We start from the raw sequence: 72,089 nt of genomic DNA, 5'->3' as shown, positions 1-72,089 counted from the left end.
GGTGGTGGTGAGAGCGGTCTGTGTGGGGAGGTGTCCCACTGTTTGTTGTAATAGGAGAATCACTTAGGTATTTCAGAGAGACCGCATGGTGTGATGGAAAGAATACCATCTGGGGAGTTGGATGAACCTGGATTGAATCCTGCTGCTGGGCTTCATCTTTCTAGGGTAATTTCTGTAGCTTGCATTTCCTCACATGTAAATTGAGAGTAATCAGCCTCTTAAAGAGCTGATCTAAGGGTTAAATGCAACAATAGATATAAAGTCATATAACAGGAGCTCAATAAATGCTGCTTTTCTTCCTGCCACACATTTTAAATGACAGAAACGATCTACCTTTACTTTAGGAATTGCGATTTTCAGATTTCAAGTCATTTTTTAGCCTCTTACATTTTGTAACTTGCAGAGCTAAAAGTTTGCACTGACTTAGCTCCTTCCACACCCCCTCATATGGACCCCATGACACAAACCTACCCACACACACACATACTCACACATCTGAGTAACTAGTGTTCCCATGACACATCTCACACTTCGCCTGTTGTTTCGCTGTCGCTATTCTGTCTGTCTGCAAAGCCATTTCACCAATCTTCACCTAGCAAATCTTACTCATTCTTTAAGGAGCAACTCAAATTTCATCTCCTCAGTGACACCTCCCACATCAGTGTGAATTCCTCACTGTCAGCTGTCTGTATGGTGAGGACTAAATAAATGAGAGTAAAACTGCTTTAAAAAGGTTAATTCTTACATGGAAAGCCACCACACCACATCATATTCATTACCCCTTTGTCATAGCTTGGCCATTCAGTCAAGGAGAATATTAACAATATACTTTTCTATCTACAATAATAATTCTTTAATTTCACCTAAGAACAAATAGAATATAAATAGATGATTCTATAAACTCTATACCTATTAATGCTATAGTATTCTGTCCTTTAACGAGTTTCTATAATATTGTTTTGTTGGATCAGTTATTAAGATAGGATAGCATGCACTAATAAACAATTTTTCCTTGCAGCTTGGGGTTTTTTTACTTTCCAAAAGCGCTATTCCAATTTCTGCAGTACCGTAGGAGATATGATTTCTTTTATAATTACTTATTAAGTAATAATTATAATAATTATTACAACAATTAATTATTATAAACCTTAGCCAAATAATCCATATTTATTATAGAAAACAAAAGAGACAAGGAAAATGAAAAGCATCCATAATTCCACCAAGAAGAGACAACTAGTCTGAATAGTTTTACATCTTTCTAGAAACTTTCAATGAAAATTAACAGAAATATAAATTTTCAAAAATGGGATTATGATATACCTGCTATAACCAACTTTTGTCACTTAATAATATATCATGAATACATACATTGCATGTACATGCATACATACATTATAGGAATTTACCAAAATGTATTTAGCTAATCCCCTTGTTGAAATTTTAGGTTATTTTTTATCATTAAAAAATGCTGCAATGAATGTCTTTATAAATATATCTACGCAATATTTGTCCTAATTTATTTGAGCTATACCAGCATTTCATTCTCATTGCAATTTTCATAATGACCCTGATTTTTAATATATGAACTGCTATTAATTATGAGAAGGTTGGGCCCTGGAATTGGCACCACAGGTGAAATAAAATAAAATGTTAAGCATGCGGCATATAGCTCTTAGCACTTTTTTTTTTACTTCTAATTAAAAATCATTGTGGTTATGAATGTTATAATTAACTTTGACAATGCATTTTTAAAACACATAATTTCAATGTGGTCTTTATCATCACAATGGGTTATGAAAATTAACTTTGACGATGCATTTTTAAAACATCTAATTTCAACCTGGTCTTTTTCATCGCAATGGGTTATAAAAATTATTTAGGTAATGGTAAACGAGAAGTTCATTAATTTTTATCATCTAAAATGCACAGGGCTTACTCAGAATGTTTTATCTGTGTTTTTCTGTTTCTATTGATTAATCTTTAATTTTTAGATTATAAATGCAAATTATTTGTAATCTTAAAATAAATCTGTATCATTGTAATTCCTGTAGGAAAAATAGTCTTGTAATCACAATTCCGAAACTGTCTAGGTTCTAACCTCTGTACCTACAATCGTTTTTACACTGAGATTCTTAATAATGTAAGGTTTCTTGGGAACACAACAATTGTATTATAAAAGAATGCAAGTGACTTTACTCCTGAACGTGAATTTGCTGAGTAAAGGCTATGTTCATTTTAATATTTTCAATAGTTGATAATGACTGATCTCTAATCCTGTTCTGAGAACCCAGAAATACATGTTAGGCAGCTGAGGAGAATGTAGCATCTCAAATCAGCAAAAAAACCCAAATGGCATAAAAGAAGCACAAAAGTGGGAAACCAGTCATTTTCAACTGAGGAAGGGATGAAAATAGTTCTCATAGAAAAATGTTTTTAAAAGTCCAAGTCACTGTCACTTGTTTTCTCTAAGATGGTAATTGTCTAATCATTTGCTATATTTTAGTTTAGTCAAACGTCAAATTACCTCAATATATAATATTCTAAGAAAACTCGTTTTGGTTACATAACTTTCAGAGAAGTTATTTGCAAGAAAATCTGAAATACACCACAAATGAGGATAATTAGAGCAATGAAAGTAGTAGGCAGTAATTTACTGGTTTTTTACAGAATAAGTAAAATGAACTGTTGGTTGCACAAAGTTTCTAATTTGCATTTACCTAGCATTACACTTTAGCAAAACCCCATCTGAGATGTCAAGTTAAGTAGTATATAAAATCCCAAACTGACACTCATTTGCACAGTATGACAGAGATGAGTGCCATAATAGAATGTATGGAAATTTCTGGTCCTTCTTTTTTATACCTGAGATCGTCGGCACATTTGAAAAAACAACAAAAGGTAGAAGAAAATTTCTGGCACTGCTATTAATTTTTGTGGGGGTGTTGACTTCTTCAATATTGTTGTGAGAATAAATGAAAATACAAGACTAAAGAACCTAGCTCAGGGACTGGAACAATGTAGTTATAATGGTAGTTCTGTAGTTAAGTCTCTTTTCTTACACTGCAAAAAGTAGGTAAATGCAGCAGAGAGAATCCCCCCTGTTGGTATCGGCTCACCTTTGGTATCTGATTGACTTCCTCATCCCCCACCATCCCCCAAGTGATATCTGATCCTTCTGGCCTGCCTTCAGCAAGAATCTAACAGAATTACTAACAGAAACTGGAAGATTTAGCAAGAAGTCCCCCTACCCTTGAACTCTCCTCTTAGTAATTTTCCATCCACCGACCCCTTGCACCTGCTCCTTAGATGTAAGTCCCACTTGTTCTTGTTGTATTCAGAGTAGAGCCAGGGATTGGAGAACAAGCAAACTGAGGCTTCAGTGACAAATAACGGTTATATAGGTCAAGAAATCCTGTGCCTCCTGGTTATACACACTTTAATTCTGTCTTTGGCTCCAAACTGGCTTCTTTACTCACTCGGCCCTGATATCTAAGTTATCATGATGCCTCCCTGCTCACTCCCATATCAAATCCATCAGCAAAGCCTGTTACTGATCCTTCCAAAGTCAGGTCTGAATCTGGCCATTTCTCACCACTTCTGTCCACCTCTACCAGCACCACAATTCCGTGGCACTGCTGCCTGGACCTGTTGATCAGCCTACTAACCATTCCACGGTCTTCCTTCCCCACCTGTCCAACCAAGAGGCCAGAGAGTCTTCTTAAAATATATGCAAGGTCTTCTCTCTTTCCTGCTCAAACCTATTTCCAAGTGCTCTCAGGAAAAATCTAAATCCATAAAATAGCCAAAGAGACCTTATGATATCTGCTGCCACCGACTCCACATGGCCCCCTTGCTCACCGCTCTCCTGTTGCGCAGCTTCCCTGCAGTTCCTAAAGGCACCAGGCTTTTTCGAGCACTCAGGGCTTTAGCACATGCTGTTCCTTCTACTGGGATGTCCTTCCCTCATTCTGGCTAAGACTTACCTTCTTCAGGTTTCAAGTTAAGTGTCACTTCTTTATAGAGGCCTTCCTTGACACACCAGTCTAAATCAGCAACCTTTGTTTTACCGCTTCATAATGTCCCTGTAATTTTTTCTTCTTGGTGCTTATTCAGCTTGAATTATAGTTATGTGATTTTTGTTTAGTACTTGCACTGTAGATTTTTTATTTATTTTTGGGGGGAGGGGGAAGATTGGCCCTCAGCTATTTGTGAGTATGGGTGTGGGAGGAGCAAAGGCCCAAAGCCTGGTGCTCCAAGAGAGAGGGTAATGCATTTCATAATAGTAGGAAACCCAGTAACTTCAAATTAAACAGGAACTCTTTCTCACTCCCTGAATTACCTCTCCTAATGACGTGATGCAGCTTTGGGGAAGAGGTCTTTCCAGATATAAAATGCCTAATGCCACAATAAGTGCAAATTCAGTGATTACAGTTTTGTTCTCCAATTAATATCAAACCCCTCAGTAAATATAGGCAATAAGACTGCGTGCAGCGACGACAGAAGTTACCCAGGTTCTAAATTCTACTATTATTCAGATGTTTAAAAGGCCAGCACCTTCCTCCAGCTCAAATGGAAACTCAGCATCCCACGCACGAGACTTCCGGCCAGAACAACCCCAGTGGGAGAGAGCTTGCCCAACAACTACAACAAAGAGCTTTAAATAGGTTTTAGCCCCGTCCTTTGCTCTCATGGGTCTGAGGAACCTAAAGAAACAAAATTCCTTTCCAGACAAAATGGAGAGATTGCTCTACTTAAAAATAAATAAATAAGAAGTAAATTACCCAAGATAAGTCATTAAATAATTGTTTAGTGGTACTATGGAGCAAGACAATGTTTATACAAATCAACAGTATCATTAGTGGCTTAGATATATTTACAACATTTATAAAACACACACCACTGGAAAGTGAAAGCTAATGCATTCAGCGTTAGGGTGAACAGTCAGTAAGGTATTAAACTAGACCAGTGGGTTAGACATGAAATTTAATGGGGATAAATGTTAAGACCTAGTGCAGTTTCCAAAAAGTTAATTGCATAAATAATAAGATTCCAAATAGAATCATACTCAAAAAGTATTCAATTGGCTGCATCTATAATCTACAACCACTAGGATTTAATTTTTTTTTTAAAAGACTACTGCTCCTCTTTCGTTTTCTATTTAGGGACGAGTTCGCCCTGTGCTAACATCTGTTGCCAATCTTCTCCTTTTTTCTTTTTTTTGGCCTTTTCCCCAAAGCTCCAGTGCATGGCTGTATATATCCTAGTTATAAATCCTTCTAGTTCTTCTATGTGAGCCGCCACCACAGAGTGGCAACTGACAGACAGGTGGTGTGATTCCATGACCGGGAAACAAACCTAGGCTGCCAAAGCGGTGAGAGCACCAAAATTTAACCACAAAACCGTCAGGACTGACTCACTAAGATTTAGTTTAATGGCACTTCCTTACGTTTTAATAGTGCTGTGCACTTTACAAAGCATGTTATTTGATATTAGCAACAAGCCTGTGAAACGTGTGACAGCAGCATACATTTATTGAGCACTTAAATATGTGGTTGGGACATTTTTCCATCATCTCATTCAACACTCCAACCAAATCCACGTGGTAGATGCTCATATTTCCCCATTCTACACATGAGGAAACAGGTTTTAGAGACTAACTTGATGAAGGAGATTGTTTCATCTATTTGAATTTTCCTGGTGCTGATTACACTGTGTATCACAGAGAAATTACTAAAAAATGAGTGTGTGTTTATGTGCATTTCAACTTAAAGAAAAGATTTTCTAACAGAACAAGAGACAGAAAATCTGAATAAAATGAGTAGCCCATCACAGGATTTTGGATTAAAAAAATCACTGCAACGTCTTCTAATCCCACAATCTATTGTCCTATCATTTTAAAATACAGACTGAGTATATTGATTTCAAATTATCTTAAATGTCTCCCTCAAAATTTGATTAAAAGTAAGATTAGGAAAATGTTGACTAAACTAGAAAAATTTTTAAAAATTCCAAATAAACAAGTCATTAAAAGAGTTATAACTATATATCTTTTGTCTCTAGGGATTAGAAATACCTCAGAAATACTTTGTTTTGGTGGATTAAAATGTATGTAATCAGTTATTATTTACCTGTTTATACCTTTCCTTGTTTCACAACAAATTTAAGAAAGTTTACAAAATTTAAAGCAATTTATGATAAAATATGCGATGAAATCAAGTAAAGGAGAAAATAGGGGTAAAAAAGGCAATAATGAAACCCAGGAGACAAATTAATAAGCAAGATATATACTCAGAGATCCTGTGCATTTGCTGCAGGTGAGAGAGAAATGTGTCTCTGAATTTTCTAACACCCTACAGAGAGACAGACTGTCAACTTTTTGGTTTGCCATGTTCATAACATAAAGCAACCCACTCACTTTGGAGGAATATATAACATCTGATAATAAGAAGGGAAAAAACTTCTCCTGTGCAATGTTACAAGCGACGTTCTCAACAACATGTACAATAAACGAGACAAAAATTTTATCAGTGTGAGCAGATATTTCCATGCCAATGTGTAATTTAGCATGAAAAATGTTGCCCACTGGCACAGATTTTTGCTGACCTGTCTGAAAGAAAGAATGTATTTTAGAGTAGACTCCGGAAAAGTTGATAACTTGAATATTTCCTTATAATCATTCATATATGTTATTTCTTTTAAAAGAATTTTCATTTTATAGTTTATTATTATCAACAGTATGTTTGTATGTTTAGGGAGATGGTTAAATAATATATTAAGGGTAGATATATCAAGTTCTTCTAATTTAATAAATCAAGTAGTTCTGTCCTACTTATTTTAAAAATGTAGTCATCTATATCCTCTCTATCACCCATGTTCTGATTCCTCACAGGCAACCATCTTCAACTTCTCTATCTATTCCTTTTGCTGCTCAACTGTATAGCGCAAAAACAAAAGTTTTTATAGTTATTTATTAATTTTTCATTTTAGGCATTATCTATTAACTTTGTCTAGAAAATAAAGATTTAGCTTTCTTTTATCTCACACATATGTACCCTTCTCTTCCCTTCATCGTCACAATATAATTATATCATAGTTTTCTTCATATTAATACTCATTTTAAGATAGTTTTTAACTATGGAAATATTATTTACAATATAATTATATAATATTATCTTTCTTGCACAATTTTTTTTCCCTGGAGTCTGTTCTTTCACTCACAAATACCTCTGGAAGCCAGGCACTTTTCTTGCTGCTTGGGATGCATCAGTAAACAAAACAGATGAAAACTCTGGCCATTGTGGAGTTTACATTATCATAGAAAAAGACAAAATTGACAATAAATCTGCTGTTAACAAATATTATAAATAATAAAATATATACTGTATTAGAAGATGATAAATTCTTTGGAAAAAAGGGAATTAGAAGTGACAGTAGTATGCAAAATTTTAAATGCATGTATGAGTACATTCATTTACATATTCTATTTCCTACCTCTGTCTGTTGAGAAAGTCTAGAAGCCAAGACAATCTAGTTACAATTAGCATACCTGACACCCAGATTTTGGTTTCGAAATACCATTCATTCTCCATTGAAAGGTACCAAAGCTCCTCGGAGAAATGGCTGTTTCCGGGGCCAAGGCATGGAAAATATAAAATAACCCAGGAACATCTTGCTATGCCAAAAAGTTTGGAAGTCTTCAAAAAATAGCAAGGGCATGTCAAAAGGACACAAGAACCAGCTTAAAGTGGTTCCCATGGCCAAATCTGGGACAATGGAGCATCAAAATAAATAAAGATGGTATTGCATAGAGTAGGAATCCATGTGTACACACTGCTAGAAAGAAAGGTGGGGAGGTGGGCTCTTTCTTCCAATAGAAAACAAACTAATAGATGTAGACAGAATGATGTAATTAGAAAATTGCCAATTTGGCAACTGTCATAATAACAGTTGATTCAAGCAAGAATTATCAATGGATGCTAAAATTTGAGGGTAAAATTTAAGGAAGTTAGGATATTTACATAGTGTCAAAGTGTACGTGTTATACTTTATGTATACATATACCCACAGGATACACACTAATTAAAACAGATAAAATAGTAACTCTATAGGAAAAAAACCTAAAGACACCACCTTAACCTAATGATCAAAGTTAATATCTCCAATGTTGAAACTAACTGATACGTGTGCATCCTGATATAATGCACTGAGAAGAATTCAGCATCATATCTGTGGAATTCCTGCCCAAAGTGCATAAACTGAATCTAATCCTGAGGAAATCTCAGGCAAACGCAAACTGAGAAACATCCTACTAGATAACTGGCCCTACTCTTCAAAAATATCAATATCATGAGAGACAAAGACTCAGAAAGTTCCAAATCAAAGGAGATTTAAGATATATGATCACCAAAGGCAACACATGGCCCTGGATTTTCTTTGGTTAGACAGGACATTACTTGTACAAAGTCTGAATAAAGGCTGTATAAAGACAAATCTGAATAAAGTCTGTAGATTATTATAGTACATAATATGTAATATATGTATGTAATATAATCATACTGTGTTCACATTAGTTTCTTGATTTTGATAATTGTACTGTGGTACGTAGGAGAATTTTTTCTTTTTTTAGGAAACGTACACCAGAATATTTAGAGATAAAGAGGAATCATCTCTGCAACTTACTCTTAAATGGTTCAGGGAAAAATAACATAGCAGCAATTATACCACGATTGATCATCAAAAGGACTCATCACATTCCAGAGCGTATTCACGTAAGACTTCTAAAATGGTAAAGCATGTGGTGCAGCAGGAGAAAGAAAACACAGGCCAGCATCAGAGAGACCTGAGACTTTCAGCTGTAGCACCCACGGTCCTGTCTCAGTCCCACAGAATGCACTTCATCTTCAGATCATGAATCCCCAGGATTGTGTGAAACATCTTGGTGTCAGGAGAGCCACCGTCTCATCTGAAGGGTTTTTAATAGCTCTCTGATCATGCAGCCAAAAGCAAGTTGCATGATCAGTCTCAACTGTAGAAACCAAAGAACATAACTGAAACCAGGGGTAAATCATCAATCTGTATGTTTTCTGAAACCAGTGCTGATAAACGGCTAAGGTGGTTCCCTGGCATTTTGCAGACTCTAGCACCGATCTATTTCTATCGTTAGTTAGCACATTTCATCCAGGTTTGGCCAAGAGTCAGCACCATGCCCCTGTTGTCTCAAAGATAAGCACAGGGTTGAAGCAGAACAACTCAGATTAGACCTACATTTACACAATCCAAGCCCTTAACCCTTGGTTAGGCATTCTGAATTACAAACCACTCATCATTATTCTTTCTGCATCATTCAACATTTATAGAACAAAAGAAGTAGGAAGATACACACCAAAATACTAATCATTTGTATCTTCTAATGAGGGGTAGTTATTGGTTTAAAGAAACATTTCAGAGGCCAGCCCAGTAGTGTGCTGGTTAAGTTAAAGTGTTCTGCTTCACGGCCCTGGGTTCACAAGTTCGGATCCTGGGCACAGACCCAGCACCACTCATCAGGCCACACTGTGGTGGCATCCCACATAAAACAGAGGAAGATTGCCACAGATGTTAGCTCAGGGACAATCTTCCTCCAAAAAAAAAAAAGAAATATTTCAGTTTACCAAATATTCCAACACAGACGTATTCATAACCATGTACAAACTCGACAACTCTCTTACCTCCTTCCACCACTAAATATTTCTTTTTTTAACTTTGTAAAAAGCATCAATAGACTGATTTAATGTAACAGTTAATTGATTATTAACAAGATCCTTTTTGCCTCTGGCTAATCAGCTTTCATTTGAAGCACGGCTTGCAGGGGTTTTAATTCATTCTCCCAATACATTTGATCACTTATATCAGTATAACAGTAAAATCAAATTGCACCAGTATTACACCAAAATGAAGTTACATTATGGGTTAGTCTAAGATCCTTACAAAATAAATGAGTTAGAATTCCACTAGTATTTTCTCAGCCTTCTCAACACAATCAGTCCTTGCACATTTATTGTCACGGATTGAAGTATAAATCACAAGACTAGTCTCAGTTAATTCTGGATGCCAGGTCTCTCCTGGGCAGAGGTCTATGCCCTCTTTCATATTATAATGTTGTACTGACATGAATTCCCAATGGGCTTTATCTTTATATAATGCCTATCCTCCTCACTGGTAAAATCCTAGTCGTGTTTAATAGGTTTCCAATCCCAACTAACCACACCTTTGGGAAACTCTGGTGTGATGGTTAATTTTATATAACACAACTGAACCATGAGGTGCCAAGACATTTGGAAAAACATTATTCTGGGTGTGTCTGGAAGGGCTTTCTGGATGAGACTAGCATTTGAACCAGTAGACTGAATAAAGTAGATTGCCCTCTCTAATGTGGCTGGGTCTTATCCAATCAGTCGAAGGCTTGAATAGAACAAAAATTCTATCCTCCTGGGAGCAAGAGGCCACTTCTCCTGCCTGAGTGCCTTCCAGCTGATGCATCACTTTTTTCCTGCCTTTGGATTAAGTCATTAACCCTTCCTAGGTCTACTGACTTTCAGCCTGGAACTACACCATGGCTCTCCTGGGTCTCCAATGTAACAACTGCAGATCTTGTGACTTGTCGGTCTCTATAATCATATGAACCAACTGCTTATTTTATACATATAAATATATATATGTCACCCTATTGGTCCTGTCTTTCTGGAGAACCCTGACTAATACTTCTGGGTTTTGTTTGTGTTTGGGGCCTTGGCAGTTAAAGGGACCATAAGTATCTCGCAAGTTTATTCCTTGGTTTTTGCTATCAAAATCCTAGGACATTTTCCTTGAGCTGCCTTTGCTTCCACCTAGAGGATCATACCTTATAGCCCGTTTGGGGTAAGCACGTATATTCTTTTCCATCTATGTCTCTAGCAAGTTGTCTAACTATTGAGTTTGTTATCCATTTTTCTAAAGTTTTCTTATCTGTACAGACCAGTTGCCATCCTTTTTCTTCCTTCTGAAATAGCATCGTTTCAAAGCACTCAAAATGGTAAATAAGTCTCTTTCCTCAGTATGTCTCTTTTCCTTAAATATAAATGTGACTTGTCCTAGGACATGAACCTATGCCAATTTCTCCCAACTTCTTTCAGAATGTTTTGGCCAATGTTGGCTTTTCCACCAAATGTTTCATTGTCATTGAGGGCTTAGAGTAAAATTTAAGTATATATGTCATTCTAAAATGTTTAGTTACCCAGGGTAGTGTTTCATGGTTAGTGGTCACTCACCAGATATACTTTAGTTTGAGGATGCCATCCAGCGTCCCATAGAGGCCCTTGGTGAATATCAGGGCCATCAGTAGTGTGTATGTGAGCCCACCAAGTCACCCTTAAACTAACATTGATTTTGGTTTGTTAGGTTTCTTTACCTTGATCATTGGTCTCCACTTACAAAAACAAGTGTATAGGCAGAAGGGAACATGGCAAAACATGATGTTTTATCTCCATTGATTCCAAGCACCTTTTTCAGCAGATTATCACTGAGGTTAGCTGTTACACCGTGGCCCACGGCTTTGTTGTAGAACAAAGTCTTTTGAATGCATACAGGAGGCAACAATTCACACATGTTACCTTGTGAAAAGAGTTCTCTGTAAAATGTTTATATATAAACTATAAAATGGAAAACAGAAGAGAAAGCAAAATTAGAATTATTCCAAGTGCTTATCCACAAGGCCTTCATAAATGTCATTGAGATACATCACATAGCTGACTCCATATGAATGCTTTCTAAGTCTACGAGGACCCATCCTGAACCTTCAGCTTCAAATAAAGGAGTATGTTTTGACAGGCAAATAGCTTCCCCCTTATGGGATTCAGGGCCAGCTTCATGAGCTTGTGACCTGTACACAAGGCCCCGGGCTTAGAAGGGACTCACATTTGGTTTAATGCTCAGCTGACTTAAAATTCCTAATTATTTTTTAACAAGGAGCTCCACATTTTAATTTGCACTAGGCTCTTCAAATTATGTCATCCATCTTGTGTACATGTGTAGAGACAGCTATGAGATAATATTCTTTTGCTGTCAGCCTGTCACAGGGTAGCAAGGTAATGTTAGCTTTTCATTCTAGCTTTATCCATTTGTTGACTCTCTTTCCATCAGTAATTACTTCCTCTTCTTTCCATTTGTCATTAATTTTAACCCAGACCCTCTGCCATGGGGCAGGATGATCAGATTGAGCGAGAAGAATGACCCATGGCACTCACAGCACTATAAATCTCGTCAATGCTTCATCCTTCATCCATTTCTACTGACAGGATGTGAGGGCTTAGAAAAGTGCACGTTTATAGGACTGTTCCATCCACTAGGTAGGAAAGAGGCAGACACCATTAATCCCAGTTTAGACAAATAAGCAGGAAACACTCCTTTATAGATTTGAACAGATATATTTAGATATAATATCACAGTGTCATGGTTAGCATTGATCCTTCCTCTGGAACTTGTAAAATGTGATACAGGTCTCAGGACTATACAATCAGGCAGGAAAAAAAGAAAAATAATTAAAAGCAAAAAGGAGATATATGTAAGCTCTTGCATCACACCCTGCTTCCTCTTCCTTATCTTCTCCAAAATATCTCAGCAGTCTATCCAATGATGATCCCCTTTACTTCCACATGTTTTTTTTTAACACCCGTTCACTTAATCTTGCAAGCCAGCCACTCGTTCTCTTATCATGCCCCAATTTAGTAAGCAGATGTTTTGATTGTCCATTTCCATTTTTTCTTAGTCCACTACTTTGTAGATGGTATGGCAGATAATAAGTCTATTGTATATGATACTTCTGAGTCTACTGTTGTGTTGCACCTGGAGTAAAATGGCAGCTGTGACTCAAAAAGCAAGATTTCAATAAGACACGCAAGCAACTTCATGAATAGCTGGCAAGCTCTAACATTTTGGTATAAACTGCAAGATAAACTGGTTGCAAAACACAGACCTAAGTACTGAATATTCTAGAATAAAATTACTACATATACACCAGTTAAACTTTATAAACATGACAGCTTTTGTTTAGAAGCATCAATCTACCTCGTTTGTCAGAAAAATATTTATGGCTTTCAGAAACCTTGGTAATCAAAATAATTCAAAGTCAGAGACCCATTGATATCACACACATCTGCCTATTTCAAATTTAAGCAATTTAATAAATAATGCTACACTGTTAATAAGCTAAATATTATTTATTTCAATATATTGTATAATTTTGACATACGAGTATTTTAATGTAGCGAATTAAAAGCTAATAACCTTGCTTTTAACTACTTTTTCTCTGTCTCAACACATCATTAATTGATTGAATACCACTTCCTGAAAAGGGAGCTGAATTGCAAAACACATAAAAAAATCACAAATTCTAAAATGTTAAAATTACTCCAGATTCCAAAGTAATACTTTTACTTAAAGGTAGTTTAAAATATCAATGAACATCACTTTACTACCAAAGGAAATTGTTAGCTTATGTTCATTTATGCAACATATTTTTCTGTGATCAAATTTTGGGCAAGGTATTGAGATACCAGAATTAATAAGTCAGAGGCCCTGATCCCTAGATTACAGGTTCTGGGTAAGTCAAATAAGTAAAATAAACAAGCAGTTACAACTCACAAGTCTCCTCATCACCTCAAGAACAAAATAGGAAAAAGAAAAACAATTGATTTTTGCCCTCAGAAATCAAGACAATCCATTAAAGCAGAGATTTGCAAATTCTGCTTAAAAAAATAGACTTGGTCTTTAGACCAGTAAAATTTAGACTATAATCTTATCTAAGTACAAAAACTCAGAAAGAATGCGCCAAATAGACAAGGATTAGGTCATCCATTTATATAGAAAGAGAAAACAAGTCCAAAGTTGGTAACTTCTGTGCAAATACTATGCAGGATAAGAGTTTCATCAGGGTTACAGGCTTATCTACTCTGCCTGAGGGTCCATCTCTGTTGCTGAAATTGTTATGTCCAGTTAAGGGAGCCTAATGCCAGAAAATACTGAAATTATACAACGCACATAAATCCCTTGTTCTGATTCCATGCTCATCAAGCATCTCCCTGATAATCCAGTTTTCAGTGTAGCTTATCTACAGGGAGTCTAGGTACTTATCAGACGAATGTAAATGTCAAGTCAGCCTCACAGATGCTTCTCATTTGAAACTGACAAAATGGCCTCTGTGAGGTCTCTTAGTATGAGTTGGCATCTTTATGTCCAATCATTCTGATTAACTGAGATAGGGCTGAAGGTAGTTTCTGAGTGCACAAGGCTAAGAGTCTGATCCTGGACTGTGGTGTGGTCACCAGGCAAATGAATAAATATTGCCTTGTGGCAACCTGTCTAGGTGACCAATTGGCTTCCCATATAAAAACACTTCTCATTCTTGTTGCCTGCATTCCTAAATCTTCTAGAGTAACAAGGGCCATATCAGAGATGTGCAGGTAGCATACCTAACTGCCTGGAGTACATGACAGCAGGTAAGGGAGCAGGAGCTAACCCTTCAGCTGAGGCTTGACTTTACCAGGTGGCTAAGGAAGGAAAGAGTTCTCCTGGAAAAAGACATTTCCATTGCAAAGAGCTGAACATGTGGGAAAACATGGGAAGAGCAGAGTTTGGAATGTCTAAAATATAGAGTATGCGTTGGAAAGGGATGGGAGATCACATGGGAAAATGTGGAACATGACAAAATTATGAGGAAGCTTGTAATTATTCCAATCAATTATACAATGTAGTCAGTGCCTACTATGCACTGGCCCTCTTATAGACCTTGGGATACATCATTGAATGCGTAATTGGGCCTTAGAGTGAAGTTAATGGAGACAAAAAAAGGTTTAATCAGAGAACTGATATGTTTTTTAGAAAGCTTTTCAATGTAAATAGTAACATGCAGAAGAGAGTTTACATAGCAGGCCTGAGGCTGTTGTTCTTAGGAAGGCTTGCTTACAACGTTGGCCTTCGGCTGGTGTCTGGGAACATGGATTTCAGGAAGGTTCCCAACAATCCCGAACTGATTATAATGGTTCACTGTGCCTAAACTGTTTATACAAACAGTGTGGTTTATGCTCAACATAAACACTTCTTGCCTTCTAGAAATCTGGAATTTTGGCATGTGCTAGGCGGATGGCACCTACGTGACCAGTCACCAATGCAAACCTTGGGCACTGAGTTTCTAATGAGCTTACCTGGTAGACATTTCATATATTCTGTCACAATTCAATGCTGACGAACTTAAACTTGTGCCGTCAGTCCCCACAAGGAACGCACTCTTGGGAGCTTGTACCTGGTTTCTTCTGGACTTCGCTTCATCTGGCTTTTCCCTTTGCCGATTTTTCTTAGTATCAGTTAGCTGTAATAAACCTTAGCTGTGAGTATGACTATATGCTGAGTCCCACAAATCCTCCTGGTAAATCATCCAAGCTGGATGTGGTTTTGGGGACCTCCAACCCAGATAGATAGGAGGAGATCAAGACTGAATACGGGTGGAAAGGAAAGGAGTAGTTGACAACCAGAAGGAAACTCAAAAGTAATATTAAGAATTTTTAACAGGCTACTGGATGAATAGTATTACTATTAAGCAATATATTTTAAAATTCTAAGAAGCAGCAAACTTGGAGAGAAACGATTTACATTTTAAACCTAGTATATTTAGGTTAACTGTTGGATATCCAAATAGAGCAATTTAATAGGTAAGAAACATAGGCACAGAAACTGGGACAGAGACATTGACTGAAGATATACATGTAGGAGTCATAGGCACATAGGAGGGTATCTACTACATACCCAAAGAATATTTATAAAGTGAGGAGAAAGAACCAAAGATTTAACCATAGAGAATATCAACATTTAAGAGGTAGATGGAAGAAGAAGATCCTACAAAAAAATACAGTTGTAACAAACTTCAAGTAGCAGTATCTAATGCCACAGAAAAGTCAAGTATGGAGAGTTATCCAAACATTGCTCATGGGATTTGCCATATTAAAGGTCTCTAGAGACCTTGGAGGGAGCATCCTTACTGGAATGTATGCGGAGGAGCATAACAGAGGGAGAAACCAGCTAGTAAGTGAGCAGGAAATAAGAAAATGAGGACCCCCAAAATAATCAAGATAATGCCCTGAAGCACGGGGAGAGAGGGCTTTTTTTTTTTTGTCATTGCTTACATACATATCTATATGAGTCTTGGACATATTTTAATTTTAAGGAAATAAAGCTAATAATAAGAGAAGTCTGAAGATAAAGGAGACCCAGTTAGGCTGCCGACACATGGCTGTATTCATATAGATTATCCTAGTTCTTAACTGATTAACAGAGGACAGTTGAATGGAATACCTTGGAGGTCCTGTGTGTGGCACACGTTGATGGACTAGACATCCCAGCAAGGCATGTGCTTACAAGCAGAGTAAAAATGAAGGTACGTGCACGTGAGATTCATCCTATTAGCGCACTCCAGACTCAGGCATGAGCAAGTCTATCAATGAAACACACTTATTTCCCCATTAGCTTTTGCCCTCCTCAAATCTCTTGGGTCCTAAAATCCCCATTATGCCCATCCATATCAGGTCCTCAATAGCTTTCTTACTAATAGATTATGAGAAAATAAACACAGGCTTTCAACAAGTGCATTCAGAAATTCCCACAAAAATAGAATCCCTAAAGTGAGTCTTTCTCTTTCGGTCCTCTTACCTGATTTTCCACCCTCAGTTTTTTAGGTGATGAGCTTTGTGATCCAATAACTATTTTCTTAGTTGCATTGTAGTAAATCAAGTGTTTTTAATTATAGTTTCTGAAAGCTTAATGAGGTTAATTTCATTAATCTAAATCATAAATCCATGAGTACTATGACCACATATGCAAGATTTTCCAGAACAGAACATATTTCCACATCTTTTTATCCTTTTCCCCAAAATTAAAGTTAAGTAAATGCATAATTAAATGTGATTTTATTATTTCTCCTTTATAAGATTATTCATATAAATAAATGCACAAACAAAAAAGCAAACTCTCAGACATTGGCCAGAAAATCAAGTCACAGTATCTGTAAAATACCGATCACTCTTTATTTCTGCCAGAATGTGGAATGAGGAAAAAGTAGAAGCCAAGAGGTCAAATTCAAATTCAAATGACCTCAAGCTAAATGACAAAACGTTTTAAAAACTTTTAAAAATCACCTACCCAGCTGCCATTGCTAGCATGAGATCTTAGAGAACATACCCCAGGCCGTGTGCCAAACTATTAGCCATTTATATGGAAAAAAATAAAACGTTAGCCATCTTCTCAGTATCACATGATCTACTTTTGTCTATGGTAATAACAAATTAACAAGAGCTAATATTCACAGTTTGCTGTATACCGGACACCATACTAACCACTTTACAGGGCTTGTCTCACATAATCCATAAGTCAACCTTATGGATGGATACAATCAATATCCCAGGTCGACAGATAAGATAACTGAGGCTGGAAAGCTTGAGTAACTAATCCAAGATCCCACAATTAGTGGGTAAAGGAGGCGGGGTTTGAGCTCTGTTGTCTGAGACTTTATCACTCTGCCAAACCTCATGACTGCAAGGTGGGAAGGGTTGAGGTTTGCCCCGGCCTGGCAGGGATGGCTGGTATTTATAGGAACCCGGCATGGGAGTAAAATTACTTCCTTTCTATGAGGAGTGCCTATAGAGAGAGGTGGTGTGTTCCGGTTCAGTGGAGAGATTTTCTAATCACACGTCTATTGTGCTTTATGGTATACAAAACACTTCTGCGTACCATCTCATTGTCAAACCTCACAGCAATCCTATAAGATAGACAGGGCAAGCCTTGTCAACTCCATCCACAGATGAGGAACAGACTCCTGGGACATGGGCTATTGTTTGAAGTCATGTTGATGTGAACTGGCAGGACTCAGAGTCTTTAGTCTCCAAGGCTATGCCACTTCCGCTATAACACTCTACTTAAGTAGACACCTAGGGATCATCAGGATAGGATAAGTCAGACATCCACAGTGTACATATGCATTCAGCTCCGAAAGAAAACACTGATTAGCCTAAAAGGAAATGTGAGGGCTCAATGGCAAGTTTTCAGCTGACCTGGAGAAATGTAATATGTTCTGATTCTCTGCCCATAACTATTTCAGTTTTTCCTGCAACTCCTTGGAAGGACTCCCGAGCTTCCCACTCTAGGAAAGTGCTGACTTCAGCCCTGCAAGTGATAAGAAATGCCTAAGGGGTGCTGCTCTAGTGAAGAAGTCAGAGGAGAAAGAGCTGGCTGGCACACTGAAGCCCAGGGGCTGGGAGGAGCTGGGAGAAATGATGATGCAGCCTCTGACAAATGCTTTCCAGGAGTGATGGATGATTAAGAAAGGTTCCTACAGACAAAAAACCCGTTCTAAATGAAGTGGCACATTCCTGATCTATTATGCTGTAGTTGAGTCCAAATTTAAAATATGCTGTGCAATTGATATCTAGCTTTTCCCCTCAGCATTTGATTTCCAACTAAATGTATGTAAAAACAGATTTTGCCCTTTGCACTTCCCAAGTTACACTTTAGGAATGAAAGAAACAGAAAGGGGCAAAGAAAAGAAATTTTGAAGAAAATAAACGAAAAGAATCTTTCATGTAGCTGTAAATAAAAAGATCTTTTAAAAAAAAAATACCTAAAACAAAAATATGGATAAAAAGATTCACCTGGATTGTTTCTCTTTTAACTAGTGGAAGATAAAAATTCTTTTACTCATTTAGGCAAAAACCAGTGGATTTTCTGGCTTGATAATCAAGACTTCTTGAAAATGGGAAAGGCAAAGGTGTGAGAAAGCCACAATTCTACATTTAAATGACACATAAAATTTAAATGACATAGTCCACTAAAGGAGTGACAGAAAGCTGTTTCTGGTGTGAATGATAGCAGCAGCCTCAACCCTATGTATTCCTGGAGCATCGTCTGTATCCATCGCTATGCTGGGCATTCCTTAGGAGGAAAGGCTTTTCTACCCTTTACAAGAAGAGGTTTGGCTACCCCTCTCCCATTGAGCTGACACCTGTGGATGCAAGTTAATGAAGAATAGGGAACGTGAAATTGATGGGGGAAAAGGTCTATAAGGGGTGACAAGACTGAATTTGGGGGCAGAAACAGAGCCACAGATTTTATTTGTCAGTAAAGCAGGGTTTGTAATGTGGGGAACTCCTAAACACCTGAAAATACAAAAGTCACCACCAAGGGTCCCCCAGGCATTCTAGAAACTACTTTGATAGGGGATGTTTTCAGCTATGAATAAAAGAAACTACCCCTCAACCCCCAAAAATGTAACAGTGGCTTAAACAAATTTGTGTATATTTTGCATATATAACAAGAGGTTCCCAGTAGGAAATCTGGGGCTGATCTGGCAACTCTACGATGCCACTGGGGAGCCAGGCTCATTCTAGCCCTCCACTTCACCATCACCATGTTTGCTTTTGTTTGCATGATCCCTCATTGCCATAAAATGACTGCTTCACATCCACCATTGAGTTTGTTTTCTGGAGAAAGGAAAGATTGAACACTGAAGGATAAAAGGCATGTGCAAGCTGAGTCTGTCCCTCCTTAAAAGACCCTTCTGGGCCAGCCCCATGGTGTGGTGGTTAAGTTTGGCATGCTCCACATCAGCGTCCCAGGTTTGTGGGTTTGGATCCCTGGCGCAGACCTACAGCACTCATCAGTCATGCTGTGGCGACCCACATATAAAGTGGAGAAGGATTGGCACAGATGTCAGCTCACGGATAATCTTCCTCAATCAAAAAAAAGAAAAAAGACCCTTCTTAGAAGCTTTACCTAGTAAATTCTAATTTCATCTCATTGGCCACCCCTGGCTGCCAGGGATGCTAGGAAGTGTAGTACTTTTGTTTAGATGAAGCATGACAACCTAAACAAAATGGGAAACAAAAAAGGAAAGCAGGAGGGTGGATGCTGGGAAGGCAACTTGCAGCTTTGCTCCAGAGGGGAAGTGGCTGCTGTTCAATGTCATCCTCAAAGGTTAAGAATAGACCTCAGACATCTAAACATTTTCGTTAATCTTCATTAACCTATTGTGATTTAATTATCCATAACTTTATCAGCATCCTTTGAATCTTCGGACTTTAAAACAGGTTGCTTCCTGCTCCATAAAAATAACTCAAGGGGCCGGCCCAGTGGCGTAGCAGTTGGGTTCATGCAGTCTGATTCGTTACCCTGTGGTTCACCGGTTCAGATCTCGGGTGCAGACCTACGCACTCCTTGTCAAGCCAGGCTGTGACAGGCATCCCACATATAAAGTAGAGGAGGATGGGCACGGATGTTAGCTCAGGGCCAGTCTTCTTCAGCAAAAAGAGGAGGATTGGCGGCATATGTTAGCTCAGGGCTAATCTTCCTCAAAAAAAAGAAAAAAAGCTCAGGTCAACTACCCTTTATAAAGGTTGTAGATTTACCAAGCACTAGTTTTACAATATAAGAAATCTATTGCTAACATTTATTTAGTAGTTACTGTGCTTCAAGCATTGTATATATATATCTTATATAATCCTTAAAATATTCCCATTAATTAAATATTATTTTATTTTTGTCTGTTTTGTTGACTGTTGTATCCCAAAGCACCTATAACAGTGCTAATAACATCCCAATAAATATTTGTGGAATGAATGAATATCCATTTTGCAGACTGGAAATATGAAGCATAAATTAGCATAAATTTCGTAACATCTAAATTTAGTAAATGGCAGAGCCAGAGTAGAAACTTTTGTAGTCTGACTCTAGAAGTTATGTCTTTACCCTATGACAGCTGATTTCGAGTAGAAATAAACAATTTTCTGATGGCAGGGCCCACAGTTTACTGTCAATTAGTATCCTCAGCTTCTAACACAGCGCTTGAAACATCTTAAGTGTCAATAAATACTTCTAATGAATTAACGATAGGCAGAGGAGCAGACAGTGACCAGTAGACCTACAAATCCCAAACTGATATCAGCACTGGGACAATGTGAGGAGCCTGACAAAGCCAGACAAATTCTTTCGGATACTCAAGCAACCTAAGCCTAGAAATCTCCAAGGAGATCATTCCTCAGTCTCTTTATGTAAAGATTTCCTTTGCTACATTTGAAACTTCACTTCCAAAAAGAAAAACTAAAAGAATAGGAAATATTACTTGAGCTAAAAATTTTAAAACAAGGTTGTTACCGTTTCAGCAACCTTGACATTTGCTGTTTCTTCTGCCTGCAACTTTCTTCCAGCAGATATGTGTATAACTTGTTCTCTTACTTTAGTTGGATCTCTGCTCAAATTTCATATCCTCAGAGGTACTATCCCTTACCCTTCTATCTAAAATAGTCCCCCTCCACTCTCTATCCATTTATCTTCATTTATTTTTCTTCATAACACGCAATAGTACTGGACAGTGTATTTTATATTCATTTCTGTATTGTCATCTTCCGAATAGATAGTAAGAGTCCTCAGAGCAGGATCTTTACCTCGTTTGGTTACCACCACATCCACAGAACTTACCGTAGATAGCACTGAACACATTGTAGGATCTCACTAATTACTAATTCGGAGAATCAATGAATCGATGAAACTAATTCAAGAATGGCAGAAAAGAAAACTAGTAGAGATCAGTACACTCTGGAAAGTGATTAATGCTACATACAAAGATGACTAAGACAGATCAACTTCTATACTGTCAGTTATCAATTAAAATTAATATACTTTTGGTTCTAATCCTAAAAGAAATTCCTTTTATGAGCATTTTCCTCTCCTGGAGGAGGCGGTTTGTGTAGTTGTGAACTTTATCTTGTGGGTGCCATGGGAACAGCGTGCTTTATGCAATCAGTTATCCATTTTAAGAAAATCTCAAAAGTTGCCTAAAAGAAACAACCTCCAGAGACCCTAATTGATATCACTGGTGGTTTTCGATATAGTTCTGGAAATCATAAAGTTGAATATCAATAAACACAATGAGGAGAGGAAGCAATGCTATGACCATTCTGTCTTCAAGAAACAAAATCTTGATAATGCATCAACCATTTATCCCCTAACTAGACAGAGGAGAGTATGTGTTGAATTGTATTGAAAGAGTTTCATTTCAACAGATTGAAAATTTATAAACATAAGCAAGAACCTACCAGCTATAATTAAGAAATGAGTTACTACCACAATGGTTGTTGAACCATTGATCCCAGGAGTATTTTAAATAGGGTTTTTGATCCCTTTTGTTATGAAAATCTAGATGTAGATACATCTTACTCAGGGGTTGAACCATACGACCTTTTTAACACTGATATGGACCGAATTGTGTTCCCCCAAAATTCATATGTTGAAGCGCTAATCACAAAGTGATCCAGGTTTACTAACGTGGTAGTGACATGGTGGGTGGTTTCCAGAGAAAAAGCGGAAGCACGTATGTCACTTCTGCCACATTCTGAAGGCCAATGAAAGTCATTCCAGAGTCATGGAGTAAGGAAATAGACTTACTTCTTGATGGAAGAATCTGCAAGGTCACATTGCAAAGGGCTGTTAATTGTGGCCTTCAATGCAACCAGTTCACATTGGAGAATCTGAAAAAGCAATTTACAAAGTGAATGCGTGAGTGGAAATGAAAGTAGGAAGGGGGCACCTGTAGGGATAAATCAGGGCTGACGTCACTCAAGCATAATTATCATAATTTAAGTAATAGTTATACATATAGAGGAGAGTGGAGAGATTATTCTAATTCTCTTAATGAAAGAAAATTCACTTCTTTAAAGAAAATTTAAAGAAATTTAAATGAGAAGGATCTTAATTACATAACCTGAACATGGAGATTTTCACTCTCTGAAGTAAATCAATTCGTGTTGTGCTAAAATCTGTGAGTTTTCTTTTTCCCTTCCTGTTGTACGAATATTTCTTTATAATAATTCTCTTTGTGAAGCACAATAACTACCCAGCCGGCCTGCCAGTTCTCTCGGAGTGGGAGGCTGTCAAATGGTACATGAGAGTCAGGCAAAAATGCAACCATCTTTCCGCATCGTGACACTCATGAATCAGACCAAAAGCTTTTAGAAATGTGGAGACAATACCCGAGTTCTAGGCCTGAGTGTACAGAAACAGAACTGTCATGAGTACAGCATGTTCCCAGACACAGGAGATAAAAGTCAACAAAAAGTAAGCAGCCTTCAGTTCCTTTCAAACCTTCAACATGGTTGGGTTTTAGGGGTTTTTTTCTGGTTTGACAGTAGTTAAATGAAAAGTCACACTTATGCTCTTTGTAAGGAGCTTTTTCTTTTTAATCTAGAAGAAAGAAGAAATACGTCATTTAACAAAGCAAAATTTCTATGAGAAACACAATTATGATTAGTATGTATATTATATATTCATGCACATTCAAAAAAAATCCTTTATTTTCTATAATTTAATGTAAATTTTACTTTGTGTCCTAACTTTTCCAGAGAGGTGAAAATTTAATCTCAGCCAATGCAGTGGCCCCTCCAGGGAGCTTATGTGGTGCCAAGGTATTAGGGACCGAGAGGGGGCATCTGGCCCTGTTGGTGGCTGTTGACACTGGAATCCACAGAAATGCCCATCATCCCACCTGGGCCTCAGTTGTTGGCCCCTGAATATCACACTGCACTTTTCCTGGTTCTTGTCAGCAAGATCCCATCAGGTCCAGCAACTGTCTCCATTACTTCTGTGTTCCCATTAGGTACACAGAAATTATTATTTTTTCTTTCCACAGAGTGTGGAAATCCAAGCTAGTCTGTTTTAAGGTCCTGTATGCCGAAATACACTGTTCAGTCAATTCAGCTTTCTGAGGTCGTGCTCTTTCTCAAGGGCTTAACTAGGAAAGTAGACACGACACGTGTCTTTTCCCCTTTGGGGCCCCCACGAGTCCCTCTCTGGGGCTCAGTTGCAGAAGCAAGAGGGAGGACCTTTGACCCCAGACTAGTCATGTTCACCCTCATCACTTCCCGTCTGACTCTTTTCTCTCTTATATGTGAGGGAATCTTCCCTAGGTGGTGAGCCGGGAGGAGGGGAGCGGGCGGGACCAGGGGGGCGGGTTGTTCTTTCTCATATTTTCTCCTACATCATTCGTCAATATTATGAGTAACTTTGTTCCTCTGAGGAGAGAAAGTGAGTGTGATAGATTTAATTTAGGGCTTATTGGAAAAAAACAGCTTACTTCTTTAAAATGAGATCTGGACCTTTTTCTGTGTTGAACTCTAGTATAGATATGTTTAATACAATTTCACTGTCTTCTATTATTTAATAAAAATTAGAAACATCACTTTATTTATAAACATACTTATTAGCATAGTCCTCTAAGGAGCAAAAGTCAGAAAGAGACTTCTTTTTTTCTGTTTGTCACTCTGCATTTTCCCCATAAAACTGCCTAGTTGTTTGAAAGGAGGAAAAGCCAAAGAGCAAAAGGAAATGTAAGGGCAAAAATATTCATTAGCGATTCAAAAATAGTATGCTTTCACACAAACCACGGTAATCATGTTTGCTTCACACAGAATTATTTTTCTCTTGGAAAATGTATTATTTTCTTTGACAGCGCAATCAGAGTTACATTATGGCAGTCTCATCCCAAACGTAGGTCAAAATCGATTCCATTTCATTAAATACTTTATAATTGATTCGAAAGCATGAGAGTAAGCGGTGGCAGTGGATGGTTTTGGGCTTAGTGAAAAAAGGAGATGACTTCTTGAAAGAGAGAGACCACCTTCTTTGTTCAATTCTAGTGTACATATGTTTAATGGCATTTTAATAAAAATTAGAATTATTTTATTTATAAAAAGACATAAACATAGTCCATCTTTTGACTATCCATCTATTCAGCTAATACATAGATTTATTTGGGGTGAACAGACTTCTCCATTATCACTACCCACTAGGATGAGACAACTAATACCACAAACAAGAATGATCTGGAAATACTTCCCACAGACTGTGAGAATTACATGTGCATTTATATATGTCAATCTTCATTCCAAGACTAAATAGCAATTTTTGATCATTCTAGTTTAATGTAATTCAGAGTTTATCAAACTAAAATTCTTAGTTTCTTGGGGGTTTTTAGTCATATTTGGGGAGTCAGCAAGTCTTCCTGATGGGCAAATATTAGTACTGTCTATGCCTTTTCTCCCTTTTGTTGATTTGGGTAATTAAACATTTACTGTGCTATCTTATCCCAGGGTCCCCTGAAAGCAGAACAGAGTTGGCTGCAGGTAGTTTATTTGGGACAAGATCAGAGGAAGCAGAAGCAAGAGAGCAGGGAGAGTGACATAAGGAAGGGGGAAAAGGCAGTAAGTGGTAACTTTTAGCTAACTACCACTTAGGACAATTCAAGTTGAAATCTCACTGAGGACCCTGTGAGGAACCGTGTGGAACACACCTCAGATTTACCTCACTGAAGGGCAAGCGAACAGGGCATTTATATGCCTATTCACATCCTCACAACTCCGCTCTCATTTCCAGCCTGCTGCTCTTCACAGGAGCTGAGAGCCTACTGTGGATTTGGAGACTCACAGAGAAGCCCATAGCAAGCAATCGAGGGAGGCGCTGGCAATGTGCAGAGCACCAGCTATATTTGACTTAGCGAATTCTCTAAAGCTGAGTTTTCTCTTTGAACAAATTGCGAGAAGTTTTGCTTTGTCTTCCTTTCAGGATCTAGTACTTTCTAGGATTTTTTCAGTAGTGTCAATTCAATTAGTCTTCGCCACACATTGTGTGATAGGCAAATGTACATCTCATTTATGGGTGAGAAATCAGAGGCTCAGTGAGGAAAATTAACTTTCTGGACCTTCAAAGCTCTTCACTGGTATTCTTTCCAATATACTCAGTTGCTTCTAGTGAAGTAAGAGATGTGAAATTTAGAAAGAACTTTGAAATTTGTGAAGACCTTTGGATTAAGCCATAGTGATTCAAACTATAAATTCCACCCTGTAACTTTCAGCCCTTAGGAAAATAAAAAGAGAATGTCTTAGTCATAACCTTTGTCTGTGACTGGCAGAAACCCAACTTAGGTAAAGAAGGAATTTATTGACTCAGGTAACCAAACGATGGACAGAGTCTTCTAGGTGACTTTGTTTCATTCTTTATTTTTTCTTGAGGAAGATTAGCCCTGAGCTAACATCTGCTGCCAATCTTCCTATTTTTGCTGAGGAAGACTGGTCCTGAGCTTACATCTGTGCCCAGCTTCCTCTACTTTATATGTGGGACACCTGCCACAGCATGGTTTGATAAGTGGTGGGGAGGTCCATGCCCGGGGCCACCAAAGCAGAGTATGCGAACTTAACTGCTGCACCACCTGGCCAGCCCCACTTTGTTTCTGTTTATTGGTTCCCTTTGTGTCTACTATAAACCAACTTCTTCCCCAGGCTAGAGTGCATTTCCATCCTATTCAGAACCGGAGGTTCTGGAGTGTCAGAGCCCCCAGTCTAGATTAAAGAGAAGCTGGAATCTAGTCTCTCTAATCCAAAATTTGAAAATCCCAGAGAAGATCTCTGATTGGCCCAACTTCAATCGGGCATGCATCTCTAAATAGATTACTGATACCAGAGAATCAGGACCTGCTTAAACTGTCAGGTCTACAGACTGCGGAGGGATTCAGAATGGAAGAATTTCTTGAAAAAAATAGAAGCTACAATTTGGGGCAGACAAGCAATTATTATCTGTCAACCCCCAAGGGGAAAAGAATGTGACATCTACTTTCTTAGTATTGATATTCATTAAACATAAAAACTTAAATCCTTTTTCTTTTTTTTTATTTCTGTCTTTTCATGTTTTTGTTAAGCATATTTGACCAAGTTGGCCAAAGTTCTCTGATTTTTTGACACGATTTAGGCACAACCACGATCTTAATTGAGGTAAGAAATCCTTACAGAATTGAGGTGCAAAATTATTTTTGTATTAAGTATTAGTTATTATCTATTAAGGTCTGGGCTCTTGCCGTGAGTGTTCCTCCAGTGAAATAAATGGAAACTAATACCACAAGAAGATTAAAATGCAAAAAAAATATACAATATTTAACGCCAGTCCTGTAGTTTGTATATTGTTTCTTTACTTTATTATCACCATTATACAATCTATAAAACACAAAATGAATTTTTTTCACCAAGCTCAAATTTCAACATTTTAACCAAAGGATATTTAAATTTTATCTCTAGTTTTCAGTTTGCACACATATTCGGGACTTTGAGTTAGCTGGAGTGGGACAAACCTTACTATGCCATAGCTCTTGGCCCCAGGGGAAGCAGCCATGGCCCATTTCTGCTGGATTTTTGGGTTTTTTTGCTTTCATATAGAATGGGAGTCTATCGGCAAGGTCTTCCAGAAGAATGACTGCATCAAACCAGTTAAACCCAGAGTGGGCATTTTGAAACCAGTGTCTCATAAGATTTGCTAAAAATGGAGTTACACAATGTTCTGCTTTCTTCTATCCTTAAAGAGATTCTGCCCCTGAAATGAAGCATTTCAGGCCCAGCAAGTTCCAGCAACTTTACAGGTCGGAACATCTCAACAAAGCAAACTCTGCTTCTGGCTGACAAATTCCCCAAATCAACAAACTAACAAAAAGTTGTTAGATTTGGTAGTAAGAATCAGGCTAAGTTAAACATTTTTTGGATGCTTGTTTAGCAAAATCTTACAAAGATTTCACCAAAGTAGTCCCTGAAATACCTTCAAACTTGCCGAGTTTAATGACAGCTACTCTTCCCTTTAAAGAGTTAGCCCTCAGATTTCCAATAGTTCACAAAAGCAGTTTTGAAAACTTTCCTCATTAGACATGGAAACACACTGCCCTCGAGCCTCGAGCCCTTCAGTGTAATTGCTCCAAGTGAAATACCACATAATATTAACCTACTTGGACATCCCGGAGAAGTTTTCAAGTGGCTCATTACCTCTGAAGATAGTCAGTGTACTTCCTAATGTTTTCAAAACTTGTGGGAAACAGGAAATGAAACCAGAGAGCCAGGTCTTCTAAAATAATCTAATATTCATGCTGGCCTCAGCAGAATCATCACTATTAATATACACTGAGCGATCTCTGGCTGCCAAGTACTTCACACTTAGCAATTCATTTCATCCTCACAAACAACATTATTTTCCTGTTTTACAATGAAGAAAGCTGAGGCACAGAAAGAGTAAGTAACACGCCTGGTGCCACACAGCAAGAGAACAGCAAAGCCAAGATCCAAATCTCCATACTCTAAAATACTACATTGTTCTGCCACTTAAAATAATTCTGGCCTCCTGAGAATGACTCATGTGAGTTTTCTCGGGGATTTTTACTCTGTTGAATTGTGTCTTTTATGTGGGAAGAGGACAGGCCAGCTAAGAGGAGCTAAGTGGGGCTCTGCATTCAAGAAAGGAAAGAGGTTCTTTCTCGCTGCATCTTGTCACAGGTGTTCTTTCTTGCTACTGCATTCATTGTGCAGTGCACGCTATGGATGCTAAGCACATTTTTACTACAGATGCTACAGTATGTTGGACCTCTGACTGTCGTTTAATGTGTGAATGTGTTGAAGGCATCTGGTGATAAAGGGACATCGGCGACATGAAGAAGAGCCCCAAAACCTTAGACTTAGGAGGATAATGCACAGGATGCATTCCTTTTAGTTGTGAAATGGAGTCTCAGTTGAGGGGCACTTTGGGGTCCATTGTGTTGTAATAATATTGATCATATATTTTATTGATAATCTATGCAGGAACAACATTGGACATTTCGTATGCATTAATTTTATCTAATTCTTATAATACCTCTACAAGATGGCTATTATGGTCCCCATTTTACAAATGACAGCCACAGTGCTAGTCAGTAGCAGAGATAGAATTTTACCTTGTGTCTTTTTTAATCCGAAGCCTGTGTTCTTTGCTGTTACTCTAGTTTTGCACAAAAGGGAGTCTAAATTTATTTTTTACACTGATAAAGGAATTGCCCAATTTTTGTTGTGTGGTACTGTGTCTCAGGAAGAGATCTCAGACAACACAACTGCAGACAGGCCTAGGGTCTCCAAAGCAGGTCGTTAGGAGCCAGGAAACACCCAAGGACTTGAAGACAAGACAATGTGGCAGTGGGAAGGAGAGTCAAGAGGAGAGGAGAAGCAAGGCAGACAGCATGGCAGAAATACAGTCCTCGAAACTGAAGTCACCCAGGTTTTGCTGAGGCCAGCCTTTCGAGCTCCACGTTACTACAGGGTCAGTAACTCTTCTTACGCTCAACCTAGATTCAGCATTACCATTCAGATTCCAAGTTACAGCTAATGATCTTCTACGTCTTGATGTTGCTCCTTATAGGCTGTTGTTAAAATCACAGTAGGTTCAGTAATCAACCTTTGAGTCTTCCTCTACAAGAGCACACCTGGCTGACAGCCATGAGGAGATTAACTGGTGGTTCTGAGAGATTGCTTGACATATCCCTTTGTTTCTGTCTCTTTCAACCAATGAAACTCTCCATTTTTACCAAAATATGTCAACAGCAACAGGAGATATGCTCATTTGAAAATGTTTATGAACAGTCACCTTACTTCAAGATGGCAAACTAAAACACAAATGTTACCATTTAAAGTATAACTTTAATACCTTCTCATAGCAAATACACAATTATTTAATTCCAAATACACGATTATTTAACTCTATTGAAAGTTATAGTGGAATAGACACTAAATGATTGTTGCTAAATGATGGATGCATTCATTAGGACTCTTTTCACTGTGAATCTAGAAACTCAACTGAAACAAAATTACACTTAGAAGGGGAAATTTTTGACTTGCCCAAGTGTAAAGTAGATGCTGGCCTTGGGCACATTGGAAGCCAAGAACCTGGTTTCTTGGACTCAAGTAATGTCTTCAATGTCCACCTCCAACTCTAGTCCAACACATCTATGTGTGTTGTTCTCATGCTCCCTTCCTTCAGGCATCTTCCTCCACCTGGTTGTGTACAGTGAAAGAGGTGGTGATGAAGATCTCCCTGCAAGCAGAGCAAAATGCAAGCTCTCCTCTTCTTGCTTTAGAAGAGTCCCAGAGAAGGACTGGGTTTGACCCAGCCAATCACTTGCATACTGCTTTGGACCAATCACTACTCAAGGGAGGTTATTCTCTTTCAAATCCTTCCTCTTTGAAAAGCAGGACATTTATTTGGAATAATTTTCCTTTTCAGTTTCATTTCCTTTTCAGTTTTATGCATTTAGCATTCTTAAAAATATAAAACAGGGAGATTTCAGAGGAAAAATCATCCTTTTATTATTTCGCATATTCCAATGCTTGTACAAATATGGTTACAATATTTTTAAAAAATATACAAGAAAGTAAAGAAACTTTGCTGAACCACAAGTACTCCATAATCTACATTGAAATTTTTGCCGCAGAAAGGCAGGTAGCTTAAAATATTGTTCTTTCACAAGCTGGTAGGAATATTTTGGACAAGAACTTAATTTACAGAATTATATTGTAGAATCTCAAACACAGCAACCAACATGTAAACATATAATGTCACTTTGTTTTATTTCAGAATATTTATTTCAGAAGCTCCTTACGAACAATGATATTCTGGGAAGTTTTGTTATAAACATATGCTTGAAAAACTGTGTGGGTGGCTCACCATTGAGTGGAAGTTCTACTGCACTTTAAAGCTCTGTAATCTCAGGAATGTTTTAATTTTCAAAAGTAGATGTTCTTCTTGACATATTCAGTAATATTTAGCATATACAAAAGTGCTGAATACATCACGATGACCAAATGATAGACTTTACCACCTTTGTAGTCTTCTAAAGCTTAAAGAAAGAAAAAACAAACAAAAAAAAAACCTATACATTATTTAGTTCAAGGTTTATATAAAATAAGAGAGCAAATCAAATTTATTATCCTTTAGGCTTAGAATTCTCTTGCAGCCTTCATCTCATAGTAATTCTAGGAATGGTGACCGTCACTTTTAGTGGAAACTAAAAATGTTTCAGAGAAAACACTTTTCTCTGAACAGTTTCTTTGTGATGTTCCCAGCATGCTCAATGAGTACTCAACACAACTTGGGTGATAATTTTTGCTTCTCTCTTGATTTTTTAAAAATAGAGTAAGACATTGATGAAAGATATTGAAGAGGAAAAATAAATGAAAAGATATTCTGTGCTCATGAATTGAAGGAATTAATATTGTTAAAATGTCCATACTACTCAAAGCGATCTACAGATTCAATGCAATCTCTATCAATATTTCAATGGCATTTTCCACAGAAATAGAACAAACAATCCTAAAATTTATCTGGAACCACAAAAGGCCCTGAATAGCCAAAGCAATCCTGAGAATGAAGAGCAAAGCTGGAGGCATGCCACAACCTGATTTCAAACTATATTACAAAGCTATAGTAATCAAAACAGTATGGCATTGGCATAAAAACTGACATATAGATCAATGGAATAGAATAGAGAGTCCAGAAATAAACCCACTCATACATGGCCAGTTAATTTACTACAAAGGTGCCAAGAACATACAACAGGGAAAGAATTGTCTCTTCAACAAACGGTGCTGGGAAAATTGGACAGCCACATGCAAAAGAATGAAACTGGACCACTATCTTACACCACATACAAAAGTTACCTCAAAATGGATAAAGGGTTGTACATAAGTCCTGAAACCATAAAACTCCTAGAAGAAAACATAGGCAGTAAACTCCTTGACATCAGTCTTGGAAACGATCTTTTGGATTAGGCAACCAAAGTAAAATAAACAAGTGAGACTATATCAGACTAAAAAGCTTCTGCACAGCAAAGGAAGCCATCAACGAAAATGAAAAGGCAACCTACAGAAAATATTTGCAAACCATATATCTGATAGGATTGATACCCAAAATATATAAAGAACTCACAACTCCATAGCAAAACAACAAACAACCCTGTTAAAAAATGGGCAGAAGGGGCCAGCCCAGTGGCACAGCAGTTAAGTTTGCATGTTCCGCTTCAACAGCCTGGGATTCACTGGTTCAGATCCCAGGTGTGGACCTCCACACCACTTGTCAAGCCATGCTGTGGTAGGCGTCCCACATATAAAGTACAGGAAGAGGGGCACGGATGTTAGTTCAGGGCCAGTCTTCCTCAGCAAAAAGAGGAGGATTGGTGGCAGATGTTAGCTCAGGGCTAACCTTCCTCAAAAAAAAAAAAAAAAAAAAACAAGCAGAAGATTTGAATAGACGTTTTTCCAAAGAAGACATACAGATAGCCAACAGGTGCATGAAAAGGTGTCAACATCGTTAATCATCAGAGAAATGCAAATCAAAACTACAATGAGGTTATACTTCATACCTGTTAGAATGGTTATTATCAAGAATACTAGAAATAACGAATGTTGGCAAGGATGTGGAGTAAAGGGAACTCTTGTGCACTGTTGGTGGGAATGTAAACTGTTGGAGCCACTATGGAAAACAGCATGGAGGATCCTCAAAAAATTAAAAATAGAACTGTCATATGATCCACTCCTGTGTATTATCTGAAGAAAATGAAAACACTAACTTGAAAAGATATCTGAACCCCATGTTCAATGCAGCATTATTTACCCAATAGGCAATAAATGGAAACAACCTATACACACACACACACACACACACACGTACAATGGAATAGTATTTAGTCATAAATAAGAATGAAACCTTGTCATTTGCAAGAACATGTATGGACCTTGAGGGCATTTTGCTAAGAGAAATAAGTCAGACAGAGAAATGATCTCACTTACATGTAGAATCTAAAACAACAGACAGCTCATAGCTACAGAGAACAGATTGGTGGTTGCCAGAGGTGGAGGCTGGGGGTGGGCAAAGTGGGTGAAGGAAATTAAAAGATACAAACTTCCAGTTATAAAATAAATAAGTCATGGGGATGTGATGTACAGCATGGGGACTATAGCTAATAATACTGTATTGCATATTTGAAAGCTACTAAGAGAACAAATCTTAAAAGTTCTCACATGAAAAAAAATTCTGTAACTATGTATGGTGAGGGATGTTAACTAGACTTATCATATTGATCATTTTGTAAATATACAAATATCAGATCATTCTATTGTACACTTGATATGATATAATGTTGCATGTCAATTACACCTCAAAAGAAAAAAAAAGGAAGAGGAAGCACATGATTTCTACCCTCATGCAAAAATGCAATCCAGTGTTCACGAGGTAAGTTTAAAAAATACTGCTATATACCTCCATCTCAATGAACTAATCAAGTTTTTTCCTATTTTTAGCATAAAAAACAAATATCATCCACACATATAAATGAGAGGTGTCCAGTTTAAAGAGAGATATATCTTTATTTTAGGGACAAAAGAAGAGAATGATACAGAGACTTTTATAAATTTAGAATATTCATTCAGTAACTAGTTTCTGAACTCCTATTATATGTCAAGCACTGTTCTAGGCACTGGGGAAAAGTATGGTGAATAGAACAAGATCTCACTTTTTTCCATGAGATTTCAGTGTCATTCAACTGACATTGACCCCCTTTGTCAAGTGACTTAGCCAATGATCATAATAAAATTCCATCTATAAAGTACCTTATTGTTTAAGTAAGAAGCTTATTATGTATGAAAGAGATTCCTTTGGTCTTTAAATAGAAAAGTAGAAAAAAATTCAAAGGCCAAAATATCGGATGCAAATTGAATAATGAGAAGTGGCATACTGGCTTGATCAAAATATGAATTGCCAGCTTCAATGAGCTTCCTCTACGTTGAGAATCTCTTAGGAATGCCTTGTAGACAGATCAAAGAAAAGAAATATGAGGAAATCCGTTCTTTTCATCACTTTCAATGAGTTAAAAAAAGAAAACATTGTAGGATCCTCTCTAAACCTCCTTGCGTAGCTCAGTTCATGTGAACCTAAACAGCAAGATATCAAGGAAAGATTTCCCATGTTGTATTGGGAAGGCGAGAACATCCTTGACTTTTATTTCTAAGATTAATATATATTTGGCAAGTGGGAGATTTCATAATGGATTCTAAGTTTCTCATTTTAGAACATTAGTATTTTCTAAATCAGAAGCCATATATGGAGACCGCAATGTGCTGACCAGTGATTTTATAGAGCTCTCATAGGTTCCTGTGGATAATTCCTCTGCTAATGTGTCTGAAGGTCACTGGAACAGGGATACTATCATTTCTCAGTTTCAAAAAATATCCCCTGTCCTGAGTGTGTCACAGAATATGATGGCTGTCCCTTATTTCCCCATTCTCTCTTCAATCAACTCATCTGTGCCAGCTCAGCAACAACATTCCATTCTGCAGCCATGAGTCTACAGGGACTGGTGAGATACGCCAACTCAAACTTCTGCCTGGACCCCCAGCCCCTCTAAAGAGCTACATACAAAACAGGAACAAACGAAGCCATTGCAAGGAGACTTGGTCAGACTGACTTAGTCAACAACTCCTGGGATAATTCCTTCGTCAGTAATGGAGATATGAAGAAAAACAATGTTTTCAATTCCAGTACAAAGTTCCATTTATGTTTTATGTCACACTCCCTTGTATCATTATGAAATAATAAAATTTTAGCTGCATGATCCTAGGCAAGAAGCTTTATAAACTAAGTACTATCTCAAAATACCTAACCTGAAGGACTGTTGCAAGAATAAAATGATAGAATGTATTTAAAAACATTATCACAGTGTCTGGTAAACAGAGCAACCACATTTTACCCTCCAGAGGGCACCATTCACATTGATTTCTGTGTATGGAGACCCCTGGAACTAGGCAGAGATGTGATATACTGGCAAATATTAATATTAAAAAAATAAGCACATGGTAGGCACACAGGATGCTCTATGTAGACATTCTTTTTACTTTTCTCTATACATCAGGAAATAGTACTAGTGATGAAGCTGTTATCTGCTAAAGGTACCAGTCTCTGATGACACACTTATCGTATGTGAAGGATCCATTCTGAGAAATGATGGTGTGAATTAACTCAAGTGATGCATTGTGTAATTATCGCATGATTCCTAGCGAACTGTGCTCTGGGCATCCCACTCCAGACATTTCTCTTCTACTCTCTTCAATCCTCTCAAGTCATGGCATGTCTCCAACAAGAGCTCTTTTCATCTGCTATTCGTATACATTTTGCCAGTACTTCCGGGGTGCTGGGATGTTTCTGATGCCCTTCAGAATGTGATCCCTTATTGCTTACTGATATCTACCCCTAGTTTTCTTCACTATTTCTTTGAAGGGAACTACAGCCTCCAAAAAAGATGCATAATAGTCTTTGGGGTTTTTTTTTCCCCAGCAAATGTATCATTATTATTTACCTAGGCAGCCTTTGCAGTTCAAGTATATTCACTGTATCAGAATATACAGAAGAAAGAAAGACCACAACAAAGGAGAAAATATTATGACGGAACATTCAACTCAGGATCGCACGTTAGAGTACTCCCCTCCAGAAAGTGCGCAAAGAACCTGCCCCACCAATGCTCAGAGAACGCAAATTACACAAATTAGCCATGTACTGACCGCTGGTGGGAGTATAAATTAGTCAAGCACATTGGAAAGAAATTTGATGATACCTATTAAAATTGAATTTAAACACATCCTACAATTCAGCAAGTTCACTCAATTAGACACCTTGGAGAAACTAGCACATGTGCACAAGGAGAAATAATTAGAATATATACTTCAATGTTGCTTCTATCAGTGAGAAACTGGAAAGAACCCAAATATCTATCAAACAAGAATGATAAATTGAGATATATTCGTACAATAGAATGCTACACAGCAGATAAAAATCAATTAACTAAAGCAACACAAATAAACATGGATAAATCTCAAAAATATATTCGTGAGTGAAAAAGCAGCTTCCAGTATTCATTTAGTTTTTTTCAAGAGGAATTTATTAAGCATTTTCTGTGTCAGATACGCAAGATTGTTCTAAGTTGTAGTTATTCAACAGAGGGGAAATAGGCAAACTCTAATATCTCAAGGAGTTCACATCCTCATGTGAGGAAAAAGAGCCACGATGCAAATAAATAAAAATACAACACATGAAGGGTAAAAAATGAGTGAAGAAAATTAAAACAGAATGAGGGCATAGAGACTGAAGGGACAATTCTGTATAGCATAATCAAAAAGAAATTTTGATAAAATATTGGTTGAGCAGAGAGCTGAAGGTGATGAGGGAGCAAATAGGGGGAGTACTTTCCAGGAAAAGAGAGCAAGCAGAAGCCCTGGGCTAAGGCTTTGGTATGTTCCAAGACTACTAAGGAGGCCAGTGTGGCAAGGGAAGGAGGGGTAGGAGATGAGCCTGAGAGGTAAGAGAGCATAGGGAGGTCAGAGTAAGGACTTTGCTTTTGTTCTGGGTAAGACAGAAAGCCATTAGAGGATTTCAAAAAGAAGAGTTACCTATGTGACTTATTTTCAAAGAATCACTCTGAGTGCTAAAGGACCAACGACCAAAGCTGAGAAACCAGTTAGAAGGTTTTAGCAATTTCTCAAGGGAGCGATGATGATTGTTTGCATGAGGTTCGGGGCCATGCAGGTGGAGATAGTAGCTAGATACTGGATTCTAGATAGAGACACTGACATTTGCTTATGGGTTGGATTTGGGCTGTGAGGAAAAGAAAGAAGTTCTGGGTTATTCCATGGATTTTGTTTAGAGCTAGTAGAAGAAAGGAATTTCTATTTACTGAGCTGGAGAAGACGGTAGGAAGTACAGATTTGGGGGTATGGTAGGCCAAATAATGGGCCTCCAACTACAGAACCTGTGACTATGTTACCTTGCATGGCAGAAGGGATTTTGCAGATGTGATTAAGGTAAAGAACTTGAAATGGGGAAATTATCATGCATTATTCTGGTGGGCTCAATATAATCACAAGGTCCCTAAATGAGGAAGGCATGAAGGTCAGAATCAGAGAAGGAGACGTGACACCAGAAGCAGAGGTCAGAATTATGCGATCTCTGGCTTTGAAGATAGAAAAGAGCCAAGAAGTGCAGGTGGTTTCTAGAAGACAGAAAAGGCAAGAAACAGATTCTCTACCGGAGGCTTCAGAAGAAAAATAGCCCCACTGACCCATTTTAGCATTTAACCTCCAGAACTGCAAGATAATAAGTTTGTGTTTAAGCCACTAAGCCACTAAGTTTATGGCTTTTAAACGACCAAATTTGTGGTAATTTGTTACAGCAGCAATAGGAAACTAATACAAGGGAAATTAAGAGTTAGGTGCCTGGTATATTGCAACATCCAAGCGGAGAGGACAAGAAGTTGGATACATGAACTTGGAGTTTGGGAAGAAGACTAGGCTGAAGATATAAATTTTAGATCATCAGCCTATGGATGGTGTTTAATTCCTTCACATTGGATGAGATCATCTAGGGAGGGAGTATAGACGGGGAAGAAAATGGTCAAAGAATTGAGCCTAAAGGTAACTCCAATGAAAAAATGGAGCTAGCAAAGGAAAAGACTGGCCAGGGGGCTGGCCCAGTGGTGCAGCAGTTAACTTCACACGTTCCCCTTTGGCAGCGTGGGGTTGGCTGGTTCAGATCCCGAGTGCAGATCTACACACCACTTGGAAAGTCATGCTGTGAGAGGTGTCCTACATACAAAGTAGAAGAAGATGGGCACAGATGTTAGCTCAGAGCCAGTCTTCCTCAGCAAAAAGAGGAGGATTGGCAGCAGATGTTAGCTCAGGGTTAATCTTCCTCAAAAAAAAAAGAAAAGAAAAGAAAAAAGAAGAAAAAGAAAAAAAAAAAGGAAGAGTAGCTAGAAGGACAGTGAAGGACGGCTAATCCCTAGAGTGTTACCCTCCTCAAGAAGAATGGAATGGACGTTTTTGTCAAATGCTGCTGATCAGTTGAATAAGACAAAGAAAAAGAAATAATTATTGAAGTGGTGCCTTTTATATAACAATACTATTTACTTTTTTATACCAATGTTCAAAATAAAAATACAAAAACCATGTTTGGAAATATACACCAAACTCAATGTAGCATTAATTCTGAGGAGATACAGAAGTAAAAGAAGGGAAAAAATAGGTTCGGGGAGCGGTAGACAGGATTTTCAACTGAATCTATATGTCTTACTTTTAAAAATAGATCTGAAACAAATATAGAATATGTTAGGATTTGTAAAAGTGGTGGTGAGCATGTATGTAGGGGTTTATTATATTGTATTTTCTGAACATTTTATTATTTCATAATTGTTAAAAGACATGCTAAAATGGATTGTTTTGTATTTATATGCATATATATCAAGTATATATGTGTGTGTTGACATATGTTTATATATACAAAATATTTCAGAGACAAATAGCATAACAAATACTAGAAGCTATGTCAGATGGCATGTGCATATAGTCTATACTAGGGTAAGGACACAAACACCCCTTTTGAGCCAGCCCTGATCCAGGGGCCAACAAATCACAAAACTTGGTGCCCACTTGGAAAATCAATGCTATTTCAGGGACAAGGTGTTTAGAACTAGGCAGAAAATTATAGTAAAAGTAATTTCTTATGGTTTCAGAAAAATTAGATATGAATATAACAATTAAACACAACATGGTGGAGAACACAGGAGACCAAAAGCTGTCACATTCCAGAAGAACAGTTGGAATACGTGATCTTGATGATTTTTTTTCCCAGTTCTATTAGAATAATAGTAACAGAAAAAAGTGTAACCCTGTCACCTGGTGTTAGGTATAATGGCCTGAAGCTTAAACATATATGTGTGACATTTGTGGTATTCGTCATTAGGAAAATGCAAATTAAACCTCAGGTGAGATACCACTAAACCAGGAGTCAGGAATTTTTTTCTGTAAAGAGCCAGATCATAAATATTTTAGGCTTTATAGGCCAGACGGTCTTTATCACAACTACTCAACTCTGCCATTGTAAAGCAAAAGCAGCCACAGAAAATTTATAAACAAACGGGTATCACTGTGTTCCAATAAAGCTCAAGTGCAAAAGCAGGTGGTAGGATGAACTTGGCCTGCAGGCCATAGTTTGCTGACTCCTGCGCTATAATCTCTAAAAAGGCAAAAGTTACAAAGAATAACTGTACCAAGTGTTGGTAAGGATGTAGAACAACTGAAATTCTCGTATACTGCCGGTGGAAGGGTGCCATGATACAACCACTTTAGAAAACACACACCGACTACAGGACCCATCCAATCCTCTCTTAGGTATTTACCGAAGTAAAATGAAAGCACAAAGGCTGATACATAGCTTTCAGAGTAACTTTATGTGTGATAACAAAAAACTGGAAACAACCCAAATATTCATGAACCGGTAAATGGATACACAAATTTCAGTATATCCATACAGTGGACTAATACTCAGCAGTCAGAAGAACAAACTATTAATACACACATAATATGGATGCAGCTCAAAATCATTGTACAAAGGGAAGGATGCCAAGCAAATAAGGAAACATACTGTATGATTCAATTTATATAAAATTCTCCAATTTTAAAATTTTTCAACCATAAATTAATCCATAGTGACAAACAGCAGCTCAGTGGTTGCCTGAAGTTAAGCGTGGAGGCAGGGAAGGATGAAAAAGAAGGATTACAAAAGAGTATATGGAAATATTTGAGAGAGATGGAAATGTTCATTGACTTGACTGTGATTGTGGTTTCACGGGTGTAGACATATATCAACATTTATAAAACTGCAACACTTTAAATATGTGCAAAAACAATTGTGGCTGAGAGGTAAAAGAGGGGTAGTACAGAGAAGTGATTTCTCTCAGAGAGCACCGTGAACGAGCCTACATCTGACCCCTTTCCCACGCAGTCTACAGATTATAGTTAGGTGTCTCCACTGAATCAAAGATATCAGTGTTCAGATTTAATTTTAAAAAGTTACTAAATTCACAAGCAAAAATGAATTATACAGGATCTTAGTAATAATATCTTTTATGTAGTCTTGTATACAAAGATTCCAGCAAAGCTGATGAACAAAATTTGTATTGTAACAAATTTTTTCTGTTTAATATCAACTTGGCTACACTAACAGGCTGAATTCTCTGTGGTTTTCAAATAGTGACAATGGTAACTCGTACTTTAGGAGTTAAAACCAATATTATAACTATGCTGAGGGATCAAAGGGAGTCATTGTCATTAAGATGACCATGATAATTCAGTGACAGAGACTTAAGCAAACTTCAAAAAGTTGATATACTTGTTTTATTAGAAGCGTGATGTTCTAATACAGTAGATTTTAGGGATTTTCCTGCACAAAGTCAGAGTTCCCATGTTCTCTGAATATAAACATTGAAAATTGATCATGTAGTTTTATAGCAAAAACAACACAGATCATCATCTCATTGTTTTCTTGAATAAACAGCCAGCCTGTGGCTCCCCGAGGTCTGACCCCTGCTGCCCTACCTCAGGGCCTGGCACCATGTCTGACAACACACAGAGGGTGCTCAGTAAATGAAAACAGTGGTCTCCTCTACAACTGTCACTTAAAAAGTACCACACTGAACTTTTAAACTAGTTCTACCTGAAGGCAACTGCAAGAAATGTTTAATTATGCCTAATATAAGCAATCAGTAAGTGCATAATCTCTGAAAACCAGTAGCTTTAAAGAAAGAAGTCTAAATAATAATAACAATAGTCTTAAGAGTATTATCGCAATAATAATGTTACCAATAACAAGAATACTATTGGACACTTACCATGTGCCAGGCACTGTGCTAAGCACTTTACAGATGTCTGTCATGTCTTTTACTCCTCACATGACTGTTGTGAGGTAGATATTTCTGTTATCCTCACTTTAGACTGTTCTCACCTATTAGCTCGTGTTTGTACAGGGAACAGACCACATCTTTCTTGTGCTGCACCCAGCACCAAGCATGGTTTCCCAACAGATATTTGTGAGTACCTTATACTATTGACTAGGGAAGCTCTGTACCAGGCCCAGCGTTCCATACCTTGTAAACAGCGAAGTCAAGACTCAAACTTAGATCACTCAGACTCCAATTTCCATTTGCTTATTGCTCTTTATTTACACCACTGAAAAATTAAAAACAACCTAAATGTTCAATGGTATAGAAATGGTTAAATGCATTTTGTTATGATAACTCTACAGAGTAATACACATGCATTAAAATGTTAATTTTAAAAACTATACAGCTACATGGGAAAATGCTTATACATTAATGAGAAAAAAGAAAAAATTGTATCTCTGCTTTGAGTATGTTTATGTAAAAATGATGTATACATATTAATAAGACCTAGAAGGAAGTAAAATATTAAGCAATTTTATGGTGGTTGTGGATAATGTATTTAATTTCCATTATTATTATTTAATATAGCCTTCTAAAAATTACTTTAAAAAATAAGAAAAACAGTAGCATAGGATATGCTTATATTATGTGGAAATTGCATTTTAGCCAATGAGTTTGCATTTAAACACTACTTCAACCATCCCTATTTCAAAATGAATGCGATATATTAGTTTTGAACAAGTAAGAATTAAGTTAAAATCCCCGCCTGTGCTTAATGCGTAGTGTGGGGGAGGCTTAGGGATTCTAACATTCCTAAGGTAGAGAAAAGCGGCTGATAAGTCTTCCCTGCCTTCTCAAGGGGTCATACTCCTAAATGTCATCTATTTCTTTGCACCAGATCTACAAAAGTCTACAGAGTATTAGCTATGTTAACAACACTTTGCAAGACAGGGAAATTCTAGTAACCAAATTTCCCTCATGTCTCCATCTTCAACAGCAAGTTTAACACCAAAATGATGCTCCCTTCATTTATAATCTTCAGGTAAAAGAGGCGTTCAGGCATTCAGAAGGTCATATTACCATGTATTTCTGCCTCTCTCTTTCTCCCAAATTTAAGAGACTTCATTCCCTATCCAGTCACACAGCCTTAGATCACTGCAGCCTCCAACAGGAGAGAGACATCACTACCAACAGATATGCATTGGGCACCGGGTTACAGCTCCCAGTTCAGAGCATTCGAATCCTAGTTCCATCACTTATCGGCTTGGGACCAGAATTGAGACAAGTCATGTAACTTTTCTAAACTCCAGTGTTCTTGGCTATGAAATAAGCACTGTAATGGCATTCAACATTGTGAATTATAGAAAAGATTAATTGAGAAAATGTAAATAAAGTGCCTAGCCCATAGTAAGTGGTCATTAACGTTAAGTATTACCATAATAGTCATTAGCAGTATTGCTGCTCCTTATCAAGACCCTCCAGCAACTCTCGGATGCTTCCTGCTGACTTCTAAAGCTCTTCACCGTGTCTTCACCATATTTTCATTTGCCTAGTCTCTATTTATATCTTCTTATATATATTTTTAGATTATTTCTTTGCTCTCTCACCTCTAAGCATTACTCATACTTGAAATCCTTCACGAAGCTTTAATAGGTATACAAAAAGGATTTTCTTAATGAATGGATAAATTTGACATCTTTTGCTCAATCTTTAAATCTTAATTTAAGATTTAAGCAGTTTTCCATTAAAATACAGTGCCTCACTGAGTATTTGACATCAGAAGCCCCTCCAGTTGAGGTACTGAATAAAAAAAAAAATCTGACCTTTTGTTGGAGAGAATGAATTATTGCCACAGTCAGATTTAAAGGATGCAGGAGTGGTGGTTTCCATTTATCTCTATTTAATCCATTAGTCTGACCTGTGCAAAAACCAAATGGATCCTGATGGATGACAGTGGACTAACACAAACATAATCAGTGTTAGCCCCAGTACAATTGCTATACCAGATCTGGTATCTTTACTAAAGCATATGAATACAGCCCCCCTTTTGCACCCATTGATTTTGTGAATATGTTCTAGTCAATATCCATCAGGAAAGGAGATCAAAAGCACTTTGCATTCACTTGATATGGACGGGTAAACCTTAACAGTCTTGTTGTAGGGCTATGCTAACTCTACTGCTGTCTATCACGATAAATTATGAAGGGACCTGAACCATCAGAACACTGCAGCATATCACATCAATACACTATATTGATGACATCATGTTAATCAGACCTGTTGAGGAAGAAGTGGTAAGTACTCAGGATGCATCAGTAATCAACATGCTCCCCAGAGGAAAAGAGACAAATCATACAAAGATATTGGAGCCCATTCTTTGGGTCCATTGATCTGAGGTGTGTTGGGACATTTCCTTCAAAATAAAGGACAAGTTATTGTATCTTTCATCAACTATCACTAGGGACCTCAACGTGTGAGAAGGCCTCTATATATTTTGGAAGCAGCAAATTCCATACTTGGCAATACTGCTCAGTCCATTTATCAAGTGACACAGATACTATAATATTTATTGAAATGGAATGACAGAGGCCAGGTAACCAGATCACTGTCTTTAAAAGGGCAGTAGGGTGTAGGAGTTAAAAACACAGACTTTGGAATCACCTTATCCATATTCAGAACTCAGCTCTGCCACTTACCAGCTGTGTGACCTTGAGGAAGTTACATTGCCTCTCTGATCTTTAGCTTTCTCATCTGTAAACTGAAAATAATAGTACTCACCTATAGAGCTGTTGTCAGGACTATTATGAGTTAATACGTCTGACACAGATAAAGTTAGATATTATGTTTGTTATATTGGAAATGCCTCCAGTAAAATGGGCTAGATATTTGGGGAAGTGGGAGAGAAGGAGAAGACCAGAAGATAATTTCAAACATTTGTGTTCATGGGCTCTTTTTAGCGAATGGGATGAAAAGGTTAAGTATTACTTTGACAAAAGAAAAAGTGAAGGCTTAGTTCTTAAGTATAATGCATGGAGAAGTAAGGTCAGAGTGTGATGGAGAGAAAGACATACCTGGAGATGGGGAAGCAGACCCACACAGAGAAGAGATGGAGGTGACTGGAAGACATGGGATGAGTGATCATCACCATGAGAGGACAGGGAGGAAGGACAAATTAGAACGATCTGAAAGTTGGAAGGAGAAAGTTAGGAAGGCTTGAGAAGACCAGAAATATATTTCAGGTTGCAGAGTGTACGTGTCAGTGAAGAATAAACATCAGGACCTTTATAGAACAGACAAAACAGTTGACAGGAAAAAGAGAGATTCAGACGGTCCCTGTGTTGAGAGAATTTTAATTGAGAAGAGCATTCTGTTCTGGGCATCCTGTTCTTGCAACTACAACTATCAGCACTCTGGTAAGATTATGAGAATTGAGCAAGGTGATTAACAAAGAGAAGAGGTAATCAGAGTCACCGAGGAAATAATTGTAAAAATAGTAGGCAAAAGCACGTACACATGATCCAGTAGTCAGCAGGAACCAAATAAAACTGAATATATTCAAGCTCCAAGCACACCCAGTCAATAAATATAATCTTCCTCATGTCATTGTTTAATGATTCCCATTGGAGTGGGTTTCAACAGGGACAATGTGTCCAACGTTGACATGTGCATAGAAAATGCACAGTTGGAAACCAGAGCTGTATCAACGTCTGAGCCCATGATGATCAGATGATAATTTTGACCCTCTAACATTGTCTAAATGGGCCCTAAAAGACTCCTTGTGTTCACATCCCAGCTCCAACACTATGTGTGCAAACTTAGACCTTGTTTAACTTCTCCAGGTCCCAATTCCCTCATTATAAAATTAGAATAATAAAGGTACCTATTTCATAGGATTCTTATAAAAATTAGATGAGTAAATATATGTAAAGTGCTTATCCCAGTGCCAAGCACAGAGTAGACAGTATATAAGAATCCACTAGTGCAATCTTTGTAAGAGATGCCACCTCCCTTTCCAACTCTCCAATTAGATCCCTCTGTTACATCTTCGTTTCAACATGATATATTTAAAGATGAAAGTTTTAAATTATTTCAAAGTGTTCTTTTTCTTAACAACTATTTTATTTGTTTATAAAATTTGTTTATAAAATAGATAAAATGATAAAATAGATAAAAATGAGGGGAGGGGAGACAAAGGGGAGCTGAGCCATCACAGCTGTTTCCAGCAGTGGCTGGGCGTGGTCAGCACTCCAAAGTCATCAAATAAAAAACATTTCAACACACTGTCACATGTGCCAGATTCGCCATGTGGGTTATAAAGACCTAAATCTCTTCACATAAAAGTCTTGCATTTGTGTTAGTCCTATAAGAGCTAACACACATTAATTGCATCTCAGAATTTTATTTTTATTTTGGATGAAATAGGTTTCTAGAAGAGAGAGGCTTGAAAAACTGTGCTTCTGTTCTCCCCAGCAAAGTCCCAAACAATAAATTAAGGTGTCATCTCAGAGGACCCGTCTTCCAGTGCCGTAGAGACTCCTGGAGGCATTTTTTTCAAAATAACAGGGACTGCATAAACAAAATACTCTCTCCAAAGTGGTAGAGATAGAGGTTTCTGAAATGGCTGCTCATTTGGTAAAAGCCACCAGCCAAACTTTCTCCCCTGACAAACACGCACCTCAGGGACACAGCCCTGTGCTAGGTGCCACTGAGTAGAGCCTGGGGCTAGAGATGTGATATTTCAGTAAAAGAATGTTCTCATCAACAAATGCCCTCCAAACCCTAATGGTCATGAGATAGAGGTACTACCTTATCTCTGAACAATTTAGAGTTTTATCCTGTTCCAAGGATAAAAAATACTCAAGCAAAATTTTCCATGGTCATTCACAATATCAAAAAGCAAAGCCCTGAAACATCACTTTTTCTGGCCTAAGGCAGTCTCAATGTTTTTCTCTAACATGGCAATTATCGTCTTAGAATATTTCTCTCCATTAGTTGCATAATCATTAAATAATTACTAAGGATCTAGTCTTAGAGGAAAAACTCATCTAAAGAGATATTCCCTAAAGATTCAAAATCAGTCTAGATAAAGGCCAATAATAGAACTGGATCCAGATGAGACAGGAGTCAGAGTATTAGCTGGTTATAGAGAGTATTTGAAATAATTTTATAATTGCTGGGAAGACTTTGTTGTTTCCTCCTGGCAAGACTACTTGGGGGCACCCAGAATATGGCAATAGACCTACCTGATAGATCAAGTCAGTAGTCATTCATTCCATCCTCTTTAACCGAATTTCACATGCCTCATGAGTTTGAGCCATCCCAGGATACATGGTAATATATGTCTGCTCACCAACCATCCACAGCTTCTCGCGGGTGTCTCCCATTTAGCGGCCCCACCAGTCCTTATTCCTCCACCTCCCTGATCCCCTGGTTCCCATTTCACCTCCATATATTGGGTCTGATTCTCCATTAAGCCCCTTGGATTGATGCCCCCGTCACTGACCTTCAGCAGACTTCCAGGACACCACTTCCTGTTTCTGTGCTCTAGTTTCCCATAGCAGACGCCCAGCCATGTGGCATCTTCCCAGGTTTATTCTGGCACAAGCCTGACCTCCTTCTGACCAGGAGAATGAGATGGGAATTTCAAACAAACGCTGGGATTTCAGCAGGCCAGATACAATATGATGCCCAAACAATAGACCCATCTCCAACCAGATTTGAGGCAAATAATCTGTGGCCAACAGGGTTCCAAGAGATGTTGACTTTTAAGCTGCAGTTCACAAGTGACAAGTGGTGTCGATCTTTGTGCAGAGGATATTAAGCAAGTTCGTGAGGATCAGGGCCAAGACTTTAGTCCTTCTGGAGAGGGAGTTTCCTAGAAAAACACTCTACCTCAGTTCTAGGTTGGAGGGAAGGAAGAGACAAGACAGTTATAATAACTGTACCTGGAATATTGGGATTGAGGCTTTAACCCCAATTATAAGAAGTGGGGCACACAGGTCCAGGTCATTTGGTGCTAGAAATGTCAGTGACCTTGATCCATTACTACAGTAAGGAAAGAACAATCCAGTTGCAATGGAGGTGACAATAGAGACAGGAGGAGCTGTTCCCAAGCCTGCCTGCGCCAAGATGTTTTTCCTCCAGTCCCATCCTGTTTCCTCCCACTCCTGATTCAGATGGTAACATCTAAAGTAGAGAAAGATTTACTCAGAGCTGCTGTCAAACTCCCACCCAAGCGTGGGTTGCCAGTAGGCAGAAAGGCTTATCTCTTGTGCAGTTCCCATGGAAAGAGAAGTTTTTCCCTGTTTTATTGTTTGGTTTAGTCAGACAGATAGAAATCTCAGATGATGCTGATATGAGCAATGAAGTAATTTATAAACTGTTTGCCAGAAAATTGATCTTCCTGTAGTCTGCCACACTACATACAGAGACATGCTCTAAGCAATCGGCTCACAGATAGTAAGTGCAAAGGGGAAATTCTTCATCTTAGATGATCTTTTACCCTCAGGCTTTAACTTCTCTGCGATGGTGACCATCACTTCCTGGTTGACCTAGGGCATTTGCGCTTTGAGCACTGAAGCTCCCACATCCCTGGAGAATGCCCAGTCCCTAGCTGGAGATCAAAAACCTGGATCGGAGCCTTCCTGTACCACAGATTAGCTGTGTGGTTTGGGGCATATCAGTTGACATATCCTGTCCTCAGATATAATCTAAGGCCACAATAAGACCCACACAAAGCATTCCCTTCATCTTTTACTGTATCAAAGTTCTCAATCAAGGAAGAGGCACTAACACCAAGCAAAACAAACCCTGAGAAGCGTCCAGATTTCCCTTCTTCTTTGCTCCCTTTGTTAAGAACCGCAGAGAGAAGGTCGAAAAACAGGTGTCAGCAGCAATCAAACAGCTTCAAATGTTTCATTATTTATGAGGAAAAGTATTCACTTTTGGTATGAATTTAATATGCATGCCAAAAATGCTCAGTTTCTCATTTACAAATATATTTGCTCAGCTGGAGCAAGGCATTTCTCCTACTCCAGCACCCTCTAGCCTTCCTGTTTTACCAAAGGGAGATAAAAAAGCTAAGAGACACTTATTAAGGTCGTAGCCCAGGAACTCAGGCCCACTAAAAACTTGAGGTTTAATCATAAAATACAGATTACTTCCCCTCCCCCATGCCTCATTCGATGATTAATTTTAGGTGTTAACCTGACTGGGCTGAGGGCCCAGATAGCTGGTGGAACATTATTTCTGGGTGTGTCTGTGAGGGGGTCTCTGGAAAAGATTAGTATGGACAAATAAAAATGGCAAGCAATAGGATATATTGGAGTATATGAGGAAGCCATTTGGTATAAACCTAATTCGGCCTGACTTTGTTTTTCCAAAAGGGCCTGACTGTGGCCATTGAGCACGCATTGTATATCTGCTTAGACATTTTGAGATAAAGGTGCAACTTCCCTCCCCCTCCCAACGTTGGCATCTCCTTAAAGATGAAGCGTCTTTCTTTAGGCTGGGAACTGACTGCAGTGCTCATCTGTGACCTCCCAGCTCGAGGCAACAGACCTGCCAGCCTGCGGCGTTCACTGAGACAGCAGGCCTATCTGCTGTTTCCATCAATCGCTGTGCTGACAGAGCAGCCTCGTGACTATTGTAAAAGGGACATTTCAATCATATGTGAAACATACTCTTTGAGGGTATATAACCACCCTGCATACCCCCACTTCTTTGGAGTGCTCTGTTCCTTTGTGGAACGACTCTCCCGGGTTATAATCCTCAGATTTAAGCTCAGAATAAACTCACCCAAATTTTCATTTATAGATTGGTTATGGATTATTTTCGTCGACAGTATTTGAATCACTAGACTGAGTAAAGATTCCCTCACCCAGGTGGTGGGCATCACCCAAGCATTCGAGGGCCTGAAGAGAACAAAAAGGTGGAGGAAGGGGGAACTCACTCCCTCTGCACTAGAGGACACGTCTGCCTTCTCCTGCCTAGGACGCTGGTGCTCCTGGTTCTCCAGCTTCCAGATTCAGAGCAGGACTCACCCCCTCCTACTTGACTACATCTGCGAGGATCATAATCCAGATAAGATCACATTCTTGGGTACCAGGGGTTAGGACTTGAACCGACCTTTCAGAAGGACACACCACAGCCCACAACAAATGCTACTGGAAAAAATCTAACCATGAACTGAAAACCGCTATTTTCAACAGAAGTTTACTACAGGATTACAGAAAGCCTCTCCTGTCTGCTTTCTCTCCTCTCTCTCACTCAGTTCTGGCACTAATAGCAGAGTTCCTTTTAATTTGAAAATATGTGCTCAAAATAAGAAGAAATGGTGGTTGCCGAGAATGATGAATTTTCAGGGACATATAGGTCTGAAGGTAGTTCTAGAAACTAGCTTAACAGCTGAAAATGTATTTTCCACTCAAATGTTTTCAGTCTGCAGTTTCTGAGTTATTACTATAGCAAACTCTTTCCTTACTCTCCTATTTACATTACCTTTTTAAAGTATTGGTTCCAAAATATTTTTCTCTTACCCAAGGGGTTGATTTTAGAAACGTAAATGGAGACAGCTTTACTGTATTATTCTCCATTCAGACGTGGATCACGTACAAGACTAGAGAAAAATGAAAATCATCAAATCTGATAAAAATCAAAACAAGTAAAGGCTTTTGGAGAAAAACAATCTGCCTCAGAGAAAAGGCAAGTGTGTGTGTTATTATGACAGAGAAATTTAAAGATAAAAACTATTTGGACTTTCTGTCTTGTCTCTTTTTTTTCTTTTTCTTTTTTTTGCACATTCAGATGGTGGAGATTTCTTACAGGAAGGAGAAAAGCCTCATCTGCTTCTGTTTGTACAAATCAATTTTGACCTGCCTAATGTGAAACTGTATAAATGTGACTGTATAATATAAATAACAAGGGGCTGTGAATTTGATCACTCAATATTTATTCATATGATAATTAATAACCAGTTAAAAAAGGTGTTGACTAAATGCTTATACATTGACAGAAAACATTCAGACTAGACTTACCATGTGTCTTCAAGGTAAATAGTTAAGTAACTTAATACATATAGCTTAAATGTCCTTGACATTTCGTGATCTGACCCAAAAATCATCTTCTACCTGCCATATTGTTCACTCTACTCCAGCCACACTGGCTTCCTTCTTATTCCTCTATTAAAACAACCATACTTCTGCCTCAGAGCCTTTGCATATTCTGGTTCTGCTGCCTGGAATGCTTTCCCCCAGATATCCACATGGCAAGCTCCTTCACTGACATTGGGTTTTTACTCAAAAATAGCCCCCAGTGAGGCCTTCTCTAGCTTATCTAAAATTTCATCAGTCCACAAATTTCTTATCCCCTTTTCCTTATTTATGTCTTTATTTTTACTTTTAGTTATTTTCAGTTAAGAGTAATGGTTGCAATTTTATTTTGAGATCATTCTACCCTTTTTGTATATTTAACAGCCAGGATAGCTTCTTCAAAAGAAAAAAATCATATTTTTATATTATATATATATATATATATATATATTTAATCCTACATGGAAAAAAATAAACTATTTCATGAAGAGCTTATTTACACTGAGCTTTCGCCAGGTATCATCAGGTTCCTAAAGACAAAATTATGAAAGGATGCCTCTTTTCACTTTGGCCACTAGGCAACTCAGTGTCAAAGTTATTATTCAGTTATAACAATTGTGCTCATCTGGGGGTCCTGCATTTCTTATTAATTTTTCCTTATCTTGACCTCCTATTCAATCTGTTTTTTAAGTCTGTTTTTGCCTTTTAATCTTATATTATCATATATATTTCATGTATTTCCTTAAGATGTTTCAAATCATGGCAGACTAAGATATACATAAATAAATAACAAAATACTGAGACCTCCATAGACAGAAGATGTAATAATTATCAATCAGTTTCTCCTGGTTTATAAAATGGAAAACAAATAATTTAAATTTCACACACACAAATGAAAAAAATGTTTTCATTCCTGTCCGAATGGCAGGAGAAAAAAGAAAAGTGGTCCTTAGTAGTCATTGTGGCTTTTTTCTCCAAGGATTCCCCTGTTCCAGAAAATGTATATCACCCAGTGGACCTAGCCCTGATCATGGAAAGTAAGAGGGTAGTTAGAGGCTTCCATTTTCCTGCATTTTCCCCCTTTTGAACAGTTAAGGAAAGACACTTCAGGAATAGAATGCACACAGTCTGAAGCCCATATTCCAAACCGTTCAAAAACATTTGTTTGGTGCATAAGTTCATAAATGATTGCAATAATTAACAGCTGAATGAATATTGTTCTCCTTGATGTACATGGTATGCCCTCTGGGGTAGATTATATTAATTGATGACAATTCTTCCTTCCTTCTCTGCCCATGCCAGCATTTACTATAGGTAAATTTTGATAAAACTGTGAAAATTCACAAACATTTTTATACATACATACATTATATAATACATATATACAAGCAATTTGTATATATATTAGCTGCATTACAATTTTGTTTTTTTTAATATAGCCGGTTTACTGCCGAGCGTATGGAGTTGGGGACAATCTCCAGCGATGTTAATCTGCGGGAGAAGGACTGGACAGACTATGAAGAAAAGGCTCAGGAGACTGTGAGAGTCTACGAACTGGCCCACTAGAGTGTGAAGCGCTAAGTCCTCTTCCTGTGTGCTTATCTCTAAGAATGGAGAACAGACAAAGGGCCCCAAGTAACACAGCTCACTGAGGCTAGTCTCTCCGCCCGTCTCCTGGCAGCTGTACCAAGCCCTCAAAGTCTGCATGCTGGGCTCTGTCGTAGCCTCCCAAACCTCGTCAATAAAGCCCCTGTTCATGCTCCACTGGTGCATGAAAGTAAAGCCAGGTAGCAGCTCCTCCCTCCACTAAGAATTTATGGTGGTGGTCTGTGGCTGCTTCCTAGCACTTCTTCATAGTTTAAAATTCTGAGCCAATTTGCAAAATATGCAAGAGCACGCAGCTTCTAAGGGCTCTCTAGCTCTTGAGGAAGGGTCCATCCAGAAGACCAAAGGTGTCAAGGCCAATGGCATAAAAAGCAGCTAAGCCTATAGAATGATGTTGTGAGCCCAACACTTTATTGACCAGCCTTGCTCTCACATAAACCCAGGCATCCCTGTTAGCTGGTATCACTTCAGATTCCAGGGCTAAAAGGGACTTCAGAGGTCAGCAGTCCAGTTCTGACACAAATCTACTACACAGAATTCCTGCCAGACAGTCATCTGGTCTCTGTTCACTTGCTGTGATGGGGCAGAGTCTTCCTATTAAGGGAGCCAGCATGTAAGTTCTTTCACATGCTAAGTCAGCCTCTATGCTCCCTGTAGCTCCTCGCACTGGTCTTGGTTTGTCTCCACTCTTGCCACATTTATGTTATTCTGTCCCCAGACAGCCCTGTGCAGATGTGAAGGCAGCAGTCAAGGCTTCTAAGTCTCATGGGCCTGGGCCTGGGTCTGAAGATTCCCCAGACAGTGTCAAGGTTGTTCAGCTGGGTCATGAGCAGATGCTTATGCCTTCACACCGGTGAATTAGTCATTTGGAAAACTTGTTACCAGGGTCCTATTTCTCAATATCTTGCTGGAGCCTGGAACTCTTTGGAAATAAAAAATAGCATCTTCAAAAACTAAAAACACAAATAAGGAAAAGGGGATCAGAAGTATCGTGTGGGATAATGGAATTTTAGATAGGCCAGAGAAGGCCTCACTGGGGCCACTTTTGAGTACAAACCTAATGTTAGTGAAGGAGCTCACCATGTGGATATCTGAGGGAAGAGTATTCTAGGCAGCAGAAACAGAAAATGCAAAGACCCTCAGGCAGAAATATGGCTAGTAGAGGAACAACAAGGTCAGCATGGCTGGAGTAGAGTGGACAAAATGGCAGGAAGATGACGATGAGTTTTTAGAGGTAACTGGGTCAGATCATGAAATGTCAAGAACACCAGTTTTTCCTCTGAGATAAGAGTCATTGGAGATTCTGAGAAGAGGAGGGCCAAGACCTGACTTATGTCTGATCACTTTGGCTGTGTGTTGTGAACACTAAAGGACAAGAGCAGAAGCCCAGTGACAATTAGGAAGCTATTCTAGAAATCCATGTGAGTGATGATGGTGGTTTGGCTTAGGGTGGAGGCAGTGAAGGTGGTGACGTGTGCCAATTCTGGATACAGTTTGAAGAGCTGACAGGATGGACTGGATATGAGGGAGGAGAGAAAGAGTTGAGTCAACAATGACACCACAATCTTGTACTGAGCAGCTAAGCGAATGAAGAGGACATTAATTAGATGAGGAGGTTTCAGGAAGAACAAGTTTGGAAGGAAATACCAGGAGCCCTGCCTTGGTCATGCTAAATTTAAGGTACCTATTAGACATCAAAGTGGAGCCGTTAGGTGGGCAGTGGATATAGGGGTCTCCAATTTCGGGGGAAAATCCCACTGGAGATAGAAATTGAGGTGTTGTCCATGTATAGACAGTATTTAAAGCCATCAATCTGGATGAAATTGTTCTCAGGAAGAGAGAATAGACTGAAAAGGAAAGAGAACTCAGCCCTAGGGCATCTCCAACATTTAGAGATTAAAGAGATAAGAAGGAACAGAAAAGAGACTAAGGAGGAGTATCCAGTAAAGGAGAAAGAGCTGGCAAGGATGGCATCCTGGTGGTGAAATGAAGTGTTTCAAAGAGACAGTGATAACCTGCCAAATAATGCTGATCCTTCAAATAAGATAAAGACTGAGGAAAGGAGGACCATGGGGTTTAGTCCTTGGAGCTTACTGGTGATCAGGATGTGAGCAGCCTTTTACTTGTGTTAGAACTTGGTTTTCAACTTCATTCAGTGTCTTTGAAAGACACTACAAGAACTCTCTATTCTGAGCTTCCTTTGATGATGTCAGGTAGCAGTACAACGACCCCGTATTGACAAGTGGGCTCAAGTTCGCACAGTTTTGAAGAGGCTAAATGAGACTCATAACTCTATGAGTCATGAGGGTCTTTCCACTCCCCCCAGGCATTCTGTAGACATTAAATATTAGAGAGCATTTCACAAGTTGTCTTCTATCCTTCAAAACCTCACTATTTATCTCACAAGGATAAATCTATCTAAGACTCTCCACATTACTAATTTGGCTTTTAAGACCCCTGAGATGACAAATTCCATTAATTTTTTGTCCACTTTTCACTGCGATGTGCCCTCATTACCTCTGCCTACCCCGTCCCTCCAAAATGGACTCAGGCGTGTCCACAAGTCCGTGTTGGAATTACACAGTTGTCATGTTCTCATTTACTCTAAGTATCATTTCTGTTAACCATTTCCTGTTTTGCAGACGGATTTTATCCTGATTTCCTTTTGATTGTCTCTTAAGGAAGGTATTTTCCCGGGTTCCAAAATGTGCACTTATCAACTCATGTTAGAATCATGTATGTAAAGGATACAAAATAGGATGATAATTTAAAATTGAAAGAATAACTGTGTTGTCTTCTGTTCTCAGTCGGTTTCCTGGAAGCCTTTTTAAGAAGTGCGAATGCAGATGTGCATGTAATGTGCAAAATGTTCTCCTATTCAAAGCTGCCGACCCTTCTTGCTTTGCTTCTCTGCTTAAGGGATCCAAAAACATGCAGTCTCCTTCGGTATTTTGAACTGTCTCAAAGCAGTAAATAATTTCCGTGGGAACTGGGGCTAAAGAGAACTTCTTAGAGCTCATTAAGTACCATGCCACTTAAAGAAGATTTTTAATTTCCCTTGTTCTCTGTTTTGTTAGATAATCAATAACTACCAAAACATATTTGTTAATGATGCAACTCCTGGACAAGCCTGGAAAATGATGTCTGATTAACCCCCACAGGCTCCTCCTAGTATAGAACACAATGTCTATGTTTAAAAAGAGATGCTCTACAGCTCAGATGAAGCAGAAAAGGAATCTAAATGCTTCCAAAGAAGCTCAGCCTTTTAGCCACAGAAGAAAAATCCTGAACCGAGATTCCAGAATTTTTCTTCATCTTGGTAATTTTCCAGTATGTGCTTTTACTCTTCCAAATGCCACATCAGAGTCACAGATGGCAGCATGATTTGAGCACATCTGTTCTTCCTTGTTCTTTAATCCAAATCCTAGATAAGATAGAAGTTGATATTAACCTCTCAGCCTCCCCCACCCTGGTCTTCCCTTTCCTTCTCCTGGCTGTTTTCATCTCACTGAGCTTTCGATTGTTTGACCCTATTAGTAACTTTACCAGGACAATTAAAGCACCAAAGAATCTCAGGAATGTCAATACCATTTCCCAGCAGTTCAAGTGTTTCCTATCTTGTTTCAATTTGTACTATCAGATCTAAACTAATTGAGGTTATCAGAAGAATGCTGGGTGGCTAGTTTTGCCCATTTATAAATGTAGCTGTAGTCTTGATAGTAGGTTTGGACTTGGAGTTTAAAAGAAATCATCAACAAAACAAAAAGACAACCTACCAATGGGGAGAAGATATTTGCAAATCATATATCCGATAAGGGGTTAATATCTAAAATATATAAAGAACTCATACAAGTCAACAACAAAAAACAAACAATTAAAAAATAGGCAGAGAGTATGAACAGACATTTTTCCAAAGAAGATATACAGATGGCCAACAGGCACATGAAAAGACATGCAACATCACTAATTATTAGGGAAATGCAAATCAAAACTGCAGTGGTATATCACCTCACACCCAACAGAATGGCTGCTATTAAAAAGACAAGAAATAAGGGCCGGCTCCGTGGCCGAGTGGTTAAGTTTGCGCGCTCCGCTGCTGCGGCCCAGGGTTCGGATCCTGGGTGCAGACATGGCACCACTCGTCAGGCCACCTTGAGGCGGCGTCCCACATCCCACAACTAGAAGGACCTGCAACTAAGATATACAACTGTGTACAGGGGGGGTTTGGGGAGATAAAGCAGAAAAAAAAAAAAAAAGATTGGCAACAGTTGTTAGCCCAGGTTCCAATCCTTAAAAAAAAAAAAAAAGGAAGATTGGCAACAGTTGTTAGCCCAGGTGCCAATCTTTAAAAGAAAAAAAAAAAGATAAGAAATAACAAGTGTTGGAGAGCACGTGGAGAAAAAGGAAACCTCGTACACTACTGGTGGGAATGTAAGTTGGTGCAGCCACTATGGAAAACAGTATGGAGATTCCTCAAAAAATTAAAAATAGAACTACCATATGATCCAGCTATTCCACTTCTGGGTCTTTATTCAAAGAACATGAAAACACTAGCTCAAAAAGATATATGCACCACTATGTTCATTGCAGTATTATTCACGATAGCCAAGACTTGAAAACAACCTAAGTGCCCACCAATGGATAGATGGATAAACAAGATGTGGTGTGTATATACATACACCATGGAGTACTACTCAACCATAAAATAAGATGGAATCTTGTCATTTATGACAATTATGACAACAGGATGGACTTTGAGGGTTTTATGCTAATCGAAATAAGCCAGAGAAAGCCATATGATTTTTCTCATGTGGGAGACAAAACAACAACGACAACAAACACAGAGATACAGAGAAGAGATTGGTGGTTACTGGAGGGAAAAGGGGTGAGGGAAGGGCAAAAGGGTTAAACAGCACATTTGTACAGTGACAGATAAAAACTAGACCTTTGGTGGTTAACATTATGTAGTCTATATACAAGCCAAACTATAATGATGTACACCTGAAATTTATATAATGTTATAAACCAGTTACCTGAATAAAAATAAATAAATAAATAGAAAAAATTTTTAATTAAAATTAAAATATTATACTTTAGTCTGTTCCTATATAGTGCAAAATATTCCTCCAATATCCAAACATTTGACTTAGGATTTTTTCTATTCTTTACTTTTTATCCAGATGCTTGATATGGTTTAGATGTGACCTTAAATCTTAAAACTATGAATTGCATATACATTTCATGTATTAAGATTTAAAGATGTTAATGCACTAAATTTCAATAACCACGGAAACATTAATTCTTACTTAAAGATATAAAGATCATTTATGATTTTAAACTGTTAACTTTTTAGAATTCAATAGAATTAACTGAACATCTACTACCTGAAAGGCATCGCTCTGGGAATTTGAGGAACACACTGATGAGTATGAAAGGAACTGCCCTCAAGTTAATGTATGTAACACTGTTTACCTGCTTGATCCAAAGGTATTATTACAGTACATGTTACTTTGCTGAAAAAAAGAGCTCTGCTTAGAGATGCCATTGATTCTGCCTGTGTTTTCCTACCAGTTTCCATACATTGGTGTGCTGTGACACGCAATTCTGGGCTTGGTTTAATGAACTAATTCATGCAACAAATATAGGAGCACCTACTATGTACTAGGCATTATACACAGCACTGGTGATAGAGAGAAAGTCATCTCCCTACTCAAGGGATGCATATAGTCTAGCAGACAGGCCATCCAAATAAACCCACAAGTAGTACAATATGGATGGGCCATGGCGGGAGGCACACAGTGTTCTTGGAGCACTGAATAGAGGCCCCTGTGCTTACATTTTTATGTCGCAGTCTACTTAGGTTCCAAATTTCAAAACTTCCCCTTGCTAACCCATCTCCTTCTAACCCAAATCTCCTAGGACTCTGAAGCAGACCCTTGGAAGAAGTATGCAATCAGATTATACTTTTAAGTCAGCTCCACCACTGACAAGCTGTGTGTCCTTGGACAAATTGTTTTATCTTTTCTGAGTCTGAACTGCTCCCTCTGTAACATGGAGATGTTAATACATCTGCATATATTTGATGTGAGAGTGAAGGGAGATAACTTAAGTAAGGTGTCTGGCAAACTGCCAGAGCATCATAAATACGAGTGCCCTCCCACACCCAGCCACAGTTTAAATTACCTTATTGGTCATATCTCCTCTCTGGCCTACTTAACCAGCTTGATTTATAAGGATAATAGCTAAAATTATTCACTGTGTACAATGAGCCGAGCACTCACAACCACCCATTGAGTAGATACAGCCCAGACAAGCAATCTAACCTTCTGGCTCCCATTGTGAGCAGCACGTGGTTCCTCCCATCATTGCTATTACTATGTACGGGTAGTCTAGTCTCCCAGCCACTTCCTAGCTCAAGCAGGCTGTTGCATATTAGCAGTTCAACAGATCCACACTGCCTTCCCTGAATGCACCTCACTACCTTTTACTCCCAATTTGAGACCTTTTGCTCCACTAGTGTTATGTGGGAAGGAAGTTTCCAGGCACAAGGCCAGAAGGAAGACCATATTGCTAGGGACTGAAGTCTTCTTTCTCCATAGTCTTTTCTTGTTTCCCTTTCAAAATGCCCCCTGGCCAAATGCTTCCCAACTGTTGCAACCAGTCTTGTAATCAAATTCTGACAAAATGCTGCTGGTTGGGAAAAGCATAAAGACAACTTTTAACTCTTTCCTGACTGCTGTTTGCTACAGATGCTATGCTATGAAACTATACTACAAGGTAGAGTAAGACACATGTCAACAAGAAAAGTACAAGGTGCTTGGAGAAAACAGACCTACAGAATCTTAAGTTCCCCCACACCTGGCTTCCCACAATGGCTTTCATTAACCGCTTGACAAAGAGTTTAAGCAAAGAGACCTTGATAACCTGCCAGGAATCTCTTATTTGTAAACCACCTGTTTTGCTCCTGAAGCATCTATTCTATTTCCATTTCTCTTTCTTTTGAGAAAAGCTCTGGTTCTGTGAACACGCAGTCTCCACTGCGATCTGCTGTGTGAAGGAAAGAAGACTGGTTTCTTCAATCCATGGCAAGCTTTATGATAAAGCTCGTGCCAGAAGCTAAATGGCTAGTTGTGTGACGATAGCTCTTAGAAGGTGGAGGGCAAAGAGATGGCAATCTTAGCAACCAATCACTCTCATTTCAGTGCAAAGATGTAAAGATCTATATGACCAACGGCCACATTTGGTTCGTGGTTCCTAGAGGTGATTCCCTCGGAGGAGTCAACGTTGACCTGTGGATGTGTTCAGATTGAGAGCTATCTTTATGGTAGCCTGATGGAATGCCCACTGTTTGTATTAATAATTTACAAGCCCAACACTCTGAAATTAAGGGAAAACTTAATATCTTATCAGTTAATGTCCTGCTGTTTCAGGGTATCGTGTTAGCCACTTCAGAATGTTTCTTCTACCAGCCTATTGTTGTCATCTGGAAATCTGAAGAAATTTTATTTGTGCCATAATCTATCTTTGGCCAGTTTCTTTGCCAAGGTTGTGAACTTTGTCAGTAATAGCTCATATCCATTTTAATTCCTTTTTAAAATTTATTCTTAATGTATGTAATGAAATAAAATAACTTACACTCAATTTATTTTTATTAGAGTACTCATGACAATCACCTTTAGTCTAATAATGAATTCTTAATATTAAATTCAATAATGTGGTTTACAACTACATGCGTATAAAAGCTTAAATGTCTCCAAAGCAAATCAAACTCATTGTACTCAAAACCAAGCCTAAAATGTGTTCTGCAACTGATATTTCTTAATTCCATAATTTCACCTCCTTTGTCTTGTTGCTCAGGCCAGAAATGTACGAAGCTTTCTGACTCTTTATCCCTCCACCTCAACCCCCTACCTCATCATTAGTCATCAGGGTCTATTGATTAAATCTCCTGAAAATCTCTTTGTTTCCAACTTCTCACTATCCTTGCTTCTACAAGCTAGCCCAACCAACTATAATCACAAGATCTACTAGTTGGGCCTCCAAATCCTCTTTGCCACTTTGTTTAATTCTTCTTCAACCTGTAACCAAAGGTAACCGTAGAAAATCTCAAACCTTTTCTTTCACTTTCAAACTTAAAATCCTTCAGTGGTTTTCCATAGCTCTTATGATCTTTGTTTAATATAGTCTGGCAGATACCACTTGACCTGAGGCCTGTCTCTTCTTTGTTCTCTGCACTGGCCTTTCTCTCCCTTGCTCTCATGTCTTGGCCACATTGGCTGATCCAAGCTCTTTTCTACCTCAGGACCTTTCCACATATTGTTCACTGCCTGGAGTATTCTCTAACCCCACTATGTCCACTTAACCAATGTAACTCCTATTTACCCTGTAGACAACAGCTAAAATATTCATTCAGGAAATAATTTTCTCCCCTCTTCATCCTACCCACAAACACACTCCCAAGTAGGCCTGTAGTTCTATGTTTTCAATGTATCCTGAATAAATTTATGTTTCCTGCTGGAATGATAGTGGGTAGGAACCTTAATCCCCAAATCCAGATGTGCAAGAAATAAAAGCGCTGTTGAGTTTTCCTTAAATCAGTTCAAATCAAACACTGCTTAATCAATTGAAATCTAAATCCCACCAATCTGGAGAGAATGTTAACCCCAATTATTACTAGGGTTTGTCCTCCTTTCCTTAGCATCACGTAAAATTTGGGTGGGGTGTCTTACTCTGTCCCAAGGCACTATAGAGGCCCAGCCTGTCTTTGGTATACACTGGTTACTGGGGAAAAGTCCATTTTCCATTATCACATTGTCTTACATGGCCCCATCTTCTCTGTTCTCTGGGACCAGCCTCTCTGGGTACACTTCAAGTCTTGCCATTGCCCAAGGGTACTGCCAAGGAAAAGGGGCAGGGCCACTCTATTTGCAGACCAGCAACCTCTGCTCCCACCCTAGTCTGAAAAATTTTCATCCTTTCTCAGTGACCCTGAAGGTTTCCTCTCCCCACTTCTCCACTCTCTGTGAACACAATCTTTCCAGAGAGCAGAAAGAAGCGTTGCTTTTAGCAGAAAGAAGCATTGCTTTCAACGAGTTTCTACTTTCTGCTCTGCAAAAAACCCTTGAAGCAAGAAACAAAGTCATCTGCTTAAAATGGGAAAGAAGGGAACAATATAGAAGGAGAAAACACACAAAATAATGTTTAGAGACAATTCACGAGGGCAGCTCTTGCCCAAAGAATGTATTCAACATATATATTTCTTGAAAGAATGAATGGATTTGAATTATGAACTCAAAATCATAGCTTGTGTTTTATACATATTTGAGTGTGTTGACAAACGTGCTTACATGATTAGAGGGAGAGAAATGTGAGTTGATTTCTTTGGGCAGCAAGGAAGGCAGCCTTTTTGTTCACTATACTACCAATCATAGCACCACATCTAGCTCCAGCTCCGCCGCCAACTGTATGTGTTTGCAGACACCACCACAGTCATTTAGGTAAAATAAGAGGAAAACATGCACTCTCCCTATAATACATGAAACCCAGGATGTGTTTTTCCTAGGCTAATAACAGTTTGTCTTCCCCTTCAAGGTGTACAAGGAGTGTGAATGATTGGGAGGTAGAATGGGCTGTAGGAGACCTGTTACCATATATGAAGCAGAATTGAGTATTTTATGTATAATCAGAGTTAAAATCAAGCAGGCTCTAACAAATCACATCCTATGGTACTTAGATAACCTTCCTTTCAAATGGATAAAACATTTCCACTTCCCTCTCTCAAAGCTGAGATAGATTTTAGAAAGGAGATTTATTATCTTCCTTTATAAAGGTCACAGAGAGAAAGAGAAAAAGAGAGAGAGAGATTGATTCTGACATAGTTCTTCAGCTGGCTTTCTTCCTGTTTTTCCAGATGACATCCAGCAATTGGGCGATGGTTGCAGAAATTTCATTCAACTCTCTAAGGCCACATATTGTCTAATATAAGGTTGATGCTTACGAACATCAAATAAAGAACAATCATTTCCTGGGAATTGAGCTCTCCTCCAGCTATGAACATTCGGATCTTGCAAAATGTGTTTGTTCCTCCAGTACTGAAGCCGATCTGGACTTGAGCAAAGCACCTGTCCTACAGGAGTGGTTCTTTTAAGAACAAACCGCAACTTCAGGCAGCACATTTACTCAAATGTAAGTGGGCTGCTGCAATTCACTTTGCTCGCTAACCGCCTTGCGACCATCTTGTTTCTGTTTCCATGTTCCTCCTCCAGCATCCCCAGGGATTTGGCCCTAAAGACTGATGCATCTTTCATCTGCACTTTCAGAAATCCACTTTCCTTTTCACACCCCATTTCTGGCTTGCATGCTGCCTCCTAGCCCACAACTTCCACGGACTGATAATCTTACAAAGAGTCTCTCCTCTTGCAACAGACCCATATTTGGCCCTCAACTCCATGAGCCCCAGCCCCAGTTGTAAACAGGTGAGGTCAGGCTACCCTGTCTCAGAATTTGAATCTTCATCAAAGAATTCTAATATTGGATTACTAGTTTTAAAAGAATCCCAGGATAGCAAGATACAGGGCTAGGCTGATAAAGACACCCTGGCCATCATTCACATCTAGTTCATTTCAATCATTTGGAAAGCCAGGTTCTTAAACAAGATATTCAGCTTTCTTTAAGCAGACTCCTTCATTTAATATTCAAGCTAGTGCAGAATCATTCTTTTGTGGTACTCACTCTAAAGACCAGCAAAGAAAAATGCTGTTATCCTTTTATTCTAAGAATAGGGGGCACATTTTCCACAGGGTAATCTAGGTGCTTAGCAAAACATATGCACCAGAGGCACTGGATCTAGAGACAGAGTCAACAAGTGGAGGCACATCTCCATCCTCCTCATCATAAGGAAGCACACTTTCTGGTGTTACAGAAGCTGTTTCTCAACAGAGTTATAAAAAGGAAAAGCCCCAGCTCACACCAGATGAATGCCACATTGCATAAGCCATTTGATGAATGAGGATAAAATCAGGTCACAGAGCATTACTGGAGAGAAAAATAACATTGAAGTATCCAACCATAAAATTATAGCTGAGGATGCTGTCATAAGTCAGCACCTCTAATGGAAATAGCAAGTGTAGCAATTGTTGCTCGTGTACCTGAGGGCCAGTATTCTATGATATGATGTTCACCCAGAAATGCTCTCTGTTGGTGCCTGCCTGGTCCCCAGACTCACCATCCTTCTTCTGCCCAACCTCGATGATCTGACCCACCTTTAGCTTCAGCACTGCTGCATCACCAGAAATCAATTCTAGCCTTAGCAATGAGGAATTTAAGAAATCCTAGACCAATATTTGGATGTGACACTCATTCCAGCCCTGACCTTGCCTCATAGAACACATATTCACAATTGCGTTTGGATAGTTTCCTTCTGCTCACTCAAATTTTATAAAAGCATAGCTTTTGAAATCACATGGGTATAAGTTCTAATCCTGTTTCCATTGGAGAAGTCTTAATATGTGACTTCTTACCTTTAAAATGAAAATAAAACATTTACTTGCAGAGTTGTTACAAGCATTCACTGGATGATAAACATGAAATTGCCTAGCAAAGAGTCTAGCACATGGTGGGTGCTTAACTTGTTGCTTTTAAAAATTCTCATACTACAGTTCTCAAGTTTTCCTCTAGTTTTAGTCTCATATCTTGTTTGTTGAAATTTCCAATATCTTATCTCAAAAGTTTTAGCATTCTATTAGGCATTTGTTCTTCTAGTCCTCATTGTCCAATATGGTAACACTAGTCATATGTGGCTATTTAAATATAAATTTTAATGACTTATTTTAAATAAAATTAACTATTCGGTTCCTTGGTTGCACTAGCCACATTTCAAGTGCTCAGTGGCCACATATAGCTAGTGGCTACTATATTGGACAACACAAGTAGAGAACATTGCCATTATGGCAAAAGTTTTTATTGGACAGGCCTGGCACAGACAATATCTAAGGGACTTACTAATATATTCCATTACTCAGCTCACAAGCATTTTATAAGCTTTTCCTTAATGTATCAACAATGACAGATGGCCCAGAGACCATCTGCTTCTTGACACAAGTTATTAAACTTGAAAATCATACATGCATATTGTGGTCACGTGAATAACAAGATTTTCAGTTTGGAGCCTTCTATTCTTAGTTTAGAATACCAGTACATAAGAGGAATTAACCTGGGGCTTGACTGACTTTTAGAAATAGAGATCACATTAAACATCCTTGAAAGATTTTGAAATATTTCTCTTCAAATTTAAGAATTGAACTAATGCTCCCAAGGATTGGGTCCCAGAGGAGTACCAATGTCTAATATCTTACGTCCAATTTAATAGTATCTATACTGACTCATGAGAAATCTCCCTTTGTTCCAAACTCTTTAAATCATATGATTCTTTGAGGATTTGAAGTGAAGCAGATTAGACAGGCACTCACAGAAGCTCACAGAAGGTTCCCCAGCTTTTACTGTTGGTATCTCTCTGTTGTTACCTTCCAAAAGGCCAGGGGTTGCCTTTCAAAGAAAACTCTCTCTTTTCACTTCTCTGAGAACACTTTATCGAGGGTAGTCACCAGCTTAGAGTGAAAAACCACCTCATTTAATGGAGAAAATCATAAGGCATAAAATACAGTATTGCCATTATTCTCTATCCATGCATTCAACCTGTAAACATTGTTGAGGACCTGGTATGGGTCAGACCTTTAGCTAATGCTAGAGATACAGTGATGAACAAAATCAATGTGTCCGTTCCTTTATGGTGCTTATGGATGAATATTCTAATTCAACCCGACTTAGATTAATAAAATTATAAAAAATTTTAGTTGCTTTATTTTCTTGCCTCAGAATAAATGGCTTATTCTTCTGTCACCATGTGTATGAGGAAGGGACACTCTCCACTAACATCTTCATACTCAAGTCAAAATTACATTTTCCAAAGCCACCCAATCCTGGTCTGACTTAACCAGCTGCCAGTTTGGGCTAAGTCACCAAGATGGCAAATATGTTTCACCTCATAAACCAATTATAATTAATAGGTATTGATATCTGAGCTGCTCTGAGAAGCTTTACTGACGATACTGAAGCTGGATTTGCGGAGGGGTGGGGGGAATATTGTGATCTATTAGCAATATCTTCTGTACGTTCAAGAGATTAGGGTATGATAGGCATGCCCGGTCACTTGCAGAGCCAGGGGAAAAAAATGAGGGGTTCGTGGGAGGAGGTGTTATTCCAGAGTCAGAAGGCGAGCAACGACAGACACAGAAGCACAGAAAAGCATTAAGTTTGGATGACATGTCTCCACATTGCTGCTGTGCTCTTTGGTGGTTCCCAATCTGAATCAAAGTCTCCTTTCTGCTATCAGGTTCTCTAAAAACCTTCTCTTTCTTCTCTAAACTGCCTCCTAACTGAGGCATCTGTTCACAAATCATCTCGTTATCATTAAACTTAACATTCTTAGAATTCAAATCTAAATTTGGCGGGGTCTTCATTTACAAGGAACAAAATTCCGGAATAGCCAATAAAACAAAGTTAGTCAAGTAATTACATAATTAACATAAAGTCTTACACAAACTGTTTTTGAGAACTATGTCAAACTAGCCACATATAGCTCAGGATGTGTTTTTCTGAATCAAACCGAATAAGAAGATGAACATGTTTTTAGTGCACAAAAGATAGAACAATAAAGCAAACTATACTGTGAAATCCTGTTCCCAAAAAATGTTCAGTTTCTCACTTCTATGCCATAGGTACCTAAATATTTCCTAAATAATTATTCCAAAAAAAAGAAAAATCTCTTTTTCCCTCCACCAACGTGTGTGTGTGTGTGTGTGTGTGTGTGTGTAATCTAAAGATAAAACAGAAGAATTGAAACTATCTATAAAATTACCAATGGACAATTTACTGCAATGTCTAGCATATCACTCTTATAACTTTGCAAAATTACTTAAGGTACTGAAGAGATGAGTTATTTCATGCCTACAATTTGTGTAGTGGAGGTCTGTTCATCTTTTAAAAGACATACACTGTATGAAAAGGGCAATAGTATTTATAGATTTTAAACTGAATCGCAAATGAAAAAAGAAACTCATGCAAAAATAATAGCCCAAATTTATTCTGTCAAAGAATAATAGTCTCATGATACAGAGCTCTGAGTCAACAGAAACTGAATATTTGTCTATCCCTGCCCCCTTGTGGTGGTATGTGCCTCTCAGATAAGATAAGCAAATTTTTACAGGAGGAAAGCAAGCATTTCAGCTTTGAAAACAGAAAAGAAAAAATGAAAGTAGAAATGAATTATTATATTTAATACGTAATAGAATAATTTTATTTCCATCAATATGTGTATACTTACTGTAACATCTGTGGTTAATTTTTAAGAGCTGCTGTACGAGAATAGTTATAAACGCAAAATCCAAATTAATTTGAAATAGAAAAAAGTAGCAAAATTATGGTTAATTTTTATTGTGGGTTTTCAAAGTCTTGTAATAGTAATTAGAGCTACGTTTTACCCAGAGTCTACACAGGACTACATGATATATGTCATTCAATCACCATGATTAACGTTTGTTAAAGACTTACTATAGGCCAGGCACTGAATTATATCTTGGGAAGCAAATGATGAGAAATAATAAACTCATGGAATTTACGTCTTGTGAAGAAAAAAGACAAGCATCAAATAATCACACTGAAAAATTATAACCTCAAAGTGGTGTTTGAAGAAGAGAATATGGTTACGAGAGCCAATGATGAAAGAAATAGATGGGGGAGGGGAGGGCAAAAAAGAGGAAGAGGGTGAGGGAGACGGGGCATGTTGGGGGGCGGTGTCAGGAGTATATGGGAACTCTCTGTACTTTCTGCTCAATTTTCCTGTGAACCTAAAACTGCTCTAAAAAATAAAGTCTATTGAAAAAAACAAGAGGAAAATAAAGTCTATTGAAAAAAACAAGAGGAAGAGGCATTTCATAGCAAAGGGCAGGGGGGTAGGTAGGAGGAAGTATGCACAGGTAGGAGGAAGTATACTCGAGCAAAGGCTCTGGGCTGGGCAGTGGCATAGCACATTCCAGGGTCTGAAAAGGTCCATGCCCAGAGCAGCACAGGAGCCTAGAGAAGGAGAAGGGTCTCCAAGGAGCAGGGAAAGGTATTCAGGGGCCCAAACGTGCATGATCACGTGAGCCATGTCATGAATTTAGGTCTTTAAGAGTAAAAGGAAGCTATTGAAAAGTTGTAAACAGGAGAGTGATATGAATTTTAGAAATATTTTAAATAGTTAAAAAGAAGTCTTAAGAACAGAGGACATGAGGGAGGCAAAATGACAAATTACTCTCATTAAATTTTCATACATTTAGTTAGCGCTTACTAGGTGTTCTAGGCTTTTAAGTGTAAAAATTTAATCCTCGCAATCCCGTAAGGTAGCTAATAGAACATTACACTAGTATCAACAGAGGTGATGATGGCTTGCACTAGAATGGTGGCAATGGAAAGGAATGAAGAGAATACACCTGAAAAATACATAGAAGAACCAGTGATGAGTTGAATTTGGAGATGGAGGTTAGAGGGACTGATGTGAGTGACTCCTTGGCTTCTGGCCTATGCCGTTGGAGGGAAGGTGGTGCCATATCCTAAAATAGAGAATTCCAAAGAACATCAGATTTGGAGAGTTGAATGGATGAGGGAAGAATATACCCTCCTTTGATCTTGGAAGGACTGAGTGTGAAGAGTTTCTGAGCCATCCAAGTGCAGATGTGGAGTATGTCCGGGAAAATGTGGGTGACGTCTAGAGCCACAGACTGGCAAATTATCTCATAGATAGTGATTGAGGCCATAGCAAAGATGAAATTGCCTGGAGAAAGAACACAGAAAAAAAGAAATATAGAACAACGTTTTGAGGATGATAAGAATATATTGGCCACGTGGAAGAGGATGAGCCTGCAAAAGTAGGGGAGTGGGAGGGTTGGGAATCCCTCTGACCCGAGAGGCTTAAGATAGCTTGGTTAAAAAAGAATAAACAGACATCACTTAAGCAGGATGCCAGAGACTCTCAGGAGGAAGAGAGTCTTCAATTACACAAGAAAGATGTGGAAATTGGAGAAAGGGGTGAGAGTATAGGCGAGTTGGTGGTGGCAAACAGCCAGGCAGAATTATTAAGAATCAGTTCAGCAAAAGACTGATTCACTGACAACCAACACATCAAATGTATCGATTTGACAAAAAAAATCTTATAAGTTTTGAGAAGAATATTCAATTTGATGATTGAATATGAAATAGTTCATATGCAGTAGGTAAAATTTCAGTTGTCACATGGGAATTCTCAGTTTATACTGATTTTTACTCCTTTTGAAAATGTCATTTTGTATTGAGCCAAACTTTTAGCATTTATCTATTATCATTTATAGTATTTTTAATCAATTTATTTTATACCCTTTAGCATCTTTTTTATTTGGCCCATTGTGATCATTTCTTTTCGTTGTTTTTTGTGCTTTCAAGAATCATTTTGCAAATTGCTACCAAGAAAGTGAAGATAACCTAAGTGTTCCTTGGTGGAAATCTCATTTTCAGTTTTAAGGAGATGTGATGTTTTTAACTAATTCTGCTTCTTTTGGATGAATTTAAATTTTAATTCTAAATTTAACTTAATTTAAATATTTTATTTAAATTTTAATTTCAGTTGAAACTCTGATTTATTTTAGTGCCTGTGAGTTTAAATTTAAAGTTTAATCTTAATTAAAGTTTAATTTAATCTTAAACTTTAAATACTAGATGTATAAAAGGAAAGCTGGTATGCCATTTGAGGAAATGGTAAAAGTTACCGAAATAGAAAATGACATTCAAAGATAACTGAAAATATTTCAGAGGTAGATAAGCAGTCTTATTACATATAAAATGGGAGGGCAAAAAGTTGGAAAACAGCTTTTCCTTTGAGAATTTTTTTAATTAATACTGAATCTGTTTTGCTAACCTTTACCATTTACAGATTTTTTGTGAGGTTCTCAGGTTGTAAATGAACCTTAAAAAGTTTCTGTTCAGAAAACCATATTTCATCACTGGGAATCAATTTAAACATCCTAATAACTTTAACTATTAAACTATTTAGAATAAACTGATAAATTTGGTGAATCTGATCACTTGAAAAATGGCCTTTGAGTGAATTGGTCTGTTAGCAAATGTATTTCAAATTGACTGCAGCAAAGACAAGCTTCCTTCTCTCAAGGGTCTCACAATCTTGAAGGAGAGATGAATGCTCCAGTAGTTAGAGACTTTCTGATAAATATTTAGAAAGGAGGTGAGTGAGGTTCTATGGCAGCACAGGAGGGAGGGTAGGTGAGCGGCCAATTTTGCCTCAGAGAAAACTTCACAAGGTTCACAAGAGTAATGACGATACAGCTGATAATTGAAAGATTTTTCCAAGCATAAAAGGCAGAAAACGGTAAGTCCCTTTGCAAAGGATGAAAGGGCATGCTGCTTTCTGAGAATGGCAGTAACAGAGCTCAGGAGGCACGGATAATGGAAATGGTAGGAAATGAGGAATGCAAAAAAGCCCTGCTGGGTTGAATCATACTGGAAAATAGAATTTCTTGTTAATTAACAAGACTTAGAACTTGATTGGGTGTAGAGGATGAATGAAGGAGCACATCCAAAGATGATGTGTGATTTCCAACTTGGATAAATGGGCAAATTGCTGAGATAGGAAAGTTTAGAGGGAGAAATGTTAGAAGGAAAGATATTTAGAGAGAGAGAGATTATGAATTCAGTTTTAGAAATGCTGAGTTTGAGGTGCCTGTGCAGCATCTAAATTAAGAAGGCCAAATAGAAATTGATTAAATGGTTATAGAATTCAAAGGCAATGTGTGGACTAGAAAAAAGACATAGGAAGGAGTGGCATATATATCGTAATTGAAATTATAGCAGTGAATGTCATTATAAGCAGAATATTTAGAATAAAAACAAGATCTTTCGAGATAGAACCCTGAGGAACACCAACATTTAAAGAATAGTCAGAGGTAAGAGTCCCCAAAGTTAGACTGAGAAAGAGTGGCTAGAATAGTAGGGTGGAGTGAAAAGGATGCTAGAAAGGGGAGCATGTTTCAGGAAAGAGAGAGAAGTGAACAGAACAAAATATTTCAGAAGGGTTGAGGGACATAGGAACCAGGCAATTTCCATCGGATGTCCTTCTAGAAAATAGAAGGCAAATCACTGAGCGGTGAGGACACAAGCCAGGTGCTTGAAGAGTGAGAGATGAGGAAGCAGAGACGGCAAACGAAGAGAATGAAAGAGAAAGGAGCAATACTTTCAGGGAATGGCTTTTCTCAAGATTGCAGGGATATAAGCATGTTTAATTGCAGACAGCAAGTGAAAATAGAGTGAGCGAGCTTAAAGATATATGGTGGCTCTACCATGCTTGCTTTGTGAGCAAACTGCTTAATTTTTCTAATCCCGATTCTTTCATCTGCAATATGGGGACGTAAAACAGTGCCTACCTTATGAGATCTAGCGATATAACCCATGAAGAGCTTCACATAGCGCCTGGCACATACCAGTCACCACTTAATCAATACTGACTAATATTAAACAGCAGAAGGAGTAGGATTGGGACAGGAGGAAACGAGGGAAATGGGGATTCAGATCCATGACCATGTGTGGATTTGGCAACAGGAAATTAACAAAGTTTCAGTCTCATAACCACTGTTTTCTCTGCCAAGTAGAGTGTAGAAAAAATAGTAGTGGAATCAGAGGTTTAAGAAGCGAGAAAAGGGATTGTGTTGGGGGCAGGTCCAGTGGCGTAGCCAAGTTCATGCAGTGGTTATGTTCGCCCACTCCGCTTCAGCAGCCCAGGGTTTGCAGGTTTGGATCCTGGGTGTGGACCTATGCACCGTTCATCAAGCCATGCTGTGACAGGCATCCCACATATAAAATAGAAGAAGATGGGGCATGGATGTTAGCTCAGGGCCAGTATTCCTTAGCAAAAAGAGGAGGATTGGCAGCAGATGTTAGTTCAGGGCTAATCTTCTTCAGGAGAAGAAAAAAAAAGGATTATATTCCTCATTTATAAGGGAGGATGGAAGGAAGTAAAGAAGCTAAAACTTATCAGATATCTTCTATGAATTATACATTAAAATAAATGCTTTGTTTATATTATATCATTTAGTTCTCAAAATGAAGTAGTTATTATTCCTATTTCGCAGATGAGCAACCTGAAGTTTCTATATTAGAGTATGCTATGCTAACATAATCTCAAACCATACTTCAACATGAGGTAAGTTTATTTCTTGCTCTCATAACAGTCAAGGAGGGTGATAGGGCTCTTAGCCCAGAGTCACTTAAGAACTCAGGCTGAGAAAAGCTCCGCCACTTTGAACGATATGGCTTCCAAGTTTAGCACAGTCATCTCCAGCCAAGAGGAAACTTAGGAAGAAGGAGTTTTTAAATCTAGTTTTTTGTTGTTATTTTTGGTGTATTTTTTCGTTTGTTTGCTGATTTCTTTGTTGTGGGTCAGGAAGATGCTATGGGCCAGACTCAGAAGGGATACCCATAACTTCTGTTCCCATTTCAATGACTAGAAATCAGCCACGTGCCACAGCCCCCAAGCTCTGCCCTTGTTTATTTGTTTTAAGAGACTTGAGAGCAGGAAAGATCGTGAGTTCATTTTAGAAATGCTGCATTTAGGATTAGTTTATATGTTTAAGTGGAATTGCACACAGAGAGGCAGAGCTTGAGAGAGAATTTCAATGGAGTTTTGAGGAGAAGCCTGAGATATAAAGTAAATAAGACCACCAGCTTTAAAACGAATAAGATCGCTCAAAAAACAAATATTATGGTAGCTGTAGAATCTTAATATATTCCTTGATAAAATGGCACCGAGAGAATCCCTGCCTACTAATTAAAAAGTTATTAAGGATAAAATGGTGCAAATAGGTCCCAAAATGCTAATCAAATATATAAAATTACTATTCCAGAAATTACAATAAAGAACTAAAGAAGAGTAAGTGATAATGTATAATATTGTCATTCACTTTTCAACCTTCCTTTTTTTTCTATCAATAAAAGCATTTGCTATGCAATTAAACACCATGTAGCAAAAGAGATAATACTGGTCAAACACACGTGGGCTATTTAGGAACCAGAAATAGTTATTGACGCTGCCTGACAACAGCTGATAGTCTATACTTAGTTTTTTCCGTTGTATTTGAATCATTTTCCTGATATATTTTGTGCCATATCTCTGGTAACTGTGTAAGCAAAAATTTAAAGCAAGTAGGAAAACAAAGAAACAAAAAAAAACTAACAATCTTAATTGGAGTAATGCTGAACCTAGCAAAACCATGCGATTCTTCCAGAACAAAATCTTCCATGAACAGCAAGGGTAACAAAAAGAGCAACAGACTTGAATTCTCGTTCTAGTTCTGTAAATATCTACTTGAGTTAGTTGGGAGAGTCACTTTCCTTTGGGGGGGCCTCAGTTTTTCCAGCTGTAAAATGACTCGAGTTTGAACTAGATTAGATTCAGTTTACAAAACGTTTATTGGATGTTTCTTGTCAAACTCTGTGCCAAGTACTGGGGATACAGAGATGATTATGATACAGTTCCTGTGCTAAGCCGTTCACCGTAATTCCCATTTCTTTCCTGGGCACATGGAAGACTAAGCTCTCAGTCCCACTGTCAATACGCAGAACCCTATGAT

General features: G+C 38.2%; 1 long non-coding RNA gene across 3 annotated transcripts; it reads right to left on the bottom strand.

Moving 5' to 3' along the window:
• Positions 1-16,783: 16,783 nt before the first annotated feature.
• On the bottom strand, positions 16,784-46,785 carry LOC139079131 (uncharacterized). Of its 3 annotated transcripts, none has more exons than XR_011532462.1 (3): positions 46,194-46,785; positions 22,495-22,577; positions 16,784-20,397 (listed from the first exon to the last, which is right to left on the bottom strand). It is a non-coding gene; the product is annotated as an uncharacterized lncRNA (long non-coding RNA). The 3 variants fall into 3 exon arrangements; XR_011532461.1 differs by lacking the exon at positions 46,194-46,785 and adding an exon at positions 27,863-27,944; XR_011532463.1 differs by lacking the exon at positions 46,194-46,785 and adding an exon at positions 27,863-27,944 and having other exon boundaries at positions 16,954-20,401.
• Positions 46,786-72,089: the final 25,304 nt, after the last annotated feature.

Source organism: Equus przewalskii, chromosome 24 (assembly GCF_037783145.1).
Source record: "Equus przewalskii isolate Varuska chromosome 24, EquPr2, whole genome shotgun sequence".
Lineage (NCBI taxonomy): Eukaryota > Metazoa > Chordata > Mammalia > Perissodactyla > Equidae > Equus > Equus przewalskii.
This window is presented reverse-complemented; position numbering and strand designations above follow the sequence as displayed.